Below are 72089 nucleotides of genomic sequence, written 5' to 3'. Positions count from 1 at the left end.
TAACGTGGTCAAGCAGAAATAGCCTGTACTTAGGATATTACCTGTAAATTCAGTAGCTTCCGTACCTTTCTTGAGGGAGATCATTCACAACAATGTAAACAGGCCAAACAATTGAATTTGAATACTGAATTTTTATGAACAGAAAAGTGCTACACCATCAAAGTTGATTTGAAAGAGACATGTAGCTCCTGGTTTTTCTTTCATCATCAGTTTGGATGAAGAATCCATCTGCTTGAAGATGCTTCTTGTACAGCTTTTCGTCCAGAACATCTTGTATGTGTTTGGTATGATTCTGTAGTGTCTTAAATATTGCAGACCACTATGTTTGCCTTCTCCTCTACAATAAAGAATATAAAGCAATAAATTATCTATATACTGCATGTTCTGCAAAGCTTCATATTATTATAAATGCCCCCCCAATAGTATCCTATGTTCACTGTATGCAATAGTTGTATATATTTTAATATGCATGTACAATTGTGTAATTCAATAAGCTTTACAATAACACTATTAAACAAAATATGACTTCTCTTAAATTGTGTCCTTTGTTTAGTCTACTGCAAGGCAGATTTTCCTATTTCTACATTCTGTACATTGGCAAATAACAATGTCTAAATTGAAAATCTTCAATCATTGGTTATGTAATTTTGAGCTACATACTGACAAAGCAACATGGTTTTAAAGAAGCCTGTATGTCATGTAAAAACCAACCTATGGAATTATGTCGATCAATACTCTGTGCAGTAGATGGTTGATTTTTGCAATTGGCTCTATCAAATTCAGTCCATTCACGCATTTAGAAACAAACTATGCTGTCCGAGCATAAATAATTTAGGGCAAATAACACACGCATCTACAGTTCAATACCTTTTTAATTTTTGCTGAGAAAACACAGTGTATGGAAAGTAGATGGGAAAGTATTAAAAGTGAGGGGTGACTGAGCAATTGATTTAAAGAATTTAGGATGTGAATAGTTATTTTTAATCATGCAAAAGAATATGCAACATATCAAAATTGGACTACTTACGTGAGAATCAATGGCGTTGAAAGCTGCTCCACTATCGGTAGTCACCATGCACCAGTACTTCCGCGTTCCGGTTCTGCATTTGCCTCTCCGACCACTTCACTCTCGCAATCATCTAGTTCAGAGTTGTTGTCAATGTCAGTTTGCTGTTATACCATCATAAACTCGTAATAACTGGTTATCATTTCGTTATGTGGAATTTCGGTATGCACATCGCTGCAAATGCCGTTTCGAGGTGACGACGAAGGCGTATCACTGCACTGTGCCACGCGTACAACGCGTACGATCACCAGCTGTTTCTGAAGCTTCGATATGAAGCGAAGAGACACGTAGTCACCGGTGGCTGCTTCTGAGCTTGCAAAAACACTATGTCATCGTTGCTGTTCCATCGCCATCTTGTCATTCGTTGTAATCCTTTATGTGGGCTTTTCAAATGGCAAAGGTAAAACAGTGATCGTTTTTCTTGTAGTTGATCGACGATATGCTCCTTGTTGTTTACTGCGTCACGTCCGCCATGTTTGTATGATGAATGGTACCGTATGCAACACGCATTGCCGTTGGCTCTCACAAAGGTCAAGGGTCAGTGTCACTTCGTTCAACATCCAACTGTCATAATAGTTTTCGCTTGGGAACCAATTTGAGGGATAATTTTTGTTCATTTGTTAGTTTAAACTATAAAAACAGGTGATTCACTTAGTTTGAAATTATCTAAAGACCTTATCACTGCATTACGAATCTAACCAATGACACGCAATGTTTTAATTCTGGCGGTACTGCGCACGCGCAAATTGTCCCGGCGGGTAGATTTGGAGACTGGAATTCAATCAACAGCCCCTGAGAGCAGTGTAACCGTATCGTCCGCAAAACTCATTCTAGCGAACTATAAATCGTCTAACAATGGGAAGATCAAGAGGCAAGAAAGTATCTACTCACTTTGGTGACCATGGTAAGTATTCAACATGAAGTTTTATGGTTTCAGTCGTGCAATATTTCGAGTCATCGTTATTCATCGTATGCACTGGTAGGCATATGCATTTGACCTTGGTTCATGGATACACAAAACCGGCCAAAACCCGACAATCTTTGTATCTTAACTATGATCAGACCTAATTCCCATACATTTTTGAAAGACATTGAGGTATAATATCCGCACTGAACCATGATTATAAGTTAGAAAATTTGTATCATTGTCTCCACAATGTAAGGAAGGGTTACGTAATAACAGACCATTCAAATTCCACGGTATCAGTGATTGTCCGTTAATTCCGAGCCAGCCCATATCACGTGCATCTTCAACCAATCATTTGTGACAATTCCGGTGGATTGCATGGCCACAGCATGACAGACCCAGAAAACATGTTATCAATGGACCATGCAGCTCCATCATCATATTTTCGTTAAATCAACTTATATTAATAAATGTGAAATTTATGAAAGAGTACACTGCAAATACTGTAATTGCTTTTAAAGCCCCCACTCAATTATCAGATTTATCTAATATAAATATTATTTACTTGATAAAATATTCAATGGAAACAAAGAATGACAAACTGTTAATGGGCTGTTGACACCTTCGCTAATGCGAGAACCTGGGATTGAGAAGGGCGCCTTAAAGACAGAACTTATTTTCCTATTTAGTAGCAAACATTTTACCTGCCTGTGCCATTCTTAGCAGTATAGGTTTACTGATGAAGTTCTTCATAGTGAATGTGTCTTATATTTTTTAGAAACTGCATTTTTGTGAAAGTTGTCAAGTACTTTGATTACACAAATATTGTAATAAACAAGGTCACATACTAATTTTATTTTTATTGCATTCAATATTTCTTACAATGAAGATGCTGGCAGTTATACCTGGTTCAAGAGTATTTACTTATGAACAGCAGATGAACAATGCAAGGAATAAAGGAATACACTGAAAGAGTCTGGGACCAAGGCAGCACTCTTCCTGCTGCAATGCTTCACAAAACAAAGGATCTGGTTGGAAAAAACTTGAAGGGAGCTAACTGTCGTGAAAGCATTGATCCTAATATTGTTTCTGCAATTATTGGTAAGTTTCATATATTCCTTTCTCTTTCCCTACAAGCACCTCACATAGTGCAATGAGTGTAACTTTATGTGAAATTAACATATTTTGTATTTTTGCTCACATGAAGTCCATGCTGACTATTGTTATCTAACTATTGTTGATTAACAGATACTGATGGAAGCAGAAGTGACGATGGAGATGGCAGTATCCATGGCAATACATTTCCTGAGCATTCTGGTGTACAAATGGATACTGATATTGACTGATATAACTAACAGTGAGTGAAGCATTCCATGAATCTGTCAAACTTGTTTCAACACACAGAGACTTCATACTCAGAGAACATTTCATCATTACATTTTTCACAATGCAAGTACAGTGAAACCTATCCTTAGAACAAACCATCTCAACTGTGCAATCATTTTTACTGGACTGCTGTTTTCACATTTCACTATTTTACAGAAAAGATATGTACATTTACCTTATAAGTAGTGTGACATCACTCAGGACAGTACATGAGCAATTTTACTATTTGTCAACATGCTGAACAATGCAAGTTTGGATATTTTGTAAAACCTTTTCACTTCCGACAGTACTTGATAATGTTGTCAAATACAGTACTCATGCCGATAAAACAAACTTCTGAGAAACTGTATTTTACCTCTTTGTTTCAAACTGCTGTTCAGAATTGAACACAAGAATTTTATTTCTTGCTCCAGCTTCAACAGTGTCATACTGATTTTTTCACACCATTTTGTACATTCAAGTTTTTTGGTGAAATTGTCATTTATAATGATATTTTTAACTCTGCTGTTTGAAATATTAATGCTTATTTGAAGATTTTGTTTATTACACAAATGCCGATAAGTGCTAAAATTAATGGCAAATATTTAAATGTATTGGTTTATAAGTTAGTCTGTCACTTACAATATCCTAAATTGCTCATCACAAATTTTCTAAAAATACAAGAGTTAGAATTTTTGGACACAAATATTTGAACGCACACAACAGTAATGGTAACGTCATCTTTCAAAATATGCATTGTTGTTGTTTATATCTTTCACACTGTTATTAAAGTATGATCACTGTTGTTAATTAAGCAATATGATTGTTTCAGTGTGTGCTTTGAATAAGAGACAGGAAAATGAGGTGAGTGTTGCTGTTGACAATCAACATCAAGAGACTAAGGTAACTTATCAATACTGCATGAATGAGTAACCCCTATCGATCACACACCCCCCCACCCCACCCCCACCCCCGCAGTCGATGTGATAATGGATGACTAGCATATACATTATGTGTACTTGTTTATGCTCGACGAAATCAGGTACGCCCTGTGTACACTTTTTTACCTCTCCACAACAAGTACACTCCATGCATACTTTTTTCACGGAGGTTCCCTAAGATTAAGTACGCTCTACGTATACAAAAGCGTTCCAATATTGGATAGCTTTAAGTAGCATCACATTGGATTCTGTGTACTATATAGGTACACTCTATGTGTAAAACATGTATCTTTTTTCTTTACTGATTCTGTACAAATATAATACATAGTTTTGAGAAATATGTACACTTCACGGGCCTACTAAAGTAGGCAAATTGTAGGGTGAATTTGGTTAGGGAGTCTATTCAATAGATTAATCAACAATTTACAATTACGATGATTAAAAAATATACTTCATGTGTGTTGATAAGTTGAATACCACGTATTTAAATAATTTGGAGTAGAACAAGAAATATAGGCGGTGCAGAATCATCAAAGGTTGCTAAAATTTTCACTTTATTGAAAGTTATCCAATGTAAAAACTACTATGAAAGGCAACTGCTATTCTTTGAAACTTTTCCAACCGATCAATATTAAAATATCATTCAGACATTTTCAAAGTTAGAACCTGCATGTCCATATGTTAAATTTTGTAACAAAACAATTATCATTATTTCAATATGGTTACACAATAATGCTTATTATCTCAGATGTCAAACAGTTGTATTAATTAAGATTTAGATGACTGAGAGCAGAAGCTTAGAGTTGTAGTAACTTTTACATACCATTCAAATTCTTCAGCTTAGTATATTCAGCTTGAAGGTGTTCCAGGTCTCTGGTTAACCTTCTGTTGGTCTCTCTGAGAGTGTAGTTGTAATTCTCACTGTCTCCATTTAAAGTAGACACAGCAGATGTCAGTGGTGAGCCAAATGAGGTGTTATAAGAGCTTAGTATGCTGCTCGTTTGGAGTTCCCTTGAGGAAGTCGACGTCTGCTCTGTACTACCATAACAATATGGGGATTCATGACTGTAAATCGATGTAAAGTTGTCACCAGCAGGTTCATGTGCAGTATTGGATGCGCAACCACCAGCATTACCACCCGGAGAATTGTAAATGTAGCCCGACATCTGAGCAGTACCATCATCGGCAGGAGATTCAACTGCAGTACTGTAACGTGGTGCTGTAATGTCACTACAGGGGGGGTCGTTGTTAGGGTAACTTATACCTGTACTAGCACGGGGTTCCCTGAAGTAGCTGTGAGCTTCACCACTACCAATGTTACTACTAGGGGGCATGATATAATTCTGAACTGTACCACCACCAATGTTGCTAGCAGGAGGGTCGCGTCTCGAAATTGATGTTGCTGTGGTACTACCATTGTCACATGGGGGCAGTCTATTGGTACTCTGTGATGTGTCACTACCGGTAGTTGGGGTGTTGATATCACTTCCTCTCATCTCCACCATCACACAATCAGGGGGACCATGCCTATTGGAAGGATTGGCTATACTGGTACAATCGCTGTTTGTAGCCTCGATGGACATCAGTGACTTTGCTGAGAGAACGGCAGCTTCGACCCTCGCTGCTGCCACAGCTTTCTTTTGTTTTTTAGCCTCTAATATAAGAAGAAAAAGTAAACGGGTTATATGGTTCAGATTACAAGGTGTCAACAGCAGCTTCGCAAGCAAAAATAAAATTTGTCTGAATCTCAAGCAAAACTGTTCAAATTCATGTGTGTGCAACTTTGTTTAGTAACCTGTAATTGTGATATACACAACAGCACAAAACATGGTTCAGCATATAGTCTTTCAAATCAATCAGATATACAATCTCTCAGCAGTTCAAAAATGATAGAAATAAACTCAGCCGTGAGAACTACTATGTGCATATGTTAGACGTTCAATTTTGAAGTTGAATGTGGCAGATTTATTTTTCAAATGCTTACATTTGATTTATGTTGGAATTATTAGTTTTGGACCAAATTTACAGAACTTTTCATAGCTACAGTTTTTGACCAAAAGAGCAGGAAATTGAATGAAAAAAACTGTCTAAACCTGAAAAAAATTCAGCATTACAGTCTGGAAAGGCAACAAGATTTGACTGTGGCACTCAAAAGGTTATGGAAGCCAATAATTTCACACAAGTATCCAACCCTAACTGTAATTACAGATATTTTCTTGTAGCAGAAATACACTACAAACATTTTCGCACTCCAGGTTTGCCTAACTCGCTCTGACTACGTTCTTTAAAAAACCATGTATGCTCCTTTCCAAAGTCAATGTCAACTTTGCCAGGGGTTTTACAGAATTGTCAAACAGACAAATATCTGACAAGCATATATAAAACAGAGAGAAGCTTACCTTCATTTGCCTTTTTTGTCAACGTTGCTTTGGCAGATTTACGCTTTGGTGTTGGTAGGTTGAAAACTACGTCATCACCACCATCATCGTCATTATTATCATCATCCAATGAATCGCCATGAACGTAGTCAGACAGTGAAACCCTTTTAGGTACTCTTTTTTCATTCTTTTTTTTATTTTTTTCTTTGTATTTCTGAGTTACGTCTAATTTTTCTGCAAGCTTCCATATTTTGGTTTCTGAAGAACCTTGATTGAATAAAAAATTGAAAATGTTTTACATTTCAAAAAATTTTCTTTCAATGGGTTATATTATTTTGAAGTTTTAAATTTATTTTTGAACATATGTGTATTGAAATATGGTTTCCAGAGGAATTGATACCCCCATTTTAGATCAAGTTGCTGAAATACCAATCCCATTTGGCGGCATGTATACATATTAGCAAGTAATGGAAGTGACTCCCCTGGGGAAGATACAAACCATTTATGTCAGAAGGGCGTGCCGAAAAATTTTAAAGATACAGATATATCTGTTATCCGCATCTGATGTAATTAAGTTTCATGCTTGGAGGGGGCTCAGAAAGACATGTTTCATTGTTATTAAAAGGAGCGCTGAAAAATGCAACTGAATGATAAAACTTTTGTGGCTTACACGATGCATGTTAGGCAAGTATACATGCCCGTGTCGAATTTCAAAAAAAAATTAACGCCTATTGGACATTTCAAAAACATAATGACACCCCCCCACCCCCCCCTCCCCCCCATCGCGAAGAAACTGACCAGTTCCTAATATCTTAGCAGCCACTGACACACAGACACATTTCTTGACTTGGGCATTTTTGTAAACAATGAAGTTTATTCGAATCTAAGCACAAAACTTTTTTTCAGGGAAAGAAAAGGCTAACTGTGAAGAGTATTGTCTATAATTAAGGTGGTTGGAAAGGCTACAGCGTCAGTTATAAACTTCAATAAAACTATTAAAATATGAGAGTAGTCAACATTCTCTGTGGAATAAAAAAAAACACTAGACATTTGGGCTCAAAGGCATTACAGAGTTATAGCCTGTTGGAACTTCTGAAAAACCGACCAAATAAGAAGTTAGGGAGTTCTTAGTGTATTAACCATGGTAGAGGTCCCCTTGCTTTTAATAAATGTTTGAAAAGGGAAAGTAATTTTTTGCTGTTAATATCAGGAAAGGTTAACAAGGCAGTGCTTGCATTCAGAATGTGCGACTGCCATTTCTAGATTCTTTGAGTGTCAAAGAGGTGTCCAAAAAGTGAGATCAACCAAAAGAGGGGTGTAAATACGGCTTGTTTTTAACATTTTTGACAGAATAAATTTTCCTACATAATTTTATGCCAATTAAATCCAACCTTTGAAATGAGATACTGACATGGAATTTTTACAGTCTATTAACAAGGTTACAGACAAGATGACTATGGCACAATTTTCCTACATTTGAAGTACTCACATTTTGAAATGAATTTTTAAATAATGTTTTGATATGTAAACCCATGTAAAATCATAAAAACAAATTTTATTTACAAATCCTGCTGCATATATCTTACTACTAGTGTCAACATATTTATAACTAATTTGGTAATATTAAGTACTATCCAATTATTATTAAATTCAAATATGTCAAAAGATATGAAAAATTAGATTTTAATTTTTACTGGTGTCATATTTCAAAATCATGGCTGCAAATATTTGCAGCCATGATTTTGAAATATGACACCAGTAAAAATTAAAATCTAATTTTTCATATTTTTATATTCTTTGGAGAAAGAATTAAGTGAGAGAGTTATCCTGAAAATTTGAATTAAATATATTGATTCTTACTCTTTGAACTTGAAATTAACTCTGAGAAAAGAATTTGTGCAAAAATAGCCTTTCCAGCCACCTTAATTCAAGTCGGTAATTGTATAGAACACTAATCATAACAAGCTTTCAAGGCAATGATGTTAGTATGTTGTGATTTAATGCTTACAGTCTTTACGCTTGTGCGTGCTGAACCCTGGGTATTTAACTTGCGCATGCGTAGATTGTACAAAATCAGGTGAAATGCATGAAGTTTACCTGAACAAAGTCACGTCTCGTTATAAATCACACGCGCGTTTTTTGTGCTGCACACGCATATTTATTTATATGTGGACGTAATTATTCCCTAATATTCCGAGAAAGTATAAAATATGTGACTCGCCCTAGGTCGCGGTCGCTGAATGTCGCGACTACTAGGCGGCTAGTCAGTACTCAGCCGTATCTTTACTCAAAATGGCAGTACCGAAAGATGATACGGCTATTACTAGTAAACCATGGAGGACCGCGACCGTGTATGTGATTGGCTATGATTTTGATTTTCGTTGCAATTTTAGGGTGACTAGCTATCAGATGAAACAGACCTACTTAATTTGATGCTCGCGGTTGCTTGACTTAGAGAAATCATGGCAACCACGCCAAATTTCTGTCAGTTCAAATGCCCAAATTTGTTCAGTGCTCGGCGGGTGTCAATATTGAATTGCATTACCATTGAGATGAGCAGACCGTGCATACAATGCGACGAACCGCTGTACTTGAAGGCGAGAACCAATGTGAAAACTAGCTTCGAGATGTTTATAATTTCTGCCTCTCTATCAATTCCGAGTGCAACGATTTTCTCCGAAATATTCGTTTTGATTTTCGCATATTCATTAACGGGAACAGTTAGCCTACTCGCAAAATTAACGACGATGAACACCAGTTTTCTACCCTAACTAGTCCGCACCTCGTTCGTTATGTTTCCCCAGCGCTTTACAGGCAGGTCTACCGCTGGTAGGATACATGGCCAAACGTCAGTCACTTATTTTTGTTTTAATAAACTCGATGTCTCGTATTTGAATTTGTAAAATATATTTGTTCGTAGCAGAAAACAAACGATCACGATCAGCACGCTGTACGTGGACGGATATGTGAACCAGAGTCGCAGGGTCTATATTACAAATATGTAGCGTTACTGTTAGGCAACAAGAATCGTTGCAAATAACAAAAAAAATATACATAGTCGTTAAGATGAAAGGTATAGTACGCTAATACACTATATTTGAAGCAGAGTTTGTGTCACGAAATTCAATTTATGATAACTTTTACCCTATCTGTGCGCTGTTATACATGTTGTTAGTCAACGACAGGTGCAGGTGGTCGAGCATATCACGCGTGCGTAATAATTCAATAGGCACACGACTGAAGACCGATTGAATAACATATTTGCCTATGCGCGCTTGGCTTCGTGCCGTTAGGGGAGAACATGAAATAAAAACCGATTAAAGAAACCTTAAACATAAAAGGCTAACACCATTTTACTTTGATGCCGGGTAATAGCTAGATTATTTGCTGTAAATCTCTCTCTCTCTCTCTCTCTCTCTCTCTCTCTCTCTCTCTCGTTTCACGATGTTCTACAAAAGTCTCATCCTGAACTTTTGCTCTATGGTTGCTAATTTGATTAGGAAACTCGAAACTACAAATGGTGGGATGGTGTACTCACCTGCAGAACAGAAAATAATGACAGCATCATACCACTTACGGCCATATTTGGCTTGCACTGTAGTTCCGAAAGTGTATTCACTGGCATCATGCTCGTTCAATTTCACAGAAACTCTGTCGACGACACCAAATTTTTGGTCTTGCAACCAAAATAAGCAAACCAAGTCAGGTTGACGCTTTTCTTCTGAAACACTGAGTTTCTTAACAGCATCCTTCAAGTCGTTGCGGTTGATCAATAGCATTGTAGTGGAAAAAAATGGATTTCGACAGCTGCAAATTTTACTAAAACTATCCACACCGCACACGCCCGGACTTCACAAAAATAGCAGACGCTTTGAACTTGTCGACTACTAAAAAGTCATGAAAGTGGCGCTTCTCGCATAATTATGCAGTTTCTCGCGATATTTGACTATGTTTTTGAAACTTTGACAAACTTTACATCCAATTAAATTGCCCAAACCAATATGCAAATTAGTGTGTAGCAAAAATATGTCAATCACTTAGTGCGTTGCTAGTCAACGGATATAAACAAGACATAAACAACGCAGTTACGGTAATTAAGATCTCTAATTATAAATCATTCGGACAGGCGGCAATCAGTTATATTCTTGCATTGCTACGGTACAGGTACTTCAATATCCTAGGTCTTACGTACGTGATCGTGTCACCTCCTCTCACGTATACATTGTACTGTGTGAAAGAGTTTTGAATTGTTTAATGTTTGACATCGATCTGGTTTGGTAATAATTGCGATAATACATAGGGCGGCAAAATGGAAAACTATGCAGCAGTCAAAGTCAGCAGACTCAGTGGTCCAGAAATTGACATCAGTGATGTACATGTAGCTATAGGTCATCGTGAATTTGAAATCGAAAACGGAACTGGAAGTACTCTCGAGTCGATCGAACCTTTGATGGTCCCAGGTAAGTTTATTAACCTCAGATTGCTTCAAGAAACGCATGTTTTTGTATCTATTTCATTGACCAGTTTTGATTTCGTGTTTAGAATGAAGTACAATATAAAAATAAGTGCTGTGTGACGATGCCTTCTCTAGATTTCTCGCGTTATCTATACGTGTTATGAACAACTTTAGTCTTCACATGCACCTTCGTAAACAAGCGTTTCGCCGATTTGATAAGAACTTTCATAACTGTCTTTCGATATTCGTGTAAATTTACCATTTGGGGCATTAGATTCTTAGCATTTTACATTGGTGCGTGCAGGTATGGCACGGGGGGGTAACTCCCATAGATGGCTATACGGGGAGGGTCCGTGCGAAAGGGTCGTTTTTTTTTGCACTGTTTGGTATCAGAAAGGGTATACTTTTCACGAGGTGTTGGTATGAGAAAGGGTCCAGTTTTAAACACAAACTGACATTTGTTAAAAAATCATGCTGTCAACACTGGAAACCCATGTATCTACATCCCAGATCTACCATCAATATTTCCGATCTGTCGGTTTGACTGTTGGTACCCCTGGTACGCAAGGCGAGTGAGTCGTATCTGTATACGTATGGTATTGTATGGTATCAGATAGCTGTGGAAACGCAGCTATCTGTTGGCTGGGTAGCGTGAGTTGCTATGCGGGTCAAAGGTCAACCCCGCCACTCACATAGCAACTCACGCTACCCCGCCAAGAGATAGCTGCGTTTCCACAACTAGGTATCAGAAAGGGTAGGTTTTTTTTTGCTCAAAACTGGTATCACAACAGTTTGGGTTTCCATGTTCGTGCGGAGCCCCCCCGTACTATTAGCCATGGAGTTACCCCCCGGGGGTATGGCAATGGATATTCAATTATGCAAATATTGCGTGATCATCCAAGATCATGGTACAGAACGTAGTTGAGTATTCTGAGGGAGAGGTTTAATTTTGTTAATCCATGGTTAGACTAGCCCCAGTCGCTCGGTTTTTCTCGACAGCATCTGGCCACAGACTTGCAGCAAGTTTAAGGGGAGGGTTAAACCACAGTCTGGTGGATAAAGGGACTTTAAACACACTTGGCCCCGGCCTCCCGCGGATACGGCATACTACTTACGTCTAGCTGTAATATCGCAGCGGTACTTGTGGCGTATGTTGAACGCGCTCGGGTCATTGGGGTCATCGCCACATTTGGCGATGACCCCAATGACCCGAGCGCGTTCAACATACGCCTAAATATACGCCAAGCCACAAGTACTGCTGCGATATCACAGCTATTAAACGTCGCGTCGTATGGCTACTGCTGCCTTAGTCGCTTTATGTGGTTCAGACCGCTGTGTGCATTTCTAATGAATGCCGCACCGCGGCCATCGGTGCGGCATTCAGTAGAAATGCACACAGCGGTCCGAACCACATAAAGCGACTAAGGCAGCAGTAGCCATACGACGCGACGTTTAATAGCTGTGATATCGCAGCAGTACTTGGTCAAAGAATGACTTCAACTTCACATACAGGCGGAGAAGAGGTTATGGGCCTTTCTGATTAAAGACATTCATTAGAAGAGAAGCACAAATTTCAAACGCACATACTTGCCATGAAAAATGCACTTGCTTATAGGGAATTTTGGTTGGAGGGATGCCCACTAAATTTGGATTATTTTTTTTTTTTGGGGGGGGGGTAGGACACTTGTGTAATGATAGTGTTTTCATCCTCCATTTTCCCCATAAATGTAGGCTAATTAGCATTTTTAAACTGACCAAAAGACTGAAACTCTTACAACTTTTGCATAGGTTACCGTAGATTTAGCACCATGCTAACGCTGGAAATCTATATCCGGTTGCTGTGTGTAAAGTAAATTTTAGGCCTGTAAAAATTTTTTGAGATTAATCAATCCTTTTCCTCTCAAACCCCCATGTGAAATAGGGACTGCCTAGATTTGTTTATTTAGATCATACCATCTCTGCTAATTATGAAGGTTGAAATGTGTGAAGTGTTGATATCTGCTGGAGAGTGAAATACGGCTACATTTAGACATTTACCAATTATTTTGCCCTTAGACACAACATGAATCATCAAAGTCACAATATGTAAATGCACCAAACCTGTAACAAATGTATTTGAACCCAATAAATTCTGCTTGTTACTAAAACTAATGAAAACCTTGATAATAATTATACCGTTATGCACTTTTTGTCAAAAAAGGGAAACTTGGCATTGACTTTTGTAGAGCTCTGGAAATGATGCATAAGTAGTACTTGTATGCACTCAATAAGTAATGCTCAATGTTTTGCTGGATTAATGTATAAAAAAAGATTTAAAAAAATCAATACACAAAGCAACTTCCTCGAAAACCCCCAAAACCCCAAAACAAAGAGCCCATCACTTGCAGACAGTGTTGTACGAGATAAAAAACACTAATTTTTTTTTTCAAATATCAAATATGCCACATTAGAATCAAAAGGAACATCACCAATTTTGTTAGGTTTACTGTACTTCATTATTTGAATCAATGTCATGCAATATAAAAAGATGTTGTAAATATAATCGGACTGTCATACACAATGTAATTTACAACAGACAACTTACTGTTTTTCTTCATGTGCTCTAGAGTTAGCATCAGATCAAGATTCTCATGACAAATCAAGAAAGATGCGTGTAAACTCCAGAGGACAAGTTCGCCCGACTAGATATAACACATGTCTTCAAGCAAAATCACCTGTTCTGCCATCATCAACAAGACACATGTATCAGAGCGCAGCACTAGACAGTCATGAGGTATTTGACGCAGACAATTCATCAGAAAGTCACACTGGGACAAATACTGACAGTGATGGTGATTCTCATCCAGCTGTGACTCCTTCAGTAAGGTCTGAAATTTCAGAGACACTTGAAAGAACTGAGGCCTTGAACAATGTTGACAATGAGGCAATGCCACCTGATACATCTTTCATTGATGATTCCAATGTAAGTTTCTTGCAAAATGATGCTTACGACAATATTGATGATATGGTTAACAAGTGGGAAAGCCTACTTAATGAGGTATCTGAAAACAGCTTAGATTCTGAAAGTGAAGATTCTGAGCAAGAAAGTGCTCATAATGATAAAAGCCAACCTACGACAGATGAATACATATATCGTGGTCATTCTCTTTTAGTTCAACATTCTTTGCTTTTGATACTAGTGTATGCAATTACACATTCAATCACAGGAATTCAACTACAAGATTTGCTTACTTTGATATCATTTCACTTTTTGGAGAGTCACCCAGCATATAAAAGCATTGCTGCATTTAAGCGGTATTTTTCAAATCTCCAAACAGGGTTGGTGAAACATTATTACTGTAGTAGTTGCTTAATTTCAGTAAGTAAAGAAACTGACACTTGTCCGAACACAATATGTGGTAAAAATTTGCTCTTAAATAATTCAAAGTCATATTTCATAGAGCTTCCTATTGATTTACAGTTGAGAAATTTATTTAAAAGGAAGAGCTTCTTATCATCTCTGAAGCACAGATTTGAACGGAAAAAGAAAAATATTCATAATTTTGAAGATGTTTATGATGGAGAGATTTATAAAAGATTGTCACAGGAAGGGGGGCCCTTATCAAGTCAATTCCCATTTAATATATCTTTCACCTGGAATACAGATGGTGTTCCCATATTTAAAAGTTCAAAATTTTCCATATGGCCCATGTACCTCATGATTAATGAGCTCCCTTTCAAACAAAGGAGAATGAAAGAAAATTTGCTTTTATGTGGACTCTGGTTTGGGGATGCAAAACCTCTGATGACAACGTTTGCAAGACCAACACTTGAAAAACTAAAATTATTAGAGGAGAAAGGAATTACAATAGTTCATGATGATCAGACAATTACTTGCAAAGCTTTTTTGATTTGTGGAACGGCAGATCTCCCCGCTAAAAGCATTGTCATGAATATGGTTCAATTTAATGGCAGTTATAGTTGCTCAAGATGTTTGCAGAAAGGAGAGACTGTTCGTACAAGTGATCAAGGAGCTGGTCATGTTCATGCATTTAAATATGATAAGGAAAACCCCCTGGGAGATCCCAGGCTGAGTATCAATTGTGCAACATTGGCATTTGACTCTATCAGGAATAAGATGCCTGTTTTTGGTATAAAGGGACCTAGTTTTCTGACAAAGCTAAAGAGCTATGACTTCATACACAGTACAGGTATAGATTATATGCATTGTGTTCTGCTTGGTGTGACAAAACGTTTGATGACACTTTGGTTCACTAACTCATTTTCCAAAGAGAACTTTAGTCTGTATAGCTTTGTTGACTTAGTTGATAGGCGACTGAAACAGCTGAAACCTACACACAATATAACCCGCTTGCCAAGAACAATCAGTGATCATCTTAAATATTGGAAAGCATCAGAACTGAGGTCATGGTTACTCTTTTATTCTTTGCCAATTCTTTATGACATAATGTCTGAGTATTATTACTATCATTATTCATCACTTGTAGAAGCTGTTTGGCTTTTATCACAAGATTCAATTAGTGACTTAGATATTAACAGAAGCCAAAGGTTACTCAACTACTTTGTTTATATGATAGAGCCATTGTATGGCGCTAGATACTGCACTCTGAATGTCCATTTATTACTACATTTGCCACAATGTGTAAGAGACTTGGGACCTCTATGGGCTTATTCATGCTTTCCATTTGAAGATGGCAATGGCCAACTTCTCAAGCTTTTCCATGGCACGCAAAGTGTAGACACACAGATAATTAGCTCTGTCAATATAATGCAGATGTTACCATCCCTGACCCAGTCAGTTCCAATTAATTCAAGCATGGGTGTGATTTTGCGAAAGTTGCAAAGAAATTCAAGTGACAGATTGAAATTGACCGCTCAGCTTGCATTTGATGTTTATGCACTCGGAAAGGCTTATGCAAAGATGTTACCATTACATCTACACACAAAAGTATTGCAAATAATAGGTCATGTTCAAATCAATCTAGTGTACTACAATCGTTTAAAGTTGCGCAATCAAATCATACATTCAAAGGACTATAACAGGGTAAATGCTAGAAATTCATTCACTGTGAAGTATATTGGGTTAGATAACTTAGTTCACTATGGTCATGTCAATTACTTCGCCGTTCACACTCCAGCTTGTCACTGTAGAGGTGTTTGCAGTTGTCAAAATGTCATTGTTGCATTTGTGTCACGTTTGAATAGCAATCCCAGCTGTTTAGTAATTAATTCAGAGGACAACCCAAATTTTATGAATGTCCAGCTTGGATTCATACACAAGATATCTGGAAAAGCAAACATAACTGATGTTGTCAATATAAGACAGATACTTTCACTTTGCATGGAAGTCTCATTTAAGGATGGGCTTCGCAATCTTCATTATATATGTGAATTTCCAAACTTCCTTGAGAGTGACTGACCTTTTGAAGATCATACTTATTGGTCAAGCATTAACCTGAACATCAACAAAGAACAGTGTGTGACCCTCTCAGTGTCCTCCACAGGCATAAATGGCAAAATGAAATTTAAACAGTCGAGCCAAAGTGCATAACAAAAGATGTGCAAACAGTGACATACAAGTCATCCTTGTAGAAATATCTTTTTATGTATCAGGTCTTAATAGTAACTCTACCAACAGCCCCTATGTATTTCCATCTCGCAAGGAGACTCACTAAATTCCTTTCTGTTTCCATCAATGTTTTCCAGTGGAAGGTGGGGGAAGTGTGCAGCATCAGGGAAACTGATTGCATAACTTATCCCGGCAGTGGGTAATTGGTTCACTGTTAGAATAACTATGAAAAGTTGAGCAGACATCCCATATTGCTGACAAAAGATTGAGAAATATCATCAGTTCATGGTAAGAGATTACCGGTAACCTTCAAAAGATCATTTTTGCGACTATTGAGCATGTGGCACAGGATGATCTGAGCTCAGGTTCTGCTTGTCTGTCATAAAATGGTACCTGTCAAAAAACTTGCAGCTCTTCTCTTGGCCTCTGAGAGTGTACATGATGGATTATGCACCTCAAAGTAGCTGTAACAAGTAAAAATTTGCATTGTTTTATTTATAATATGTAAACTCATTTAATATCATGTCAATATATCATTGTAATAGTCGACCTTGTGAACTTTGGTTGAAGACCAACGAGCATGAAAGATGTTTCAGCGGGCCACAAAAAATATTACGCAGAGACACATTAACTTAAGTGGTGATTGAGCTGCCATATAAAATCTAGTCCTTGTTTAATATCACCAGACACAATTCAAATTACAATGTAAGTAAAAAAGTTCCTCCATGTTTAAAGTCAAACATGTTTGTTGACAGCACTGTTCTCTTAGTAGGTTTTAATCTTAATGTCAGTGCATCTAATATGTATAATGTAGACTATTTTGAAAAGACATTTCTGATAAAATATGAAAATTTACCATTCTTCACGTTTTAAAAGTATACCTTCAACTACGGTATTTCATGAATAAAAGAGAGGCCACATGCAAGCATATTTATTGTTTGAAAAAGGTTGAAAGTTGGCAAATATATGCTGCTATGAAATTTCGATGGCCTAACACTACTTGTCCCATTACATACATCATATCAAAATACAGTAATCTTCCTTCTCTATACATCGCAATAAAAAATACTTTCATAATAAATTTTATTTGTACTCCCCTTACTGTTTTCAGAAGAGCTATTCAGTCACCCTGCAACCACTCACACAGCTAATTTCAGGAGGGCAATTTTTAGCTCGCCAGCCATTTTCAAATCACATATATTGTATGTGTACAATTGTACACAGTCATGCAGAGATCATCCTCTGCAAAATGTCAGAGTTATAATCTGCACTGAAACAAATTTTCTTACTTTCGTCATACACATGTACAGCCAAATGCAAGGGCCTTTTGTTTCCCGCACCCCTGGGTATTTGAATTTTAAACTTCCAAGAGTGGGGAATTTGACACTGCTATAAAAAATTTGTAAAATTCCCCAGTCCCGTACTCGTCCCCCCCACCTAAATCACAGTGGAAAACATTGATAAGTAGATTACTCCATCATTTTATGTATTCCTTCCAGATGTACAGAGTCATGTCTTAACTCTTTTTCAACTTTATATCCATAAATGATTTCGTTCTTTATAATAATCTTTACTGGTACTTGGAATATGTCGAACAATACTTGTAGATTGACCACTTGCCAGGCAAAATTAAGAGATTGACAATGAAAGTTACATCTGGGCGTCTACTTTGACTCAAGTCTTGAGTTAAAAATTATTTTGTATCCGCATTTTATAAAATCACACAGTATTGCAGATAATTAAGTACAATAATTGTAGAAACATTTTGACAGAGATGTTTGCTAAAGCACATTCAAGATATATGTGTTCTAATGATTCAACACTTAGTAACCACAAAATTTACAGCAGGTAGAATATACTTTGTCAGTAAAAAAAAACTAGTTACAAGGTGGAAATCTATGGTCCAGGAGTATAACTTCCACTGAACTCATGTAATTTGAATTCTTTCATCGTATTGTTAACATTTTTCAAAATGACAACACTATTTTTGTTGCTGTTCAAATTAAACACTTGAAGCAATGTATACATTTTTTTTAATCAATATGAATAGAATTTTTTTCTTTGCAAAGAGTGTGTAAAAATCTTTGAAGACAACTTTGAAAGATGAAAGAAATTGAAATCTTTCCATACTATACTCTGTATCATCAGCTTGCTGCAAATGTTTGTGTATATGTGCCAACATGTATTTAGAAGACTTTATTGTCTACCAATTCTTACGATTTCAAAAGTGAACTGATATGAAAAATAAAATTAAACATTCCCTTGTTCATTTGGAAAAGTTACTTGTTCTGTAATGATCTACTCTGTCATTGAGTGACGTTAGTGTGCTTGCTCGTGTATGTCCTTGACTCTGCTGTGATGAATGAAATCCCTTCAAGTGTGCTGAAATCAATTTTTAGGATAACGAGACATCTTTCTGTTCTGGCAAATGTTTGTGCTGAAGACTGAGCATCTGCGCATCATTATAAATTGCTGTACATTCATACTACATAAAATTACAGATTCAGTAGGTGTGCATTATAACTTCTTTTCAAAGTACAGAATCACCATTTGACCATGGTGTTTTACACATTTAATTAATCATGGTATTTGAGGACCCCATCGCTAAAAAATTCAGTCCATAGGGAGGCACAATTAGACCCACACACAATTTCCACAACCATACTTTAGTGAGTATATGCCCTATCTTTTAATGGGTCTAAAGATAGGACGCATATGGGACTTAGTACTTGTGTGTGACCTGAAAATGAAATAGTCTAAAAATCAGCAAATCGCTGGTAATAGAATGATAGGCAATGACCTAATCAGTCTTTGTTTGCTGCAAATTTGCAGCAAATTACCATTTTGCGGCAAATTTGCAGCAAATTGGTTTAAGGGTTTGCAGGAGGGTCACAGCTAGCTGCAAACTTCTGCAACTGGTTCCTGCAAGCTATATGCTTGCTGCATATTTGCGGCAAACTTACAGCAAATTTGCAGTAGAAATAATTTTCGGTAAGGGAAGTGCGAGGCATGGTTGTGAGGCAAAGGTAGAATGGCCTGCGTCTCCGTGCCCTTCCCCGCGTTAACCATGATTATAGCAAGCCATAATCATCCATAATGCTGGACAGTGACAGAATGGTATACAGTATGGGAAAAATAGATGTGCATATGAATGACTCACAGTCCTAATAGTCCACATTGAACACTGTAAAAACATTAGTTATTCACTGAGATTTATTTCCATGATTTTTATTGCTGAAAGATGAAATCCACTCGATTAAATCCCAGTGAAAGTCTTTACATTAGATTACATTGTATCACCAACAACATAAGTGAATTTAAATCCGAGTGAAATATTGTCTCAAAAATCAAAATGGTGAAAGTAAATGCTTGTGAATATTATGATGTTACAGTAATAAAATTTTAATCAGTCAGGTTAAGGCAAAGTTTGTGAAGTCCTTTTAATCTGCTTATTTCATTGTTGTTTCTCCAGGCTCTGTGGTACTCTCCAGGGAGGAACTGGGTGTTGGAACATATTGTATTTATGAAATTAACATTGAGATCTACGACAAAGATAGTCATAGGATTCATCCATCAGAGGTAAGATAACAATCACTTGCAAATAATTTTCTTGAAGTTCAGTATTTGTGACGATGGATGCAGTACTGTGTCCTTGAATGTTCTCTCAGACTCAAGAAAATTGTTCATATTATGATTCTGTGTATCGATCAGTGTAGGGCTGACTTTGAGCTATTTCAAGAACTACCTAAATTTACTCAAAGATTCAGAAAACACAGAAGTTTAAGGTAGAATGCACCTAGGGAACTTTTTACGATCCTTCTAGAGTAAGAAAAATTTTCACTGTTAGTTTTTTGGAAAGTCAAAAATTTAATTTTTTCCATAGAGTTTACACAGGAATGATGCCCATTTTGAGTTTCAAATATCGGTAATTCTGAGGTTATTTGCAAGGTGACCCCAAATATTTATTCATGATTTTGAAAAGAGAATGGTTAGAAGTATCCTTGAGGGGAAAGTTGAAGCAAAAGTCGAAGTACATAATCTTTCAATTTTTAGGCACATTCTACCTTGAGGGCACTTTGGATGTCATCCAAGTTAAAAAAAGATAATTTTTTCAGCTTAGGTTAACAATTAGAATTTAGACTGCTGTAATAAGCCGGTAGGGAACTATTGGGGGCTCAAAAACACTTTATTTCTCATTACAGTATACCGTATATGAACTACAGTGAAACTTTCTTTTACTTTCTCCAGAATATCTTTGTTGATGTGAACTTTCCTGAGAAATATTTTGCAGTTCAGTTTTCTTCCAAAAACGGTTCCTATCACATCGTATAGACTTTACGACAGGACGTGACTGAAATTGATGCAGCTCTGATATCAATGAGCTTGCCGGTAAGTGTGTGAAAGAATAGTTGTGTTAGCAGGCATTCAGACTGAAACATGTATGTAAAGCCCAGAGGTATACTCACTGTTGTTGTAACCGACTTTTAGTACACTGTGTCGTGGAACATTAGATTCAAACCAAAGTAATGTCTTTCTATTAATGTTGGTGTGCTGCAGTGAGACACATGAAAAATGTGGCATCATTACACATGTCGATGAAGTTGCAACTTACAGATACAAAAAGGTGTTTTCCAAATAAATTTCACACTTCCACTATCACATTATCTGCATATTGCTACTGGTGTAAATAGAATGCCTGTAATTCCGGTTTTATCAAGTTGCATTCGGTTGCTGGTTTATTTTCAAATGATGAAAATAAGTGACATAATGGTACCCGCATACCAATCCATTTTCTAGTCATATTACACATTTTATTTGAGATCAGTGGAAATGTAGATGATATGTGCTTTTAAAGTTTACATTGGAACATTAGAATAAATATTGACAAGAGGGTATTAAGGTGATAGAAAACAGCACTCAATTATGGGGTTCACATCAAGGCCCAGGGCTGGCCAGAACTAATCCGGCAGAATGTGAGAAGATAAGCTAATCTTTGTCCGCGTTCACATTACGTTCAACGCTGTCCTAGCCTAGATCATTTGGTAGCGTCTGCAACTGTCCACAACCGAGCCTGCAGCGGGATTTACTGCAGGTCTGCTGCCAATAATCTGGCTAAGTTCTTCGTAAAACATACAGGTCTTTCTTCCCCGACCGATCAGAAACGTTTTGAATTCGGACTTCAAATGTTTCATCTTACGTTTGCATTGATCTGGGCTACGATCAAACCCATGCTCTGACAAAAGCTGTGAGATGATATTGTAGGCGATTCGATCCCTTGTCCATCAGATTTTTCACCATATCTTCGTTCCAAATGCCTAAAGACACTTGATTTCTTCCGTAGCCCAATTGACTACTCGACTCGCCATGTCTAAAATGATACTGAATCGTCGTATAGGTCAAAGACTACACTGCATGTCAACTACAGAGGGCGTCAACTGGGACCTGAGTCGGACAAAACGCGTTCACATACGCTGTTTACTGCTCGGCCAGAGACCTGGGTCGGCCACAAACCACCCCTCTCGACTAGGACAGAAATTGTCCGGACAGTGGCCGGCCATGCAGAACCGTTCACACCTGTTTTTTGGTCGACCACGAACCTGGCTAGGACAAGGGCCGAGTCTTTTTGGCTAATGTGAACGGCCCTATAGTGACCAGATCTCTCCTTTCTATTCTATGATAAGGATGGAACGGATCATAAGTTCGAACCGGTCGCTGACAAGCAAGAAGTTGAAATTTTTGACAAAATTCTTGTCACCCCGGGAATGTGGCATTTCCATGGCAACCAAATCAGAACTCAGCTTACCATACACACTTGTGGTAAGTACTTGTTAGAGATAATATATTGTTCCACATATAAGTGTTCTTATTCATGCAAAAAAAATTGTCAGAATTTTACTTTTTTGGGCATATGCAAAAACATTTTAAAGTTCAGCATTTTATTCAGAGATATACAGTTAATTGTGTGTGTATAATTATTTCACAGACTTTGTGCCACATACAGTATTGTACAAACAATTCCAGAGTGTTATCAAACTATGGAAATAATACAAGTGTGATTGGAACGAACTGATGTAACAAACAATAAATAAACAGTAAACAAACCAAACAAATTGACTAATTTGAACATCTTGGTATGTGTATTTTCCAGCCACTGAGGGCAGCGGTAATTACAGCTGGTCATCCTCTGTGAAAGAAGTGGCGAGTGTGAATGTACACAGTACGGTGATCACAGCTGATAGCATTGGTGAGAGTGTAGTCAGTGTTTCAGATATCAGAAATGAGGCTCATTATGGAACTGCCAAGGTAGGAAATACATACAGCCCATTTCTTTTTTGAGGGAAAAAGGTTTGAGTGAATCGTCTCAGAAATGTTCAATAATGAATGACACAAACCAGCAATGGTAATTGAAATAGTTGTTTTAATATCACAGTCTAGGATGTTCATTTTCAACTGTACACTGGCTAACCAGACTGGCAATTTACTAATTTTTGCAAGGGTTTTTACATCAAAACTTTTATGACACCCAGGACTCAAATTTAGCATTATCATTTTAGTAGTAGCATTTTGCTCCGTCAGTCTCCTGTTTAGGAATGAACATTGAAAGCAAGCTAGTCTCGATATAGTACTAGCATAAATAGTTAGGCACATTTCACATGTAAACTTTTCTTGCCTGTACAACCGATATTTGAACAACTTTATTTGAAATATGCTTTTTAAACAACTAGGTTAATGCAGTGCTAGGTCATTTCTCTGTCATTAATTGACAATTTCAACTCTTGATGTCTTTTCACACCATAATAGCGCTGTTCACAATTGTAAGTTTGTTACTAAATATAGCGGCATGCACGCGACATCAGACACTGCTGCCTGAAATACGGGCTAATTTAGTCAGCGTTGCATGCATGGCTGTTGTAGAATCTTGTTGAATACTTATCTGTTCCTTTGACACTGCTTGATGTTACAGACTGAAGTTTTGCTATGCTGGTAATAATAATCATAATAATAATAATATTAATGAAGGGCATTTATGAAGTGCCTAATCTGCACGAGCTCTACATGCTATATAAAAGTTGATCAGAAAGTAAGCTATCATCTAAAGAGGTGTCTTCAGAGCATAATGAAAAGATGTTAGTGATTGGGAATGTCGGAGATTAAATTGGAGATAAGTTCCAAGAAGAAGGACCAGAGTTGGAGAATTTTAGATGAAGTATTTTTATTGATATTATAAATCCTTATTTATTCAACTTTCACAACCAGTGGTATAATACCTTGTACAGATAGAGCTGAAACCTTAGAATTGAAGTAACCGATTGAACAAAGTCACATCAATACCAAGATAAAATTTAAAAAATGAGAGCACTATGATCAAACACAGGTAGATTGTACTGCAGGTAACAACATAGATTGTGAGCAACTCTAGAAATGTGAATAATCTTGTGTTTCTTGCCTTCCAGAGGACATTGACCTACCAAAAGGTAGTTGTGCTGTTGTCAGGGTCAAAGCCTTGATTGCAGGAAACACGCTAGTCACTGTCACAAACAATGAAGGCAACGTGAAACTACAAGCTAGTGTAGTTGTGGCGACGTACCTGCCTTAAAAGGTGAGCAGTCTCACTTCAGTCTCTATGTATGCTGTGGTGTAGTTTTTCACAGTTGGCGAGTTCACAATCAGTGATACCCATTGAATGTAAACTCTGAGTATATGGTGAACAATGTTAAGAAAATATGTAAGGAAAAATGTTTCACAATCATGTATTGATTTGAACACATCCATGTGCCGGTACGTTAGAGTCATCATAGACAGCAATGAAGCTGTGCTTTTTCCGATTGATGTCAGGTGAAATTTCATGACCAGATCATAGACAATTCAATGGATTGGAAATTTTCTGTTCATAACGCAATGTCAAGTATAAATAGTTTGAATAGAATATTAATTTGATGACATAATAGCATTTTCTTACTAGGTTTACTTTGTATTCTAATAGTGTTGGGAAACTTGAAATATAAGGCATGTAAAATAGTTGATGTGAGTCAGGCTCATTAACATAGTACGTATTACTCAAACTGAGGCAACAAGTAAACTTCAGTTCATCATTTTTCAGTCAAATGGGACTATTGCACAGGGTGCGTACACTTTCCATTCACTGAGATGTTAATATCTCATATGTTAATATATGCACATAATTTGCATTTTGATATGACAGTCTTTGGACCCCAAAGAATTGGCAGTATAGTTGCCGTAGGCTCTTCAAAGACAGTGGTGTTGTCCGGGGGACCCCAGCCCTGGGTTCTCGATGCATCATTCTACTTTCAAAGCATAGAAGCAGAGCATGAAAAGTGGTTGAACTTGAAGCAAATCACAGGAAGCGGCGCTACAAGTAAGATTATATTATCATATATCTTCACAGGAGTTTTTCCATCACAGGTCTTCTGATTTGACTGAAGTGATAGTTTTTGTGTATGGAAAATATCTTTGGTTCTTTTCTGTCTAAAAGTAATTTTGAATTGTTCATTCCCAATGCACTACCTGTTGAAAAGGGTATTTCTGTGGATTCTATTGCAATGAAAGCAGCTAAGAAGAAATATTTGAACACATTTTTGGATGTAGTAAATAGTGCCTTGCAGTTTATATTGTAAAATATTGCAGCAAAAGTTTATCTACCTGGCCTTATTATATCTTTTGTGAGATGAGCTCAATAAATGAATTAAAAAAAATATAAAAAAGTGAAATGATGAGGCCACCTTTATGGCATCACTCACTTTATTTGTAGTTTAATTTTGCATTTTAATTTAATTATTTTAATTTAATCGTGCAAATTAATTAAAGTGAATGACTTTATCGATTTATTTTAGAATATTTTGTCATTATAGAATACATCAAGATCGATATACATATTTCAGTTTAACGTCCTGTTTCTTAGGGACGTTTTGAGTATGGGCGATGCCCTGACCATTAACGTTTATTTATGGGCAAGGGCGAGAGGAAAGCCAAAAGTAACAGACGAGGCTTGCCGAGCCCGTTAATTTTGGCTTTTCTCTTGTCCTTGTACATAAATAAACGTTAATGGCCTGGGCAGAGTCTGTTACTTCCATTATATCATCAACAAACCCAAGAAAACCGTCAAAATTACAAAAATTCCCAACGCAAAAGACGACGGGGCCCCCAGAAATTGTGCAATACACGACGCACTGTCACAACGGCTGTAAAATTTTGCAAATTGGGAGATTTTTTTGAAAAATAGTGTCTAAACATGTAAACAAACTATTATTGTGTATTTGTGGTCAGTCACATGCTTCAGCTCGACCAATTAAAAATGTGACAGTCAGGGCATGGTAATATAATGCAACCTATTCAGTCAATTTTATGACATTAGACTCTCCATTTGAATAGCATCCTGGAAGTATAAAGGGGTTTAACTTTTCTTATGTTCACTATTTTCCACTCATAGGTTCAGCATAATTATGTTTATTTTTTACAGAAAGCTATGATCTGTTCCATGCTGTGTGTTTGCTGTGAGCAAGTGTTGAAGGTTACCGTTGGCAACCGTTCATCATAAAAGAACCCATCCCCTGCCATTACAAACACATCACAAAGGTATGCATATATTTCAGGGCAGTCTTTCTGACTTTTCAGCCATGTGTAGTACCATTAGTGGCGGTTATTTGTAAATTTCATAGGAAAGGCTTTTTTTGTTCTTTGAAATATATACAAGAATTAAGATAAATGCTAACAATGAGTTCCTTCATATCAAAAGGTGAACATTTGATTTGCATACTTCAATAATGCTTATTTCAGAACTTTTCTTTAAAAATACATTCATCGAAAAAGTCAAGCATTCTACAGTTATCAAAAGGGAACAGATATATTCAAATTTCAAGTAAAATTTGGTCTGTAATCTTTTAGTTCATATGTCAGCATATCATTGAGTCATGAGGAAGACACCACTAGAGGGCTCTTCACACTTCCAAACTTTGATAAAAATCATACATTATCAAGTACACTTCTTTAGTAACAAAAATTGTTTATTTTTGTAATACAATTATCCTAAACTTATCACAGCTAACACTCTCACATGAGTTGTATTCAGGAAGTTGTTGAATAATTACAGTGAAGGTTGTAACACAGTAAATTACTGTGTGTCACAGGTACACCACCAGAACATGTTTTTAAAACAGTATAGAAGTATGTTCATGCAAATCTGAATTTGATATGACATACCGGTAAAGGTGTCACATACCGGTACAGGCTTTTACTTCAGTCAGGTGTTTGCAAACAAAGAACTCAATCTAAGTGACTTTCTGAAGATGAATGTTGGTGCTAATCTAGCATTTATGGCATTTATTCTCCTATGTGAAGAATGAAACAATTTGTGCGATTCCAAAGTGTTGCCATGAAAATATTACAAATTTATTCTGAAACTTCCAATGTTATTCATCTACAGGATTGCCTGTGCCAGACCAACAAGTCTTCATTTGATACCAATCATAAATACCCAGACCTGAACAGTTCATGTCAAATCATGCCAGATTCCCAACCAGGTTGGTAATTTAAAAGATGATTGTTTTTAGCTCCCATATGCCAATGTGACAAATTTTAGGTATGCATATAGGCTAGAAAAAAAAAATATTATTTTTCAGTCTATGTATGTATGTATGTATGTATGTATGTCCATGTCTGTCCATGTCTGTCTGTCTGTCTGTCTGGCCACATTAAAAACTTAAAAACCCTACCATCTACTGTTGTAATACATTTATGTAGTGTGCAGGTGCATCATGGGGTACATGCTAATTTGTTGGAATGAATGTATTTGTGTCAGAAATATGGAAATGAGGTAAAAAAATGCAAAATCACTCAAAATGCTGAAACACTGACATTGCTTGCAAGATTGGGCTGTATATTCTTTGATGGAATTATTCTTTTCAAAGTTGAATGTCAAGTTCTTCAATTTTTAGACCTAAAGAAAATCGTACAGAAATAACCTGCACAACCCAATATAGTCAACATCAGCATTTCACCAGAAATCTCACAATAACTTCTATTTTCAAGTATGAAACTTTCAAAAATGTGTTGTAAGAACTATGTTTAATGCATGTATTTTGTATGTGTACATATTTTAAGGTTTCTCAGATTTATTTCTTGTGTTTACATGTGATAAAAGTGATGCAAGGATGATTTTGGCGTTTTATTTCATTTTCAATATTTTTTCAACTTTTCTGTTCCACTGTCAGCAATGGAGAGCTAATCATACTGATTCTTGTCATCCATCTGATAGGACTTGGAAAGACAAGCTGAGCTCCATCCACTGGGTACTGTCCAGGTATGTACCGGTACTTGTGTGGTAGAGGGCGCTCTTCACAAAAGTCACAGACACCAGTCACTATTATCAAACAATAAAATTTCTCAGTGTAGTTAGGGCTGCTTAATAACAAAAAATGATTTAGAGCTATACTTTTAATTCAAAGTAAACTACATCTATCTTCCTTTCTTTCAACCTTTTGAAATTATACTGCACTTTATATTTCATATGATCTGATAAAATTGAAAAAACAATTCTGCATCCAGAGGATTTAATTTCACTCTCAGTGACACAGTACTTATCAGGCTGATTGTAATTGTCCATCCCACAACATGATTGCACAGGAATACCCAATAAAAAGATTTCTTTACAATTATCATCACTCAGGCAAAACTTGCAAAACTGCACAGCCTAATGCCTGATGGCCATGGGTAACATCACAAAGTCTACAGGCAAAATCCTGATATAGAAAGACAATCTGTTCTGCCACTGGGAACTAACCAGGTGAGTATTGTAGAGAAAACTGTACTGTTGTTTAACCACTACAGTCACCATCAATCTACAGAGGTTTGTACTACATACTGTAACAGATTGGAATAGATCTTGCTACATATATGAATGATATTTCCTTCTGGCTCCCGGTACTATTATAACACCCTGAATGTAAGGAACACAGACGGATGAGGAGTGCAACACTCCGCGGATCAGTCAGCTCAAAATGGACCAGGGAAAGACACTAAGGGTTGTCCGATTGCCCGGGCAAGTGAAAGTCGCGTTCGGGCAAGTGAACCTCCGATGCCACTTGCCCGACGGGACAAGTGAAAAAAAATAATACCTAGAAATCGAATTCACGAGAGCGATTTTCTGGTGAGGGAACACGGACTTAACAACAAAAAATTTCATATTATGTCATTGTGAACATTTCCATAAGATTTTTCATAAAATTGCATGAAGAGTTGATGAAAAGAATCATGTAATCGCTTTCAATAAAATGCAGTTCAAACAATACCACCAATTAAATACCGTACGCTGATTTTGCATATGAAAAAGCTGTTCAGCTGGTGGAGCGTACGTTCACCAAAGTTCATTGCATTGACTGTGAGGTTACTGTGTCCATGGAGGTAGGATCTCTTCCTACCTCCATGCTGTGTCTCACAATATGTCGATACGGTAAAAAAAGAAACACACAGTGGTTTTTGTGCTTTGTATGAACGTTTATAATGATGTAAAAATAAAGTCCAGTGGCGAAAAATCACCACAAAAAAGGGAGTTTTACTAAAACGTACTCTTCAATGTTAACTTGTTGAGTGACAGTGAGTGGCATCGTGGCAAGACAGCATGCAATGAAAGTCATGAGCAAGCTTTGGTGTCAACGGGTCCAGTCTTTGAATTTTCAATGAACACTGACTTAATTTTCAGGTGAATAAGCTAAAAGTTACTTGTCCGTGGCGACCAACCTCTCTATTTGTGAATTTTCCCAATCTAAAATGACTGTCAAGAAGCAATTGGAGCGAGTTTGACATCGAGAAATTCAGCTTTCAAACACATAGAAAAACACTGATGCCTTTATAGGTTGTTGGTTTAAATTCTATTTAGTCTGCGCATGAGCATTAAAAAGACCACCTAGGTTATTAGAAAACATAGGATACTGGTATAGTGCGATGGTAATCCAAACTTCATAGGGCTTGTGTATGATGTCAGCGCAGTAAAAATATGACAAAGAAGTACATTATTTTTCAGAAGCTTCAAAACATTCCTTTATAGCTTCAGATTTTTTTTCTTTCTGTATATATAAATTAAAACTTTTAACTGCAAAAATACTTTGAAGGTACAATTAAAATGGCTGTTATTATTTGTACATTAAGACCCAAGAAAGTAAACATACAAACATATGAACTGTTAGAATTTTTTCTATGAATATGAAAGCCCCACTACCTGTAAATCTTGAAATTTGTTGACATGAAAAGGCTTCCTATTTTTCCTGGTTTTCTTTAAATTCTACCCATTAACAGGATATAGTCTTTTGCAGCTTTACAAAACATTCTTTAGTGAAAAATTGGACAAGTAAATTTACATGTTAACATTATTTGATTTCCCACCATACTACAAAGAAAACAAAAAAATTTTGTCCCAGTTGAAAACATTCAACACTATGCATTACATTGGACTACTCTGTCGTTTCCGTGAATATTCAAATGCATATATGCACGGTGTACACTATTTTTGCTATATTTGCATTGGGTACCATTTTACGTTTGGGCACACATTATTTTTCTTGTTCAAAATTGCACATGCAGTCTCACTTGGCAGTTAACAATACTTGTATTCCAACCCATCAAAGAGCACATTCCCAAAAACTTTTTTTAGTTCAGAAGTAAAATCACATAAAGAATGCTAAATGATACAGCTAGTGGGGCTTTGATAATTAATTTAATATAAATGAGCCATCCAGCACTCTTAGAAGTGTGAGGAGAACCCTATGAGAATGTCTGACATTTTCTCATGATAACATGATAATTTTCAAAATAAAGTGTGTGAAATGAAAAACCAATGTTTTAGCTTTTTTCAAACACGTAAATTATACTGGGCAAGTGGTTTTCCAATTCGGGCAAGTGAACTGAACCCCCCACTTGCCCGAAGGGCAAGTGGAAAAAAAAATAAGTGTCTTTCCCTCTGGATTTGTTACCAGTTGTTTTTGTACACAAAATAAATACAACAGAAGCATCAAGTTGGTTTTAAACTGCTGTTCATTGCTACTTACATGTAAACAGAGTACAAGCTATGTATAAGGTACAGATTTGAACCAGTAACATGTAGATAGGATTATGAACTGCAAGCCATAAACTTTATTAAAAAGTGCTGGTGAGCTGAAAATCACTCTCCTAAAATTATCTGCGGGAGTGTTATGAGAGTGATAAAACTACTCCCCCGAAATGCATAGGGAGAGTGAAGCAAATAAAAAAAATTATGAAATCGTTAATTGTGTCTTGTGCATTCTAATTGAGAATATCTATTTTTACTTTTTTTTCTTATTTTTTGTTTTTGTTATATTTGTTTGTTATAGGAACTTAATGTAAGTATAATCATAGTAAGAACCAGTATCGGCAATACAGTCCTGATCACTGGCAAGTTACAAAATACAGACAACTTACTGTGCTAGGATATAACACTATCGATGTAGCACTCTGTAATTAACATTATTTCTAACCACCTCTTAGCTAATTACAATCTACGATGACCATTTTCTGTTGACAAAAAAATTTTTCTTTTTATAGCTTCAGAAGTTTTACATACTTCACAATTTTCTCTTGTTGCACTCCTTTCAGAACGTCTACTTTTGAAGTTCGATATCGCGATGCTCTTTTGTTTGCAAGGCTGGTTTTCGCCCGAGTGCCCATGGGTTGCATGTGATTAACAATGGCGGCGCGGATATGAACGCTTCCCTCGCATAGAGAGAGAAAGGTAGACTTTGCCTAAGTTTATAAGCGCGGCTGAGCACATCGTGTACCTAGGCCATCAAATCTACCCCGTTTTGGCCACTTAGACGGAAAATTTGTGAAGTTTGGGGCTGCGAGAAGGTATATATCGCCAATGAAATGATGCTGCCTTAGCGGAATCGACAGCATCCGGGAACTTTTAGGGCCGTTTGCGAAATTTGAATGTAGCCGCCAAGCGGGGCCGAGGGCGGAGCCATGGTTTAACGTTATTACATATGCTGACATAATTGATCGTACGGCCAATGAACGCTCGTGACCTTTTTTACACTTGAAAGTTACACTTACACTGTACGATTACTTCATGGTCTGTCCAAGGATGGAGGTGCCTCAAGTCAACGGTCCAAGCTATGTATGTGTGATTACAAAGGGATGACGGGTTGCAGATGCGTTTGTTTATGATAGATACCCGTTGACATTGTGAAAATATGTCAAGTTCAGCGACTTGGCGAGGAGACCTCAAAACAGCGTACGTACGTACAAACACGCAGTCACCTTCCAATTGAACTTGTGATTTTCAGAGATTATACAATGAAATACAGGCAGCGTTGACTCGTCTATTTTGCTGCTCAGCAAAATATTAAAACACAGTCACGGACGTGTTTTACAGACAAAGCACAGACAATGTACCTTGAAATCGATATCTTTTTTATTGAAAAGGCGTACGCGTGCTGGCGTTACGAGAACATGTTACTTTTTTATGAATATGTTAGACAAATATATCCATGTCTTGCAAAAAATACTGAGAAAAAGTAAAATTTTAATAATATTATCAATAGTTTTATTACAGAGCTTCCGTTAACGCAAAATCCTGCGTATTTCAAGCATGTTATTACTTTGAAGTACGCAAAGTAAAATGACGTCTGCGTAATCCGATACGCATTAAAAAGCGCAGTCTCTGTAACAAAGACATGAGCACACGTAGTTTCCCTTCAATGTGAAGTTTATCCAGGACTAAAAATAAATTGTTTGCTGATAAAAATGTTCATAATTTAGCAATATTTTGTCTGATAAAAATGTTCATAATTTAGCAATATTTTGTCCTACATCCTGTCAATCACGTTTTCCTTCAAGTCCGTACCAATAAAAATGTAACAAGTTCAATAGAGTTCGTCGTTATTGCAAAAAAAAATGTTTTTTTTTTCCGCTGCGCCCAATGCATACTTGTAAACCCTGAAGATCTCCTAGTCGAATATCAAGTTTAAGTTAATGCTACGCAAACTTAAAAATAATAGTTTTATGCCGGTCTGCAAACTTATTCCAGATTATTGCAAAATTGGCCATAATTGCAGCCGTGATTCCAGTCTCATCTGTCCCGTGTGAGCGCGTGGGTTCAGTACCCAAAACAGGATTACAAAATCGAAACGTAACTGTCTAAGTGACTTTGCCTGATCTAAATGATCTGATGGTGATAACCATGGAAGGCCCGAGACTAAGTGAATTTGACTTCAGAGCAGCGATGATAGGTCAAGCAGCGAAGCCAATAGTGGGAAGTTGTAGTCTAAATAATTAGTAAGAAATGAAAATCGTCGACAGAAATAGAACAGAACAAATTGTGAAACTGATATCAAAGAAAAAACATTGTCACTGATGCTGTTTATTGAACACTTTATTCATTGACTTTTGAACCGGTTTTCGATATCGCGTAGACAGCTGTATATAGGTACTTACATGTAGTCATGTTGTACGCATTTTTGGTACATTTTACGCAAATACAAAAACAATTTGCGAACAGCCTTACGCAGATTTGGAACCGAAGCTCTGCAGTTTTATCACACTCAGAAACTGAAGCGAGGACTTTCTGTCTTCGGGAAAAAACAATTGACGCTACACACGGATGCAGCAGGGTCTATGGAAAAAATACTAAAATTTTGAAACGAGAACGGGCAAGAAAATGTCAGCACGTTTGTAAGCCTGGAAGTGTTAGTCGTGTTCCTTGCTATCCAAGGTATTTGTGGGTACGGTGTGCACATGGCGGAGGTTCTTCGGGAATAGGTGGATACCGTGGAAACCTAGCTGTGATATCGCAGCGGCGAACGCGTTCAAATCAAAGGTCACCGCCACGGTCAAATATTACAGCTAGTGGAAACATTTTAATTGCTACGGATTAGTCGCTGATGCGTTTCGCGGAGGAGGGGCAGAGGAGTCGGTCCCAGTTGATGACAGTGTGCTCACTGTCGTCGGAAGTTCATCTGGACGTTTGTAATGGACGTACGTGATGACGGTGTCATCAAATAATATGGATAAGGTGTATATAATGCTGGCAAACACGATCGCAGCAATCTATATTGAGCTTCCTGCTGCGGTGTTTGTTCAGTTGATGCTGTCCCCGTTTCGCTGAAGCTACCACCTCCATTGATCGCATACCCAGTAAGCTGCTTTGGAGCAACCTTACAACTGCTATAAAGTTCGAAAAATACATCGTCCAACTAGAGAAATGAAACTCATTCCACGTTTTGATGTTGATCAGACACATGTACATTCGGGTCAACTGATGAGAGGTCTAATCAAAGGTCACGAGCGTTCACTGGCCGTACGATCAATTATGTCAGCATATGTAATAACGTTAAACCATGGCTCCGCCCTCGGCCCCGCTTGGCGGCTACATTCAAATTTCGCAAACGGCCCTAAAAGTTCCCGGATGCTGTCGATTCCGCTAAGGCAGCATCATTTCATTGGCGATATATATCTTCTCGCAGCCCCAAACTTCACAAATTTTCCATCTAAGTGGCCAAAACGGGGTAGATTTGATGGCTGATTTATGGACTTGCCAACACCGGGAGAAATTTTGAGAATAAACATGCAGAAGTGAAGAAAACGGAGGTAATTCATGGGTATGTCAGTTTACTCTCGAGTGGAGCTGGCTACCTTCTCATTATACACACTGTGTAGTATACTCTCGCCGTAGACTGAACCTGGGTAATGGTAACTCTCGCCGTAGACTGAGCCTTGGCAATGGTGTCACTTGTATATTTTGGCATAGATTGTGAAACTATATGAGGGTTTTCCAGAGGGTTGTTCACATAAGCACATTACAATGTGTAACATATGACTTTATTAATCATAATCATAATTCATTAATAATCATAATTATCAAAACAATGGAGTTTCCAGATGGCATTTACACAAAGTAGACGACATTGTGTGTAAAAAAGTTTTAATATTCTGTTACATTCATATTAATAATTTATTAATATTCATAATTATTTTTTATGATAATAATAGGAAAAAAACATCACAAATTATGCCTACTGGACCTGTGCATCAACGTCTTCAAATATTTCTCCAAACTGCATATTCAATTCTTGTCGAAATCTCTGTGCTCCTAATTCATCGGGAATACGGTTCTTCCTAATTATGAAGTCAGCTAAACGCTTTTCAAGAAAGTAAGTACGAACAAATGAGGGAGGACCGCAAAATTCGTGTTGAATGAATTGCCTGTATGATCTATGGGAGTGCCCACTCCGGACAGATGCCAGGCTTACGTTCAATATAGTCCTGGTTGCGTACTCTGTACAGACATTGCATATAAAGCAACACAATTTGATGAGTTTTACTAGCCACGGCCACGGCTAATCCCTTGTAGGGACCGTGTGTTTTCGGAACGCGAAATGAGAAATAGAAGACACGGTATTGGCACACACGTACGCATGGCCTTTGTTTCTCTTGTTCATATGTTCGCTACAATTTAATTGATTTTTACAAAAAAGAAGCTGAAAGTCTGCAGGCTGTACCCTGTCATTCCAATGATGAACACGTGCTCAGACGCCAGTTTTTTGCAGTGCATTCATTCTGTGAACTTGTCGCAGTCCTGTCCAAGTTGCCACGCGAGCGGAAAATCGTTTGCGTGGATTTTGATTTGCGCGAGCGCTAGGCGAGCGGAGCAATCGCTCGCCTCAAATCTCATGCCCTGTAACTTCAACTTCTGATGTACTCTCAGATATTCTGTACTGTTGCTGAAGTATGAATTTCTTTACTGCTCCTAGTGTTCAACCTGTCAGTACACCAATGTCCAATAATATTGACAACTGAATATCCGTCCAGACTAGGATTTGAATATCCGTCCACACGAGGATTTATATGTCAACAATAACATTGCATATTGTTCACAGTACTTAGTGTTTACAAGCTTAGTAATCTGAATGCAATTTAATTTTACCAGAAGACTGGGAGTTTGTTTTACAGCAGAAAATAATTAACTTTTGAAGCATATAATTATGTACTTTTGGAGCTTTGATAGAGGTAATTAAACACTGCACTTTACATTATAACTGGGTTGTGGTTGCCGTCTTTTTAGTTTTAGATATTGTACAGACATATTTTTATATTTATATTATACATATTTGTTAACTTTGAAATCAGTGCCTAAATTTTTGATAGTTGTGAGTACAAAATCAACTGTACGTGTCAATCAATGGTCCTTAAAAATACTTATAAAGCTCAATTATGCAAAAACTTTATGCATGTATAATTTATAGAGTCAGTGAGTTTCTGACAAACCAGGAATGTGTACAACCTAAAGGGCTAAAGAAAGATTTGGGAGCCATGAGAAAGATGTTTTGTATGTTTGTCCTTTGAAACAATCACACCACAAAAACTTCACAAAACATACCACAGACAAGAAATTCCAAACTAATTAACTGACAAACTTTATTTCATCAAGTCATGGTAATATACTTCCAAGAATGAGCCTTGTTTGAAACTAAGAAAAACCTTGGATAATTGGCACTATTGACACAGTCCCTTTTTATCACACATTTTAGGTTTACATAGGATTCAATGTAATAAAAAGGCAAAATTGAGAGCTTGAATCCAAAATTGCTGAATGAAAAGCTGGATTGATATGTAAATAATCATAAATGGCAAACAGAATTATTGTGAGTGTACAGTATGGTTTCATGTACATGTTGCCGTAAATGTTACATTAAAATGCCAAATTGAGTGTTTGAATCCAAAATTGCTAAAATGAAACACTGGATTGATATGTAAATAGTCATAAATGGCAAACAGAATTACTATGAGTGTACAGTATGGTTTCATGTAAATGCTGCAGTAAATGTTACATTCAAAGTGACTTTTCAAAAGTACTAATATTAAAATTGTTAAAATGAACTTTAAATCCTCAGTGGATATTGTAAATGGGCATAAATGACAAACAGGAGTACTGCACATGTAAAGTATGAATTCATGTAAATGCTGCTGTCAATAGTATGTAAATATCATGTTGAACTGAAACTTTTTAAAAAATATAACATTGATATACTCCATGTACGGTTTTACATATGAGTACGTATTCTGACACAAGTGAAGATAATATGGCACCAAAGATATAATAACACTTGAGATAGAAAAAATGAACATGAAAATACGCATCTCAGCACATAAAATAGAGTGCCCAAAACACTTAATAATTATCAAAACCATTGCTGATATGCATTGAATTTGTAAATAAATTGGTAGGCAGCAATTGACCAGGTTCTCTGTGACATGTACTGGGGGTATCTTGTTCTGCAGCTACAGATGCAGAAGAGGAAGGCTGTCCCTGATGACTTGCCTGTGGTGTGTTGGAGAAAGTTGGGACAACTGGTGGCCGCTGATAGGTTGGGAAATTGTGAGGTCGTTGAAAATCTTGCGGCTGTGTAACTTCTGGTCTTTTCATTTGACTCAGGAATCCAAAGAAGGCCTCGTAGAGCATGCTATCCTGCCGCTGCTGTTGTTCTTCCATTCTAAGTCTTCTTTCCTCCAAAGTTTGACGTCTCTCTTCCAGTTCTAACTGTTTCTGCATTAGTTCTGCTTGCCTCTGTTCTCGCTTCTTTTCCCTCTGCTGTTCGAATGTGAAATATTTTTCCATCACCGAGTTTAGCCCTCTCTGCATTTTGTTCTCACGTTCTTCTTTTTTTTAATTCTCATTGCTGTCAGATGAAAAATAGATAATTAACACTTGATAATTGAGCCGACAATAATTTTTTTCAGTATGTGCGATCATAACATCTGTACAACCAGCACAGGTAAAATTGCTCAAATGATGGGAAGTTGTTGTGGAAGAGGTTCTTATTATAGTTTTATTATTTTTCTTCTCACTAGCAATTTTCTCTCTGGACTACTTGACCACAAAAATATGTTCAAACGCTATGTATTTGAAATATGAAAATGTTCATAGAGGAAATATATTATACAATGGAACCTCCGCTTGTTGGCACAATGTTTTGCAGTACGAAGTAGTGTAAAATCATCCACTTGTTAACCAGAAAAAAACAAGTAAAATAATGAACACCACTCTTTCTACATGTTCTGTCCTTAGAATATAATGAAGCCAAAACAATCATAACACTTGTACATTTGTATCATTAGTAGAGAGAAACTTACTTCTTCTTTTGACAACAGCACTCGCAGTATCATCAGGATCATCCTGGGGAGATGGTCTTTCACAGGTCTCAGCATCTATGTATTTGGAAGAAGTACAGAAAATTGTATTACTTAAAATTTCTGTGACATGACGAACAATCTACAAGGATACAAAAGGAATATGCATCTAAAAATGGAAATGATGGTGCTGGCTGTATTGCTCAGTGTTTGCATGTTAAATTTGTTGTAGACCTATAATCGTAACAATTTACAACAAACTAGTTTCCCCTTTGGACTTTTTTCACAGTGTTCTGCAGTTTTATATTAGGCTGAAATTTTCCTCCGAAATTAACTCTCACCTTCAGGTTCTTCTCCTCTGTCTGGGGAGATGTTTTCCTCTACATCAGTGAGAACTCTTCGGGGCCGTTTCTTCAAGGGCATTCCAATCGGTGTTGTTACTGGAAATAAACCCCAAAATTGATATCTTTAGTTTCCTTGAAACACACATGTATAATTGATACACTCTGCACTTTGTACTCTGAGTTACAGAGAGCAACACTAGACACCTAAAGCATTAAATTCAAATTATATATTTTGAGCCTGTTTCTTCAAAGACATCCACATGATGGCACATGGAATAATGGCATATTATTTCAATATAAGAAAATAATAAGAAGTTGTAATAAATGTTACCTCTGCTGTCATTCACATCCGTTGCAATTGTACTGGTGCCATCACTTTTGTCTTGGGCTGTTGCTTGATCTGGTGAAATGTGGCTACTGTCGTCACTTCCTGTAAAGATCAACACATTCATTATTCAATACAGGACATGAAACAAAGGTAGCATACAAGCATGAGACAAAGGACAGGAAATGCTAAGTGCATGTTCCTACAAGGGTTGTTCAACACTTGTCCTGTTAAACAGTAACAGTACAAGCGATCTTTCCTCATTTATTTGAGCCAAGAACGAAACTATGCCTCATTTATTGATATTCAACCACAGCAGTTCGGGCATTCTGTTCGTCAAAACAGATGTAAGGACACTCATCTGGTTATAAAATAGACCATCACTAGAATTACGCATAACCTCTCTACAGATGATCCCTTACTTAGCTTCGTAATTTGATAGACGGTACAGGCAAAATGTCTTACCATTTATACTGTCTTCGTCTGAATGGTGTCCAATTGAAAGGCTCTCCATGACAGTGTTTCTCCCAAGGATCTGCGACAGTTCTTCAAAGAAAGGCATCGAAATTCTGCCTCTGCCGCTCCGTCTGTTGCTGTCTACAACTTCCTTGTATTTCAGCTTCAGTGCCTTCAGCTTGCGGTGGCACTGGTCTGCTGTCCGGTTCAGGCCTCTCTGCAGAGCCTTTTCTGCTATCTTTTTATAAACGAGGCTGTCCCGACACGTCCCGTTTAGCATTCTTTGGATACTTTCGTCAGCCCAGACTGAAATTAGCAAGCTTATCTCGTCGTCGGACCAGTTATTACCACGAGATGTAGTACTGTGTTCGGCAGCCATTGCGAAAGTGAATATTGTATGTTGGTTGTTGTTTGTTTTATGTTACAAATACCTGTCGCGTGAGGGCGTTTGAAACGCCTCTGAAGCGTCTCAGTCTGTCCATACAGCGATTTGCGGATAGAGTTAATCCCTACAACGGCTCAGGTCGGGCCGACTGAAACCGTCTCAAATCTGAAACGCTTCAGAACCACTTCGGAGTGTCCATACATGACTTTTTGTGCCAGTATTGGCCCAGAACCGTTTCAGAGACGTTTCAATGGCCTGTGTATGAACGGCATATTAGTGACCTGGACTCCATTTCATGATATGTGCAAGACTAATTGTGAAAGGTATGTCAAGGCAGTTGCAATTACATACTGACTAGCAGATTGTTCTCTTGGCATTTTGTCCACTGTACTGTGCTAGTATATGTGATTACATTAATGTTTCTTTTCTTGTTTTTCTTTTTTTGTTTTAGCCCGTTTGTAGTCCACGGAAAGTAAACCAAGACACTGACTGAACAATCAACTGGATCAAAAGTAACTGTTCCCAATATAGGTTGGATATGCCAACACTTTGTTATGAAGATGCCATGGACTAAGGGAGATATCCTGTGAAAGAACTGTTGATGAACTTCTGATTTCTTTTGTTTTGTGTCATTTGTTAGCATTTCCATCTGCAATAAATGTAAGGTAGGAATTCAATGAAAAACCTGGTAAGATTTTCTTTTTTTTGTGAATGTGTGTGAGTGTTTGTACCTGTGGCTACATTCTGAAAACTTACATCAGCACAAGAATGAATAGCTAGAGTGTGAGTGGTCGTGGCAAAGTGTGGGTAGGGGTATGCTACTGGGGGGTGGTGCTACCCATGGGGTCAGCTTCAATAGCGGTATGTATACCGTAAATCCTGTTTGTGGCAAGTATAACCGCAAAAAAAATTCTGCAAAGCCTAAACTTTTGTGGCAAACATACCACGATATGCATGAGTGTCGTGGTAAGCATACCACAATATGTGCGCCGCAAAATCCATCAACATGCGAAAATCTCAAGCTATGCGTAAGTTTACCACAACTTGTTGTGGAAACTTACCAGGCAATTATGAAGACGCAAGCTTTAATTTTCGTAAGGGAAGTCACCAATTCGATGAACTTACCGAGTTTAGCCAAGGCGTTGAGTGTTGACTGGTCGACGTATGGCAGGAGCAGGTCGGCTGGGGGTATTGCTGCTGAAGTGTTGCCCGTTGGCCCGGCTCTAGGTGGTGGATGCCATGGCGGTGCGTTGTGACCAGCTGGCTGGGCGGGTTGACTGAAGGGCGCGGCCATATTGCTTGTGTTGTTGTTATGAAGTGCGCCGCCGGCGGTGGAGTTATCCCGGATGTGCGCAGCGCCACCACTGGTGGTCAAGTCGGGTGGGGTAGCTGTGATGGTGGGTTGGTATTCATTAACGTGATTAGTGAGATGATTACCGGTACTTGGGTGTGCTTGAGTAGGTGGCGAGCTGGACTGAGCGGCAAGCGTCGCCGGCCCAGTGACGACGACGGAAGCAGGTGATAGTGCACCAACGACTGTATCAGTTGGCTGGACTTGCAAGTTGGATGTTGGGATGGGCGCCGTTGCTGTGGCGTTGCTGGTAGTTGGCTGCCGTAGCTCACGTCGGATTGAGTCAATGGCACTTGCAATGCCAGTTTCTATCAGTTTGGCGATGTGGTCTGACATACTTGGGTCGGCTGCCGCTGCGGCGGTTGTCGGCACGTCGACGGCAGGGTTGGTTGGTGTGGTTTCCGTCTGTACTGACTGGAGTAGGTATTTGTCGAGGTGCGCTGGGCGTCTCTTCAACCTCGTCGATGTACGGGTGGCCGCCCGGGCGTAGGCGCGGCCCTTGGTTTTCTTCGCTTTTGGCATGGTGAATTTTGCAGTGTGAACTTGAGTGTTGCAGAGGTTGAAATGGACGATATATAGCTTTGAGCACTCTGGCGTGCGCATGGATAGTGACGTGGAAAGGGTGATGTAATTTGTTGAGATAACGGTAATGGGCGGTTGGTAGATTAGGTTACGTCCCAAATGCATCTAGAAGTGATAGGGCAGGTGACGCATGGTGACCAATACGTGTCAAGGTCTAAACCCTTCCCCCGTCAGGCCTAGGTAAGAAATATTAGCAAAGCGTACGGTCCATATCGTCAGGATGGAATTCTAGATAGCTAAGCTACGAAGTCCCACCTATGAGATGCAAAACACAGATAGTTGATGACAAAAGCTAGGTTGTCAAGACGCAATTTTGACGATTTTTCCCGTCATACATGGCGTTTCAACATGGCGGCCTAGGATAACGTAGATGCGAAGGCAGCAGTCGTGGTAAGTTTTTACCGTTATTTTTATGTTTTGAAGTGAGAAATCGTGAAAAAAATGTATCGCCTTCCGGGTCAAATATCATGGAAAATGCCCTCGTGAAGTATTTTTGTCGAACGTTTGGTATTTTTAGAGAAGATAGATTTTAATTGCGGACTGCTGTGGGTCTACCAGCAGATCTGTGCGATATTGCAAATACTAATAGGAAATAGAGCAAACTTTGCATGAGTACCATTTAATAAGCTAGACCCTGCACATACGGTAATCTCAAAGATCAGATGGTAGAAGTCGCATGTTGTATACGACCAAGTCAACGAGTTGAGATCTAAATTGCACTGCACTGCATGTTCATCGAGCTGGCAAGCCAATGGCATAAGCTATGTTATGACTGGAGCCGGCGTGGAGGTCACAGACAAATTCATAACACACTCCATGTTACATGTAATATTTTTTACAAAAAGTAGTCATGTTGACGATTCCACGTTCTTCATGCACTCACATAATAGCAGATTATCAATTCACTGCCAGTAGAAGTATTATGCTATTTGCGAAAATGTTATTTTTATGAACTCTCTTTAATCAACAGACATATTGAACATGCCAGCCAGAAGAAAAAAAGGTTTACATTTGACTCTTGAGCGCCGTGGCAAGAATAAAAGAAAATTAACACCAGCTCCAAGCATACAAGGTATGGCTGATAATAAGTTATCAAACTTAGTGTTGATAATGTTATTATAATGTTATCTAACTTAATGACAAGTGCATGCAGTAATTATATTTGATTTATACTGCTATTTGTAATGAGTAATGTATTGAAGTATAAAATATTAAATATAAAATAATGTTTTAGAACTAAGATGACTATATAGCTTACAATGCCAAATGTTAAACTGCAGGCCAGGGGGGAATTAATTTTTAAGGTGAAATACTTATCATAGCGATGAGTTTTCAGCAATTTGATTATCAAGCTTTATATAAAACTCGAGTATGTAAAAAATTAGTATTTCCTGCAGTGTTTTACAACATAGGCGATGTGCATTTGTCATGTGACACACCATATATAATTTAGAAAATGGTCTGTTCATAATGTGTCCATGAAGGTGAAAAGACTAGTACTTTACTTGGTAATAGGATGGTGTAACCCCTGTAATTTTCATATAAGGGTAGATACTGTAAAGCAATATCATGGAAGGTGACATACTTAAAAACTCCTGAAATATTGAGAAATTGTGCAACTCTAAGGAAACTTCTTCTGGACTTGTAGAACAAAATAGCTATAACTTATTTAAAAGTCCATTTCAGAAAATTTGCTTTCCAACAAAATATTAAATTGTACACACACTGTCTGTCTTGTCCACAGGTGAGGAATCTTTTCATCTTCCCACTGAGCCTTTATGTCACAGCACTCCCAGTAAGATTAGAAAAGAAGACACAGGAGTTGAACAGGAGCACACAACTGAGCCAGAAAGAGATGTTGTTTGTGAACATTGCCATGTCCCTATGATATCATCCAGTACAGTTAACAGTGATGTATATGGTATTCTTTGTGCCAACTGTGGTTCAATTACCAAAATTTCAAACTCAACTGTAAGTGATCATTCAATCTGCCATCACTCTGTCCTTGTCGCTTATGAACTTTGTGAAAAGTGTGGCTCTTTGAATAATTATACCCACAGCCATTCTGGTATTTTGGATGGTCAGGTGTGTGAAAAATGTGGATTTGGAATTTCACATATACTGGAGGCAGGTGTTGGGAGTGCATCATATGTGCAGAAGAATAGTGGGTGTGATGAAAAAATAAGTGATCAAACTTCTTCTGGTGATTTCGTCAGTGAAGAAAAGGAAGAAAATATGTCCGGTATGCCAAATGATAATTCTGTTGATACACAGTTGCTTCGAAAGTGTGTCAATGTCCTGAAAGATTGTGAAACAGGTAATATCATTGAAGAGCTCATCATATCAATTGCAAATGGAGCACTAAAAGTGGATAGTCTCACATATTCTCTAATTATTGATACATTAAAGGCACTTAATTCTACCTCACTCACTGAGTTGCGTTACAGCAAATTGTCGAAATTGTATTGGAAAACATTTATGAACAAATTTGGTGCAGCCCCATTAAGATTTCTATCTGGCTGGAAGCATGCAGGGTCCCTTCTGCTTGGAACAAGTGAAAGAGGTCTTTTTACTGGTGAAGAAGCAAATATCATCTTCTCTATTCCAAACGAAAGTGTGTTAAAAGCATATGACCCCTTCAATGGTGCATGGCCAAATAGTATCCCACCAGGAATATGTACACAAGTGGTGGAAAGAATAGCACAGGCAAATACAAATAGCAGCATTTGTATATCATTTGACGGTAAAAAAGTGTCCCCAGGGCTAAGAGGAGATAGAGGAGATATTAATCTCCTTGGAAAGGAAGATGAAGTTGGTACATTGACACCAGAAGCACAGAAATTTCGTTACCAAGAGGAAATACAGAATGTAAATTCAGTTAAAGAATTAGTTTGCTCAGATTCACTCTCAGGGGATCAGTGTCTTCTAATAATCGAGAGATTACGGGCCCTTCTCACAGTATTAACAGAAAAGAAAGCTGTAACAAGAGAAACTTTATGGAAAAAGTCTTATGCACTTGAAAAGCTGAAAGGTCAAGCCAAGGGTGATCCAACGTCAACAAAATATCAGTATGCTATAAGTTTAGTGACTGCAAACATAGTGAAACTCAATGAACTTAATGCAAGTGGAGACAAAATCAGAGAAGCTGTTGGCCACATATGTGCAACATTAACAAACAGTCAAGATGTATGGCCTAAACTACCTGCTGTCAGTATATCAGATTGTTGGAGATATCATTCTTTACATGATATCGATATGTTGATGACATCTGGCATTCCTCAACTTGAACAGTTCTGCCAATACATCCTAAGTCTTGGGCTCCCTTTTGTAAAGCAAAGGTCAACTGTATGGTTTAAGGCACGAAAGGAAGTGAAAGTCACTGCCAGTACACTATATAATGCTGTTGGATGTGCTGGTTTAAAGGCCCAGAAAGAACACTATCGGCAAGCTGTACTTGGGTTTGAAAAGCCACCATATCCATCTGCTGTGCAGGAAGCTATGGATTATGGCAACAAACATGAAGTTTGTGCTTTAGCCACCATCGCTACAAAAGTCTTGCCATCAATATACCCAGACTGCTGTTTGCTTGAGGTTGGAGCCTTCAGAATTTCAGTTGGCACAGTTGACATAATCATCTCACCAGATGGATACATTTATTGCAACAAAAGCAATGAACAAATAGCTGCAGTGGAGGTTAAATGTCCAAAAAGTGGCAAGATACCAGATTACATTCCACAGCGTTATTACCTGCAAGTACAGGCCCAAATAAGAAGTAAAGAAAGCGTGCAGTGGTGCCTTTTTGGTGTATGGACAGAAGGTACCACCAAAGTGTTTCGAGTGGAAAGAGATAATGAAATTTGGTCACTTGTAGAACAAGAATTAAATGTGAACTATGGTGGCATTGGAACAAGATGTCCATCTAAACTATCAGAAACAGCAAAGGGAATAAAGAAGATGATTAAGGAAAATATTCCAAAACATTGTTCAACCATAGTTGAATTGGCATCTATACACTCATGCCTTTTCAGTGGTTCCAATGACAACATAGTTATTTCAGAGGAACACCCAGAGCCTTACACAACTTGTATCACTCACTCTAGTAATACAGTAGAAAGTGATCCTCAATTCATCATTAAATCATCACAGTCAACTATTTGTAATACACTCGAAGAAATTGTGTACTATTTAAAAGAACATTACCAGCTCTCACGAAAGAAGGCTACAGAAGTCATTGCATTTGTAGCGAGTAATACAGATCGAGTGTGGTCTTTTGATATTGCCTATGGAGCACCAGTTTGCTATTTCTTGAAAGGCTACAGTTTACCTAACAGTGTTATGAGAAACATACTTGAAGATGTCCTAGATTACTGCCATTCAAAGGGATTGCACTGTCCTGTTCAAAGTTTCGATGGCCAGTATGTATCTTTAATGCTAACCAGCAAGGATGGCAAACCACAAACACTCCTACAACTACAAAAACAGTTTTGGAAAGAGGTGAGCAGTATGACAAAGGCACAGCTCGTTTCAGATATTAAATGTGCTAACCATGTTTCTGACATCAGTGATGTAATCAGTATTACAGTTCAATCTGATGGAACTCGTGTCATCATTGTTGCACATAGAAATGCCATATGTCTGCCACAAACTGCTTTCAAGTACTTACAGAAAGAAACCCCAAATGCCAGAGAGTTTTCATCAAATTCAGAAACCTACATGTACCAGAGAACAGTCCAACAGATTATGGAGGACTTGCCAGAAACTGTTTCATCACTTGAGCAGGAAACGGTCCATAATTTGGAAAGCACAGATACAGAAAATGTTGTCATTACTACTGTTGGGGAATCAGTGCATGGAACAGATGAAGTGAACTATGCGGAAGGAGATGGTGAAGAATCCAGTAATGAAGATAATGCAGTTGACACGGCAATTGAAAGTGACCTTGATCCTAACTCATGCAACACAAGAACACTCAATTCTCAAGATACCTTAAATATTCTACATATTTTACAGGATGAATCTGGAAAATGGCATGACAAGAATGTTGAAGACTTACAGTGTAGCTTATCTAACTGTATGAATCTGGCAAGATTGACTGTGGCAGAGTTAAAAATTGTGCTGAAATACTTTAAGGATCATAAACATGAACAAGTAACCACATCTGGCCGAAAAGAAGAACTCATAAACAAACTAAAAAACATTCTTAATCTCACAGGAGATGTTCCTGCTCTGTATTCTAGAAATAGAAGATGTTCACCACTAACACTATCTGTACTTTGTCAGAAAGTGTTACTAGGCAAGAACTATCCAAAACTAGCTCTCTCAGTGGCATATTCAAATTGGATTTTCCCAAAACGAGTTGAGAAATGGCGCAATGAATCAAGAATTAAACATGGAATGATAATAGCAGAAGTCAGTGAATCTACCCCTATAGATTGGTTCTACATTCCAGAGTACTCTGCAACAAGGGAGGAGCTGTTTGTCAGGAAGATAGACCCTCATCACCTTTTAACAAGGCACCGTTCTGCTCTCTGTAAGAGAAGTATTGGTCAAGGAAGAAGAAGTGATTTCCTTGAAGTTGCTCAAGACAATGAAACTGCTTTAAAACTTGGAATGTTGGAGGACAGACTTGATATGCAAAGCACAGACTTTGCATTGATAACTTTTTCAGCAGAAGTTGAAAATGAGTTGCAGAAGAAAGGCTACACTGCTTCAGCCAACATGTGTAAACAGATCAGAGAATGGTTCCAGTCAGTAGATGACCCAGGAATTTCAGCAGTTCAACGGTGCAGAATGAAAATGAGGTTGGTTCTTATAAGAAACTATGGTGTTGTTTGTATCAGTACGTGAATCCAAATTTAGCTAAATGACCATATTATACTTGTATATTTTATCTGATCACATTTCCAATAACCATGCAGTACCAATCACCTGACAATAAAATTAAGTGACCAAATAACCAATTCTAGGTAATGTGGTTCTGAATGCCACACAAATAACATGACAAGTTAATTCACACAAAACATTCAACAATAATGACATTAAAAACATGCTTGCACAAAAAATAAAGAAGGAGGTTATGTAGCATTTATTTTACAATGGAATAACAAGGCATATTGTATCTAGAAATCCAAAGTGCACATTCTTGTATTAATACCTGGCTTAACAACTGATCATCAGCTTTTGAAAAAAACACATATTGGTTAAAGCATTTGCTTTATCTGGCCAATTGTCATGCCAGTAATATTAAACTGATGTATTTTTACAGTTGTATCTTTGTATTATAGTTACAGAGCAACCCTACTGTCAATGGTGAATTTATCTAGGTTTCCACCCCCTGGCATGTATGTGAAAGGTTATCCAACAGCATTATGGGAGTCAACAATAGCTAGTATCGATGCTGACATAATATTGTATGGGTTGGTTCGACGGCGTACTTATAACCAAAGAGCTGTAAGCAGCCAATTATGTGAAAGTTTATTCTCAAGCATATCAACAATGTCCTCTTCAAAGAATGGTGTTCCAAACTGCTGTGACCTTGAAACCAATTTTGCAAAGATCTGCGGAGAATTGGTGGTACGCTATGATCCAAACAGGTATTTAAAGCTCCTTAATTAAGTTACTCTTGACTTATTTTTTTTTCTGTGTATCAACAACAGTTTCCAGTTCACATCCACAAAGCATGTTGAAATATCCAGTGTTCAGCTTGTCAACTCAGTTCATATGTGTCCAGTCAGCATTGTTATTGTTGAAAATTATATTAAATTAAATCTGGACTATAATTCAATTTAACAATAACAATGGTCATTACAAATACATAGGCTGTGTTGACAAGCAGAATACTACACATTTTATCATGTTTTAATGATTTGAACCGTTAACTGTACATGATACACAGAACAAAATTTACAAGCATTTTAAAGTGAATTGTTACTATTGCATGGGGCTTCAGTGATAATTTTAATATTAGCTATATGTGTGCAATGAAGTGTCTTACATGTGTTTTTCTAATCACACTTTAGCACAGTTAAAGTATGTTCCAAATGTACTCCCTGTTTTTATTCAAATTTCAGTATGAATGTACGGTAGAGTGTTGGACAGGTACAGGAGATACATATGAATAATTTCATGTAATAAGTTTAAAATAAAACAACACATCTTTCTTACTGACAACTGTAGAGGTGAATGAAACATCTCTGAAAAATATTTGCAGGTTCAAATCACTTGCTGTTATCAGTTTTCTTTTCTTTTAAGCCAGGTCTCTTCTTGGTTTATGTATTCAATGTAACCATGCAATTTGTTTTATTTTGTGATGTCAGGGGTTTTCCAATCAGGTTAAGTTCATCAACCATATATCCTCAGCAGCAGTTGGATTTAGACAACAAATCAGCATATCAACCAGTGGTACCTCCAAACTATATTTCACAACTAACCATGAAGGTAAGTAATGCTTAAACTATAGTTTCAGTAACAACTGACAATAAAGATTTAGGTTTGCTATTGTCATGCTTTAGTGCCCTTTAAAACCTATAGTGGCCAATAAAAATGTGTAAATTTTGTATTTGATTGTAATACCTTGTGCTTGACATGTTTTAAATGCCCTTCTTTGGTAAGTTTAGATTGCTTGTCCTTTCAAGAATGAAGTGAAACACAATCTAAATAGTGGTCTCTAATAATTTTAGAGAAATGTGGCTTGTTGAAAATCAATAAATATTCTCCAATGTTACCTTCTACTCTTCAGACATACCAGCACTTTAATATTAAGGTGTGTGTGTGTGTGTGGGGGGGGGGGGGGGGTCCTACCTAAATTCTAAGAATTTTGTCATTTTTCTAGAAATCACATCTGTTGTAGGTGCAAGGATAAGGGGAAAAATGACCAGAAAAATGGGCGTTCCTGATCAACATGCCTGTTACAATTTGTGTTGTGGTATTTACACAGTTTTTCTATAGGGCATCTGTCAATGGATTATTTGTAAGAGTTTCAGGAACTTGACAATATTCCTAGAATATTTTCTGACATTTCTCAATGCAGTCTTTAGCAATGGCTTATTTTGCATAGCCCCTGGGTAGTCTACCACCTTAACAGTCTTATCAAAGTGTTAAAACACTTATTTCTATGTATGAGTATTTGAATTCCTTGTGACTGTGTCTCTATTTCTTTTTTACCAAGGACCATCCATTTGACAACGTTGACAGATGTAGAACGGCAAGGAGGAAACCATCTGGACTGTCTGGTTTTGATGAACCTGCAAAGGGTGTGACAGGTGTTCGCGCTTACCACAGGGTTAATGAAGGCAGAATAAGTGCTTTGATTCGACTTGGTAGGAGTGCCAGTACCAATGTATGATTGTCACTGTTGGGTCTACGCTACAACTTGTGTCTGGCCAATCAACTAATATGCTGTACAAATGCCCTCTTGTGTTACTATTGGTCTCGGTGCTTGTTGACATAAACCAGGAGAGCGAAGAAATTGACTTACAAGACTTGGCACTATTGAACCAATGAGAACTGGGTCATAATAACACTCGCTTAGTTTACAAAGATATCAGTTGAACAAAAGTGTTCCATCCGTCTTGACACAATTCTTTGTGACTGTACCAATGTAGAAATGTGTATACTAGGAGAATGATTTTGACAATTTAAGAGTAACTGAAACTACTGCTTCTCCATCATGGCTATGCAGATGTGTACAGTTCAAGGATACCCTATGGACACCTGTGTTATCTAAATTGCTTTTGCATACTTATTCAGTCATGAATAATAATGAGGTGTGACATATCATTCATGAATAATAGCCCATTTTCATGACCTCTGAGTGACCTCACATCCTGGTCTTTTTAGTGGTATGGCATCCTACAACATTGAGCTTTTCTCCCTTTTGTAACTGATTACATCTCATGTTTTGTTCTAGGATGATTGTGAATGCATAAATTTAATTTTATGGCTGACTGTTACCAAGTTTAGACTCAAAATGGTAAACGCATACCTAAAAAGCCAGGATGTAAAGGTCTCACAGGGGTCATGAAAGTTGCCTATTGAATAACAACAAAGTTGCTGCAAATGACACGTTGCACAGTACTGTAAATTTCCCATAATTCATTGCAATTTGTATCCTCAGAGATTCCCCAGAGAAGTCTACCAGGTCTCCCATGTGTAGACAAATTCATAGACTAGTTGTAAAAATTCTGAAAACGTACTTTTAAGAACACCATTCTTCTCAATTCTCATTTTAAATGATTTCGAAAATTATGCAAGATTGAGAGAGGAGCAGTGTTCCCGCTAAGGCTTATTTGCGCGCCAATTGCGCAGTGTCTCCGACTGCTCTCGCAGTGAAATTTCATGTTTTGCGCAACTTTAGTCTCAGTCATTTCGATCGGTAGTTTTGGAAACGATAACTCGGGGCGAAATGTGCGATCTCGGCGTAGATTTTACTTCCGCGTTTCGGGTTTAGCCCAGTTGCCACCAACGTTCATTGTACGTTGTGACGTACCTCAGTAAATTAGCATATACATGAACGGACCCAGCTGTGAGACAATAATCCGACGTATCTCAAGTTGCGCACCCTCTTGAAACCTCAGAGGGAACACTGGAGAGGAGATGGCATTTTTGTAAAATTTTCCACTGATTGTGTCTTCAGCCATACAGAATAATGTGATGGAAAGTAGGGAGACCAGTTGCACCTGTTTTTTGAAACAAAAGGATATTGATTTTTTCCAATGGAAATGACAAAAGAAATTTGCATTCTAAGTTTTCTCAGAGAATGACCCCTTCAGTTCGTCATAACATGCTGCCTAAAAAATATGGCATTTGTAGTACCTACAGAACATGACTTCCATGGTTTTTTTCATGGTTATTTTGAAACTTTTGCTGAAATTTCTAAACGTACTTTTACTGGATATTATTTAACAATTATTCTGATGCTGGACATTAGTGCTTACATGCAGAACTGCAAAAGTTTTTAGAAAAGTAACCTTCATGGATACAAATCAAAGAGAATTGTGGTAATTTATTGTACTGTGAGTTGTTTGGCTTTTGCAATCACATGGTTTTACATGTTCATTCCACCCACTCACACACACACACACACACACACACACACAACGAATTACTCAGAGAATATTTTCAGAAGCTTATAGTACCATGGGTATTTGGGTGGCCCTTTTCTTGCCTAACTCAGAGATGATACTAACTGTAATAAAATAGATGAAACTATTTTTAACACAATTGTTACCATTTTGTTCCAAAAATCTCAGAATCCCATGGATACTCTTTTTATGCAGTTCACCATGGGCTACCTGACCCAAATTTGCTGTTTTAAAACATCTGTGATCATATGTGACACCATTTTATTGGCAGTATTTTTAAGTGCTTGGATAGGAGTACATGCAGTTGACAAAACAAAGACAATGACAAAGTAAAAATAGACATCAAAATTACTTGGTTTTAATTCTTTAATAACTGCATAACATATGTTTGCAAACATCTGTACTTTGAAACAAAGTACAGACAACATGTAAAAAGTTTGAAACTGTAAATGATTACATTGTAACTGCAATAAAACAGTATGGAAAAATATAGAACAAAGTTGTATTTTAATTTGTCCACATAAATAAAATGTTAACTTTTCCAAATATAAAATGTTAACTCTTCAAATATAAAATGTTAACTCTGCAAATATAAAAACATTTTTTAACACTGTCTTGAACAACAATAAAACTTTAGAATATTTTGTGCATGATTCATCCATAAAAGTACAAAACTATCATCAACTATTTAACTAATCTTTATCAAATGATCATTCTCTTGAGATTCACATCACAGCCACAATACAGCTTATGATAAAATAAATCTACTGAACTGTCTTCCAAATTATCTGCATGCAAAATAGGACTTTAAAGTCCAGTCAATCTAAGCCAAAAAAGGGGTAAACCTAGGACTAATTGCAACAGAAATTATTTCTTCACCATGCATTTTGGAAAGGTCCTAGAAATAACATACTAAAAGTATAATAAAATCTAAGGGGTGCAACAGTGCCTAATTTGCATAAATGTAAAGGGGGCTCATGGGTATAAATTGTCGCTTATAGACGGTTTCTACTTAAAATATGTGGCTAAACATGCTTTTGATCTGGGTTTTTTGGCTTATTTGCCTCCTTTTTGGTCTAGGCAATGTTGTTGAAAATATTTTGTCGTCATACAAATATTCCTCATTTGCATAAATCCAATATGGCCGCCACAACACTTCACTTTTCTTAGTTTTTCTCGAATTAATAAATATTTTTAAGCTACTACTGACAGCAATAGAATAATTTTTTCATATTGTATTTTAGACAAGTCCTAGAATAACATACTTAAAGCCTAGTACAATCTAGAATTGTAAACAGTGCCTAATTTGCATAGATGTAAAAAGATTATGGGTACAAACTAAGTGCTGATAGAATGTTTCTGCTAAAAATAATTGGCTAAACATGATATGTTATGCAGGTTTTTGGCTTATTTGCCTTGTTTTTAGTTTAGGTAATGTTGATGGAAATATCTAGTCTTCATAGAAATATTCCTAATTTGCATAAATCCAATATGGCCGCCACAACCTTCACTTTTCTTTGTATTTTTCCCAATAACTATTTTTATGCTACTTCTGACAGCAATAGAATTATTTATCCACTGTTTATTTCAGAGAAGCCCTACAATGACATACTAAAAGCCTCGTACAATCTAGAAATGTAAACAATGCCTAATTTGCATATATGTAAAAAGATTATGGTTACAAACTAGGTGCTGATAGAATGTTGCTACTAAAAATATTTGGCTAAACATGATATATGCGGGTTTTGGGCTTATTTGCCTTGTTTTTGGTTCAGGCAATATTGATTAAAATATTTGTCGTCATAGAAATATTCCTTTTTGCATAAATCCAATATAGCCGCCACAACACTTCGTTTTTCTTTGTATGTCCCTAATTAATAACTATATAAGCTACTTCTGACTGCAATAGAATTAAATTTTCTTTGTGTATTTTAGAGAGATCCTAGAATGACATACTAAAAGTCCAATACAATCTAAGATTTATAACATTACCTTATTTGTATAGATATAAACGGAATATGGGAGCAATACATTCACTGATAAAAGAAATATGCATATTGAATTGAGAAAAATGCGACATTATGTTCAAGTAATGTATGCATTTATCTTAATTTTTGTCCAGGCAATATTTTTGAAGAAGATATATTCCTAATTTGCCTAAATCAAGTATGGCTGCCACTGCATTTCACTTAAAAATTATATTTAATCTATACAACAAGTAGTTTTTGTTTCCACTCTGTATTGAACGTATAGAATGACAAACAAAATGACTGTTAAGTGGGGAGACAGTGCATAATTTGAATAAATATAAAACTTAGAAAAGGGAACAAAATCGCTGCTGTTAATAGATTTCTTAAAAATATATTCAGCAAATTAATATTTAATTCAAGCAATTTCATTATTTAATGTACTTTTTGTGTTTCTAGGCAATGCATAAAATCATTTAAGATTCCTCATTTTACATAACTGCAATGTGCCCCTCCTACCACTTTACTTTTCCCTTTTTTGACCTATAGTATAAATGACTATATATAATGTTAAAAAACAACGGAGATCATTAGAACTAAATTTTAGTAGGGTCATGGAAGTTACATATCTCAAGTTTAAAGGCCTGAGTTGGCACCAGATTTTCTCATCAGAAAATTTACCCGCATGATTGCAATTTCAATGGAAAACAAAAGGCTCTTACACCTCAATCATTCTCTTACAGACTAGAACAAAGGCGATCCCAGGGATCGTGAAAAGCGCATTTAATGAAGTTGTGCATAAGACAGCTAATTTACCCAAATGCTAAATGGGTCATAGATGCTATACAAACCTGGTGCTGATAATCTATTTACGAAAGTGATTTAAGAGATAAGCTGACAATGTAATGACGATGTAACATCATTTTCTTGTTTTTAGTTCAGGGAATGTTTTCAAATATATCTTACAGCGATAAAAAAATTCTTATTTGCATTTGTCCAATAAGTCAACCATGTTACTTCCTTTTTCTAATTGGAACATGAATTATTTCTTCACCTTAAATACATAAAAGGTCCAAGAATGGTATATTCAAAGCCTAATACAATCTACATTGTGGAAAGGACTAATTTTAAAAGATTTTATAGGAAATGCCTACACTGTACTTAATGTAATAATTGAAACTTGAAAGGTTTTACAATATCGTAAAGAGAGATTGGAAGTTTTTACTAACATTGCTAAATATATTTTACCTAACTATGAGCGATTCCTCATGTAAATCATATATGATGATCATTAAAATAATTTTCTTTAATTTTTCAAATTGACGTCAACTTATTTTAATTAATTATGTTATCAGTAAAATGAGAACTTACATTAAGAGACTCTCCTTGTTTAAGTTTTTTAATAATTTAAATTCTTCCTATCGAAAGATGTCCATTTTATAACTTGAATGAACATTTTGCTCAGTACAAAGAAATTGACATGGTTATTTATTTTCTGTGTATTTTAACTCATTTTAATGATTATATACTAATAGGGCCTACAGAATGAAAAGCCCTGTAAAAATAAACAATGATTGATTCGTATAGTTCGTTTCAATTATCTAGAGAATTTGCATAATGTCAATAACATTGGGACTTACTGGAAGATTTGGATTTTCTTAATGCATACCAAAATGCTTGGCCAAATAACCAACACTTTGTACAAAGGGAGGCTGAAGAAAATTTGCATTTCAGCTCTATTTTCTTTTATTTTCACCCTTACCCGTAATACTAATATAGATTAAGTGTGGATAAAATGTAATTAAAGACCAGGTTGTGTGGTCACTGGTAAATCAGATATACTTTTGACTGTGTGCAACTTGCCTGTTCATGCCACATACAGAAATTTATGATAATAATGATAAATAAATTATAATGATCATGATGATATAGAGGTACAATTGTTATACTCTACTGCCAATTATCATGAAATATGGATTAGGAAAGCTGTTCCTTTATCAGCTGAAAGACATTACAATCGTCAAAGGACACTGCATTTCACAAAATTTTGAAATTTCTTGAAGACAACAATTGAAAATTAATATAAAGTAATATAGTGGACTGAAGAGAGAGATTTCCTGTTAAATCTTACCGTACACAGCCATAGCATTTGAGGAAAAACTGAAAGAAATCTGTTGACTGAATTATGATAATCTAAATCACTGGTAAAAGCAAATCTAGATACTTTTCATAATGTTACATGGTCTAGCTGCTCTTTCAAAGTTTCATGACCGTGAAACAAGAAAACCAAGATGTGAAGGGATTTGCATCACAGAAGCTGCCGTTAACGAGTTTGTCAATTAGGATACCAAATTTTGACATCAAATTATCATAAAATTGTTATCCTGTATTTTGAACCTTATGGAAGTCTCACCTCAGATTGGCCAGACTCTCAATTCCTTGAGTGATCGATCTTATTGGTAATAATACAAAAGTCTAATAATCTGCAAATGGGAAGTCCATCACATAGCAGCCCGATGAGTGATACTTGCACATCTAAGATCTGATATGATACGCAGTACAATTATATCATCCTATGCTTCACATCTTTTCATTGAGTAATCCTTCCCCATACTTATAGGTTCTACAATGAACTGCAGCAGCATGAATAACCCCGACAGAAAGCAAAATATAGACTTTCTGTTGTCAATGAAATGATTCTGGCTGTAAACAAATGAACCACCTAGAGGAAGATGTAAACAGAGAGGAAGAGGAAAATCTTGATATGATAATGACCATCATAATAATTGTCATCACCACTACCATCATGGTGATTCAAATGATGTTCGTATTTATGATAGTTTAATAATGAGAAGGATGATTCACAGGCACAACTGTTAAGTGTGGTGATCCATTTATTAGTAACTGAATATTTCCATCGTCATTGAAGATAATGACCAAAAGCATAAAATATTCCTTCAAAAATTTTACTGCAATTGAACATGTTGTAGGAGAAAATGACTTAAAATGACAATTGATGTCAAAAACTTGAGCACGTCCAATGATTTTTTATGAATAACCTTATCGTCGTAAAAGAAAGAAGAATATCCAAAGAAAGAATTCTGATTCCTTTTATTTAAACACTAACTCTCTGAAACTCTTCTCTTTATTCATTGCATTTCTGAATAACCAGAAAAAGTCAATGGAAGCTATTGTAGGCTTATTGTATACAGAAGACCGTTTGTGTCAATTATGCAAATTAGGCATTTTGTATTAAAATATGCAAATTATGCATACAAATTAGGTCAACCTCTTTGTTTTAGGTAATTCTTGCAAAACCTGAACAATTTCATAGAGAAAAAAATTGTTTAAATATGAACTTAAACATTCATTTTGTCTGAAATAGTGGAAAACTGTGAACATATGCAAATTACTTAATTTGCATATTCTTTATTGTTCAAGACATTTAGAAAATTACTTATTGAACCTTACTAAATTGTGTTGCAATGAAAAAGTCACTTGAATTCAGTTTACATGCCCAAAATGTGAGTATAGCAGTCATTTTAAAGGCGATATATAGCTAATTTGAATATATGCAAATTTAACCAATTTGCACCCCTTATATTTTTCTATACTTTTAATATGTCATTAGTGAGACCTTTCCAAAGGTCATGGTGAAGAAATAATTTCTGTTGCAATTAGTCCTAGGTTAAACCCTAAATTGACTGGACTAGGACTTTAAAGGACCACAAAGCATGGACATGTCATGCCAAGCTTTTGCTATTTTCATGACGTTTTCAGACCACATCAGCCCAAATGCTAGAATATGATTTTTCTTTCACACAGCTTGACTTTCTCTTTCCGTGTCGTGTTAAATCTCCCTGAGTTTTGAAGCCTGAGCCACATAGCTGACAAATAAAAAGGGGTAACAGTGTGTGTTTGTGAGCAATGTGCCTTTTCAGGTCAGATTTTCTTTTACTTTCAAAATTACAAGTACTGCACTTATGAGGCTTATCTGAAGAGTGGGTCTCCAAATGAGATTTGAATCGTGATTTCATACCAAAAGGCTTCTCACATATTGGGCAAATAAAATTCACTTCATGGGATGATTTTTCATGCTGCTTTAAAGACAATTTGGATTTGTACTCTTTTGAGCATGTCGGGCACTTGTGAGTCTCAGAACCATGATTTTGCTCATGCCATTTTAAACCACGAAAAGTGCGGGGTTCAAAGCCACATAACTTGCACTTCTTAAGGCCATTGTTGGTATGTACACATAAGTGTTCCAATAAACACCTTCTCTCAGAAAAACCTTTCCCACAATCACACACATAGGGGTACAGACCCGAATGTTTTCTACAGTGTTTTCTCAGACCAGTTTTGGTCTTGTAGACCTTTGAACATGTATCACATACATGAGCTTTATCCCGTGTGCGAATATGTAGATCCAAAGGTTTATCCAGTGCCTGAGTCTGTAGATCCAAAGGGTTATTTGGTGCCTGGACCTGTAAATCAGTAGAGTTATCCAGTGCCTGGATCTGTGGTTCAGTAGGGTTATCCAGTGCCTGGATGTGTAGATCAATAGGGTTATCCGGTGCCTGGATCTGTAGATCAGTAGGGTTATCCGGTGCCTGGATCTGTAGATCAGTAGGGTTATCCGGTGCCTGGATCTGTAGATCAGTAGGGTTATCCGGTGCCTGGATCTGTAGATCAGTAGGGTTATGTGGTGCCTGGATCTGTAGATCAGTAGGGTTATGTGGTGCCTGGATCTGTAGATCAATAGGGTTATCCGGTGACTGAATTTGTAGATCAGTAGGGTTATCCGGTGACTGAATCTGTATATCAATAGGGTTTTCTGATGCCTTCATCAACCAATCAACTTGTATGTCGGGTTCCTGTAAACCTACTACAACTTCATGTCCTTGAAATGGTAATGTATCAGCCTGGTGATGACCAACAACATCTATGTCACAATCACTGCAATCTGACTGCCGAGAAGACTCATCATGCGGCGTAGCGGCTTCAATATTTAACAACAACTGCATTGCCTCTATTAAAAACAATTGAAAATGAATAACAATTAATTGAGCAATACTGAAAATCAAGTTATCATCAGGACAGAGTCCATGATGCATGTAGCTTTATTCTGCTAATTAACTACACTGAGAGTATACCACGACTGAAATTTTCCATAAAAATAATAACAGTAATAACACCAATGTCATGCCATATACATTGTAGCCTATATGGGCTGTGGTATGTCCATAATTGGCCATACTATGCAGGCAGCTGTACGTGTTACAAGGGTTCACCAGACTGAGGATAATATTCTATCAAGACAACTTTTAACTACAGGACTATCAATGAGATCGCTGAACAAACCGGGACCTTCTCAACCATGTTCGCCCGAGAACGCTGCTAATGCCATAACGATAGTAAAAGGGGAAAACTTACCTTCACTGTTTGGACTGCTGCTGGAGGCCGCCATGTTGAAACGCCACCTAAATTAATGTATCCACTACTGAAAAGGGGCTTGTTCTGAAAAAAACAATAGAACGATACAACTGAAAAAACTAATGAGTTGGTATAAAGCCTTGTACCATACCGTGTACCATACTTGTACTGATACGCACGTGGTTTTCTATGGATATCGCACAGATCTGCTGAGCAGACCCACAGCAGTCCGCAATTAAAATCTATCTTCTCTAAAAATACCAAACGTTCGACAAAAATACTTCACGAGGGCATTTTCCATGATATTTGACCCGGAAGGCGATACATTTTTTCACGATTTCTCACTTCAAAACATAAAATAACGGTAAAAACTTACCACGACTGCTGCCTTCGCATCTACGTTATCCTAGGCCGCCATGTTGAAACGCCATGTATGACGGGAAAAATCGTCAAAATTGCGTCTTGACAACCTAGCTTTTGTCATCAACTATCTGTGTTTTGCATCTCATAGGTGGGACTTCGTAGCTTAGCTATCTAGAATTCCATCCTGACGATATGGACCGTACGCTTTGCTAATATTTCTTACCTAGGCCTGCCGTGTCCCTCCAAACGTTAACAATGATTATAGCAAAGCCATAATCACCCATTCAATTTGAGTACAAGAAACAACGGATATGTTGATGGTATGGTATATAAGTCAATGTATACGGGTTATTGTGGAAATATTCATGACGTGACCTGAACACATGAGCGGCATGCTTTTCATGTACTGTTCGACGACTTTCTTTGACAAGTTGTGCAAGAAGCAACGGCTTGTAAAATAAAAAATCACGGTCAATCAAATGGTTGTGAAAACCAAAATTTGACTCTCCAGGTGTTTTTAATTCTAATCATGGACACACGTCCATGTTCTAATCCGTGTTGGTGCTGTAAACAGATCAAGACATTGCAGGCTTCTCTCCGGATGGCTCGCCCTTGCTCATTAGTCGACCATGGTTCCATGGTAATAGTTATGGCTAAGCTATGCAGTATATTAAACGGAAAATATCAAGAGAGTACCCCCGCACTGCTCTGCGTACGATGCTGTGTATTCCCAGCGTACACCAACACACAGCATCGTATGCAGGGCTATCCCCTCCTCCCCCCCCCCCCCAGGCCAAATTTGCCAGCCACAAACTGCTGCTGAGAAAAGCCAAGCGAATATGGGAACCAATCTATATAAAGCCATGAGAAAGTAAAGTTTATGGATAAAGCAAATGTAACATTGAAACTGCTCCGTGTTAATTAGGCGGATTAGCCAATAATCTGAAAACCAGGGATCCGGATCCAGGACTACCATTTCACTTCAAAGCTATTTTTTGTTTTTGTCTGTGTTCATGATCACATGACTGGTGTTCGGTAGGGCCTGCACCCTACTTCATAGCAAACTGCACAAGTGAAAGTGTGTTTCAAGTGATAGCTAACAAAGTTTTTTGCACATTATCTTCTCCTCATAGATCATCAAAACTCCCGTGAGCGTTAAGCTTTGGGTCAAAATTGTCAAAATTGTATTGGTGAAAAGATGATAACCTTTCATAGACCCTCATACAAAAGATCGACGGTCACAACAACAATTTAGCAAGTTCAGTTGTCTGCGACAGAGGTACTGTATATACTGTTACAACTCTCCATTACTACCTCCATGGTTAAACAGGATTTTAGCGACATGCTACAATGAATAACTTAAATTGTGTAACCGTGTCTGTTTTACCATGGGACCCTGTACCAAGGGATTACAACTAAAGTTATATCGGTCCTACGCTGCACTGTTGACTGCGGCTTACCAAGAGAACGGTTTATAACTTTGATATAGCTCCATACCAGTGAAAGCAAAGGCGTTAGTGGGCTTGGTAATCTGATCGATAGTCTGCTCGATCTGTCGATCGCGTACTCGTTGCTCTGCCCTCCGATCGCAACTTTAATAGGTGCGAACGATGTAGTGTAAAACCGAAACAAAAAACAGCGAAACCTACATTTCCTTAATACATATAGTTTTCCTGCAGGTCATGAAAATGTATAAAAAACCACAATAAACAACATTTGTCTTCAGAGTTTATTTTCCGTGCAAATTTTTAGGGATCTACTTTTTGTTCAAACTCGCGCATCGTTATTACGAACTTTATGTAATGGGGCTTCATTCATAGATTCAATGTGACCGAGGCGACTGCCATGCACTTGGCAACAGATAAAGCGCTTATTACAGCTGTGACGCGCTTGGCAAGACAATGCGGCTGTTGCCACGCATGTGGCATTAGATAATGCGGCTTTCTTGCCACTAGCATTACAGTATGTGTCAATTACTCTACCCCACACCACAGTCCCTCCACAAACCGCGCCAAACGATATACAGCCTTAGGCTGCGTTCAAAAAAAACCAGTTAGGGTGGGAGGGTGGAGGAATTCAGTAGGGATTCGAAAATTTTGGGGGTAGTAGAGCAGGACTTGAAAGTTTTGCTCTACCTACAGGGGGGCCTGAATATTTTTGGTTCCTCTTTTTTACGATTCCAAGTTTTGATGGGTAATGCAATGAAAATTTAATAACATTTTAATGTCATCCGATTGTTCTAATTTATATTTATTTATTGATTTTTTCGTATTTAAACTTCAATTGTTAGCCTGATGCAAATGCAACGCGTTTCACGCAGAGCTTCGTTTTTGGGGCCACAAGCTCGACTAGTTTCGTAAGATCTATTTTTGTGGTTCCAGCCAGAATCATGATCTTTCTTTAGGTGAATAGCTAATATTATGAATATTTTGTTGTTTCTGGCGAATAAAGATATGTTTATTTATGAAGGAGCAAGCAGTTTGTGTTGTTTCTTGAAGGTGTTATATTCTGCAGCATGGAAAGAGACAATGTTGTGCTAGGTTTGCTTAGTTATCTAGGAGTTCAAACGTTGATTACGTCGGATGTGTGAAAGGAACATGTCATTTTGTAGAGTACTTCTGGCTGGACAAAGCTGGGATGCGAGGTAAATGGGCTGAGTGGTCTGCAGTGTGCAGGGGATTTCCCAGTGAAACAGCTAGGAATTTTGCATCAGGTGCATGAGGTTAATTTTATTGCATCAAGTTATGTTATCAATATGATCTTATAATTAGCATTCATAAGACATTTTCATTTTTTGCAAGCATAACCTTGTAAATATTAGAATTGATTATGTTGCAACAATTACTGTTTCATTTTTTGCAATAAATTTAAGTCTGAGATTCATTTTAGATGATTGTTGTTTTTGTTGTTTTATGTAGCTTGCAAGATTTCTATCTACATCAGCTGTTGTCTGTGTTTCAGATATTTTACAATCCTGCTTTGTGTAGCTCCATCACATAGAGGACCAAATAGGCTATTCCGTTGGATGATATCTGCCCCTGTATCTGCAAAATTTGATGAAAGCCGATTTAAATTTGAAGAATGGTCAAAATAATTATTCCCCCATTACGGTTCATATTAAACTGGTTTGTAAGCAAGCCATACAAAGCCCTAGAGAGGCATGCCTGCAAGCCAGTTTATAATGGCTTGTTGGTAAACCAGAGGAATTCTCAAAGTGGCTTGCCTGTAAACAAGAATTCGTTAGAAATGGGTTTGTCGGTAAGTCACATTGCACTAATATTTGCTTATCTTCAAACCAGATGGAACCAGAATTGGCTTACTGTTGAGCCAAAGAAGTGTGATATTGATTTATAAATAAGCAACTGGTTAGCATTATCTGGTATATGGGCAATAGCAAAGCCTAATTCATACTGTAGTGGGTTGCCTGTAAACTATTGTTTAGTAATAACTGGCTTACTGGCAAGCTGAAGTGATCTTGGAATGGCATGTATAATATATGCCATATCATGTATAGAGTTAGCTTGCATACAAGCCATTTAATGCTTAGTTTGGCTTGCCCGTAAGCCAGAATTGAAAACCAAAATGGCACGCACGGAAACCAGACTTGGCATGCCAGAAAGCCAAAAATAAGCTAAATTCACAAATCGAAACAATCCGTTTACTGAAAAACAAGCCGGTTTATTTTTGGCTTGAATTTAGCTGGCCGGCAAACCAGAAAAATTTGCAATGTCGGAGTCGCATATGTAAAACCACGGAATAAACTATGAGTGTATCTATTTATCCAGCTATGTTTGTACGCACATAGAGCCAGTCGACGTTAGGGACACAAAAAAAACACGAGGAGCAAACAGGTAGTGGTTTGAACACAATCAATGTACCCGCTACTTCACCACTGTCTGTAACTCCGCGCTTTGAACATAGCTCGTAACAAGGAACAGTGGAAAGCACGTGGGATGTGTAGACCTATAACAGCCACTAATGTGGTTTGTGGACAGTAAAGATTTTGCAGATAAGGGGAGAACCATTTGATTTTTTGTTGGGGGGGGGGTATGGAGGAAATGGGTATGGGAGCAAATTTTTTTTCCTGTCACAGTGACAGCAATTTTTTTTTTCTACTGTCAGAGCTGCATCAATTTTTTTTTTTCAAATGGAGTAGCAATGCAATTTTTTTTAGCGACGAAGTTACGTAACTGAGGAAGCTTATAGAGTTGGGAGAAGCAAAGTTGACGTCACTTCCATCAACAACTTCCGTAAAACTATTTTGTCACACCACGTGATCAGTGTTATCTAACGACTGCAGCATACCATTCATGCTGCACACTCACCAATCTGATTAAAATCAGATGTAGAGTACGGCGACGTCTCTGTACTTGCGCGGCTTTCTCTTGCTGTCGCCTCTCACTACATCTGACCAACTCCCATAGAAGGTCGCGTTCAAATCACGCGCTCTGGCCAGAACAGCCGACCTATCAGAAGGCGCCTTACAGAGAACAATAGGTATGACTCGCAAGCGCTGGGGCATGCATATCACGAAAATCAAAATGGCATTAAAGTGTGTAACCGAGCCATCCACCCAGTTGTAAACACTTGCGCACGGCGAATTTTAAAATCGCCTGTGTGTAATTTTAATGTTGAAACATGCCTTTCATTAATAACTGTGCAAACGGAAATCACGCGGACAGACTTTGAGACCAGCCCTGTGTACGATGCTGTGTGTTCCCGGCGTAAAGTACGGCCTCCCTCTACAGCCTGGCCCTGCCGACCCTCATAGGAATACACAGCGACATCGGTACACGGTCCTGATTTGGACCGCCCACGAAAAGCTTCCTTCGCCAGAATAACTATATAACGCCATTATATACGATCTTCAAGATATGGCCTGTTCCTGGACAACTGACCGACCGTGAATCGCTGGTAAACTATTAACGGTTTGGGGCAATAGCAAACTTTTTTGAATAGAAGAGAGGTCGACGTCGGCCAGGGGGATAATTCCGAGAACTCGGCCAGTTACGAGCTCGGCCAGCTGGAGAAGTCAGCCAGTAGGCGAACTCGGCCAGTAGGAGCATGGTTATATGATGAGACTACAGTGTTCTTCTATTTTCTAGGTTTCGCCAAAGTTACAATGTGAAAGCAATGCCAATACCGGGTGCCAATATCATTCAAGAGCGTGATGTTTGCAAACTTACTTCCTTGCTTCAACGCTAACTACAAGATGACATTGCCGCATGCCGCACACTGTGGTACATCTTGTTTTGCTTTCCATTAAACCTACGATTTACTCCCGTCAAACCATAACCTAAACCGTTATTCATCCATGGAGGTCTCTCCTTCTACCTCCATGATTCATCCAGCGATCAACGTCGTCGTCATTATTGCAAATTTGTATCTCTCGATCGTACGCTCTACTCGATCTGCAGAAACGTTGAGGCCGACCAATTTAATAGTGGAACGTCTTCTCGTTGTTTTCTGAATGTTCAACAGAATAACATCAAAATACTAAAATTGGCGTGCGTATAAAAGCATATGTTGACTGTGAATGGAAAATGTACGCAATCATATGTAAGTGGCCGACCTCTCCCACTGGCCGAGTTCGTCGCCGCGGGCACTGGCCTAGCCCTGCGTACAGGTCTGTGCGTTCCGGGCGTACAGAGTTTACGAAGGGCTTGCACTGGCCACAGTTCCTCTATCCACGCCGACCACTCTGGTTCAAATTTTGTTGCAGTCTTTGAGCATGTTGAGTGAGCGATTGAGTGACTCGGGTAGACATACATCGGAATCGAGCTGCTTTCGACCGAAAGTAGTTAGAAAAGGTAGTTTTTCGTGCGCGGTCCAAATCGGGACTGTGGTCGCTGTGTATATTTCGCCTATCAGCAGGGCTGTGGGATATGGTGGGAGCAGGCCGTGGATTTGCCGGGAACACACAGCATCGTACGCAGTGCATACGGTGAGCAGCGCCCAGTGAACGACTTTGGCTGCTCAGCTCTACTGTTTGATACTTATACACTCCAGTACAAAGTGTACAAGACAGCTGAGCGGCCAAAAATTTCTAGACTGGGATTTGAAAGTGCGTCGTGTTGTGTACTTCTCGCTGTAGATTTTGAACAACGATCGGATGTTTACAGCCATAAAAGCAAGAAGGGAACACGACATTGAACACAACGCGCTGGACCTCGCGATCGCGTAACGTGCAATCTGATTGGCTGCTTCAGAGCGCGAGATTTGAACGCGACCTTCTATGGGAGTTGGTCAGATGTAGTGAGAGGCGACAGCAAGAGAAAGCCGCGCAAGTACAGAGACGTCGCCGTACTCTACATCTGATTTTAATCAGATTGCACACTCACTATCAGCGAAAATAGTATCGTGTTGGATTGACATTATAATTGAACTTAGAGCGTACGTGTGAGTGTATTGGCTTACATGAAAATGCGATAGACAATGATGCATTTACGTTAGAACGTCCATGCTCGATCAAATTGTTTTTGTTCTGTCGGTGTAAATTACGAGATTGGTGGATGTGGATGGACATCTTGCGTGCGTTTGGTCTTTGTCTGACATGCATGTCGTTTCGATCTCCTTTTTACTTTGCAGGAAGAATGAATTACGTTCCTCATGGGTTTCAAATATGTAAAAAAAAAATACGAAGTTTTGAGTGGATTTACGATTTCGTTTGCAAAATTACGAGCGAAAATTTCAGCTTCCCATTTCATCGGCGCGACCGTGCTTTCTAAAGAAACCTCAGTCTCCTACTACCTCCATGATCACATGTTGTACTAGCCCTGCGTACGATGCTGTGTGTTCCGCTACAGCTATTAAATCGCCCCGCTCACCACAGCCCTGCAAAGACCCGTACATAGGGTCGGTGACTTCAAATCCATTTTGGGACTTGACGTAAATAGCCAAATTACTGCCGAAATTCAGCGTTCTTGGGCCCAAGTCGTATCCCTGGCTACCTCAGCTACTCGATCGCTTCCAAAAATGCCAGTCTTTTATTCACTTCTCGTAAGGGGAGAACCATTTGATTTTTTTGGGGGGTATGGAGGAAATGGGTATGGGAGCAAATTTTTTTTTCCTGTCACAGTGACAGCAATTTTTTTTTTCTACTGTCAGAGCTGCATCAATTTTTTTTTTCAAATGGAGTAGCAATGCAATTTTTTTTTTCTTTGTCATCAAGTTTGTGATGCGTTGTATAAGGGAGCCGTCATTATTTACGGCCTGAAACTCAGAAATTTTAAGTGACACCCCCCCCCCGTCAACCATGATGAATTTGAGCAACTCCCCTCTCTAACTCTGAAATTTTGACTGATCCCCCCACTTAGAAAAGTTAAATACAATACATGTATTTGTAACATTTACAAATACAGCAACAGTAAAGACCTTTGAAATCCTGATGTACTCTGCTAGACTATCATCAGTTATCTCATGATGGTTCAAAAAAGGTGAACCCATCAAAATGAAATTGTAAGGCACAATAAAATTAAAGATATAAAAGCTCACGCAGTATCTAACCATATAGTATATTGTTTAATTTGGATGGGTATTATGACAAGGTTTTCACTAGGATATCTGACCGGGCAGAATTTGAAAGTACAGGGGAAGAACACGCGAGAGGTTTAGGGGGGAAAGTGTCACAGGGGCTTTCCCCTATCTTGCATGGAAATTTTTAAGATATTGATGTGTGCAATGGTGCAGTCTGGTGCAATCTGAGAGGTGTTTTTTTAATTTTTTTACTAAGTGAAACTGTTAGAACACCCCAAGGGGGAGAGCACGAGAGGGGGTTTCCCCTCTCGTATTGGAAATTTTGGGAAATTGATGTGTTTAATGGTGCAATCTGAGAGGAGTTTCAGGTTATTTTGCACTCGGTAAAACTGTTTGAAAATGACATTGAACACTGCAATATTTTTTTTACATTTTATGCATGATCAGTGTTTGTGTCACAATATTCAACAACCAAAAAAATGACAATACAATTTGTGAAAAACAGTTCTGTTTGCCAGAGACTGAAGATAAATAAATATACAGGAACGGAAAATCTGTGACCTTCTTGTGTCATTTCTCCAGCTGCCAGCTTCTAATGAAAAGCATGAATATGGTATGTTTAACTGTCAAAATGGTCATTGAACTGAGGTAAATGAAAACATGTTTCTGTGATAATAAAGGATGAATTCACAACAGTTCAGTTTTGTCCTAGATCCTGTGAAAATTTTGAGAAATGGATGTGTGCAATGGTGCAATCTGAGATGTGTTTCAATTTACTTCGCAAAAAAAAAATTGAGTAACCCCCCCCCCCTTCTTCCTCTCCACATTTTGAGTAACGCCCCCCTGAAGTTTTCAATTTTTTAGTGACCCCCTCCCTTGTATTTCATTATATTTGTTGTTCCTCAATTTTTCATTGTCAACTTGTACATCTTCCTAATATATTTATATTGAGAGAATAATATATTGATTTTAACACTAGTTTATTGACTCCTGTCTTGTGTTTTAAAATTTTCACAATTTACAGAAGTCAAAAAGTCCCCTTCAGATAGTGCCTATGCCATTGAGATATTGCAACAGAAATCCTGAAATATGATTTCTTGGGTCAGTAAAGGGAAGGAAAACATTGAGTGCACTGAGGTGTAAAGTAGACCTATGTAGTGCATGCTTATATCATAAGTGCTTGGAAAGAAAAATAAGAATTGCTTGTGTTAAAAACATTTGCGCCGCCTATGGCGGCGCGCCGGCAAAGAATTACATGAGAATAGGGTTTCCAATTTTGCTAATTTCTGGTGCATTGTGACAATTTTTTTTTTCACTTCTGTCTGTTATGACAATTTTTTTTTCTCAGGCCATGACAGGATCATTTTTTTTTTTCTTCCATCTCACCTGGCGACAAATTTTTTTTTCTCAAAATCCTCCATACCCCCCAGAAATCAAATGGTGTACCCCTAAATAACCGTCGATGTCGGCAACTCTCTCGCTAGCCCTGCGTACGATGCTGTGTGTGAACTACACCTAACAATAAAATGTTGTGAGATGTTGAAACAGTTTACCCTCCTTCCTACAAAGTTGCAATGTATTGAAACACTTTACTCTCCTTTCTACAAAGTTACAAATTCCCTGGTACGTAAAACAAACACTGTTGCTGTTCGATACTACAATACATCATGAACGTAACGTCCATGAATACACTGACGCCTGCTTTGCCTCTGTGAGTCCTGGGTCGTCCTTGAGTCTATCAAAAGTGTTACCTACTTTGCTGTATCAAAATTTGGCCTGCAACTACTCAGTTTGATAGTAAAAACCATTATTTCAAAGGAGACTTTCACAAATGGAGTCATAATACAAAGGAAAAGGAGAAAAACTGAGGTTATCTGAAAGGTCAAGTCTAGGTCATCTCATCATGTGATGTCAGACAAGAAGACCCCCTAATTACGCAATTATGGTTCACAAGAAACTACCTAGGGTGGTCCAATAGGTGAAAGGTAATTTTGCTGCCTTCCAATTTGAATGGCATTTTGCTGCCTTCCAATTTAAATGGCATTCAGCTTATTCAGCTGATTGACTCCCATTCGGCCTACTTTCAAACTGCTATAACTTAAACAAGAAATTATGTGATTCTGAATGATTTTAAAGCGCAGTGGTCGTCGCGCTGCGCGTGCGTGTTTTTTTGTTGATAAACATAAATTTTTGTAAACATAAGTCTTCTCAACTTCAATAGGAGTGAGATGGGAGCAGTCCCCACTTTGTTAAGGCCTTTGCAAGACTCAACATCATGCAATAGTAAAATATTAAGATCGGAAATGAACTTCAGTGGTGTATTTCTATCTACATGTATAAACTCTTGTAGAGCTACGAACATTGAGACACTACACTCAGCACATTATGTCGCTGAGTTTACTCACGGTCCCTCCTGGTTTACTGCACGCAGACACAGTGAACAAAAAGCTTTGATCGCGCGCGATCACGCTGGTTGTACACAATGCTATGTACAGTACAGTGAAAATACATAACTAAAATGATCAACATTGCCTATGTAGACCAGCAACAAGCACAATGCCTAACACAAAAATTACACTCAAGACCATGATCGGCAAGCCAGAGCAGGACACGGGAGATGTTGTTGGGAGACGGTCAGCGCGTTGACGTACATGGATATAGAGAATCCGGTCCCACAACGTACCGGCCCGCTACGACTTGGCCCACAACCAACTGTTGATCACCATGTCTTACTTCTCCTAGTATTACGTGGTAAGAAATAGTAAAATGACAGGAAACAATAAACAAAACGAGCGGGTTTTCGCGGCATTTGGCAGGAAAATTGCACGGCTACACCGTGCATAGACGTATCGAGAGATCCTGTGCCCCGGTCCTGTGCACGGTCATGGCAGTGATCCAACCGCCAGCTGGTGTAGGCCTACCGGTGCTGGGCAAACTTCGTTGTTGTACCTCCTGATTGCCGGGTAGGTCTGAATCCTCTTTCAAGTGAGATAACCCCCACATAACAAGAAGACCTATGAAAGGTCCTTCGCTTGACTTGATACCTGTACTCGGAATTCTCGTTTGCACCCCCAAACGGGGTAAACTTTGTAGTTGAGTTGGATTCTCCACAGCCGAGTGTAGCGCGTCATATACCCGGTTTGACACGGACGTTCATACAGACCACGGAACGGAACAGATGCAGAGATGCTTCTTGCTGCAGCGGGCATTGCTCTGAGGGCTGTAGATTTCTGTAGTTTGGGTTGTTGTCTTTGTACTCCTGTCGGGCCTCTTGAAATGAAAGCTCTCGTCCTTGCTAGCGATGTCGAAAACTAGAGCCCGGTCGTTGATAGTTGGCGTATACATGCGTACGTCTAGCTCTATGGCTCGAGCGATAACAGTAGCCGAGCCCCATTCAACTGATTCAAGAAAATCATGAGCAAATGTGATCTCAATCCAGCGTGCAATCATTGTTCAATATTCAGATTATATAACTTTTATTGCGTGTTACATTTGGATAGTTGGTATGCTTGTGACAGATCAGCCGCCATTTTAACAAGCGGCAATATCGCAAACATTACAATCAACCCGTAACATGTGCGGCGTTCTTGGATTTGTTTACAACAGAGGGGGACCCCCTCAGGAGGATGCGCAGCGCGACGACCACTGCGCTTTAATATTATTGTAGATTCCACCAGTTTAATGATCTAGAAGTGAACATCACCAGACATTTCTTGATGATATCAAAATATCAAATGAAAATATATCTGGGCTAAAACTTTTGAGACTGAATTTGTAAATTTACCAAGAATTTTCGGAAGCTAGAGGGGAAACAGACATAACAGTGAGATGGGCGGACCAGAAAGTCCATGGAAATCAAGCAGGTTGTTCTTACATGAACATTGCTGTTTGGTGTGTTGATTTGTAACACGTACACTATGCTAACATGTTTCAACACCCAGGAAACATTTGCAACTTTATAGTCAATGCGACATATTAATAAAATTATTTTAATTTTGTATCGGAATATCACAAAACAATGTTGTGATCATCGCAGTCCAGCTGTTATGAGTAAGCATGTGTACTAGGCTGGACCGATCAAGTTTCTGCAAAAAATCATTTCACTGTCATTGACAAGCAGAAGTGTTTTTTACCTTCATGTACAAGATGGCATGTTTACCAAGCTGGACGCTCACTCCTAAAAACCAATAGGTTTTATTACAGTTGTCACATTTCAACCTTTCTTTGCATCTTTCTCAGCAACATTCCCCAAACCTCTCTCCTTGCATCCCTACCGCTAAATGCACTGAGGAGCACAGTGTCATCATTGACGCTATTTTTTTCTTTGTCATCAAGTTTGTGATGCGTTGTATATTAGGGAGCCGTAATTATTTACGGCCTGAAACTCAGAAATTTCAAGTGACACCCCCCCCCGTCAACCATGATGAATTTGAGTAACTCCCCTCTCTAACTCTGAAATTTTGACTGATCCCCCCACTTAGAAAAGATAAATACAAATACATGTATTTGTAAAATTTACAAAATACAGCAATTTAACAGTAAGACCTTTGAAATCCTGATGTACTCTGCTAGACTATCATCAGTTATCTCATGATGGTTCAAAAAAGGTGAACCCATCAAATGAAATTGCAAGTCACAATAAATAAAGATATAAAAGCTCACGCAGTATCTAACCATATAGTATATTGTTTAATTTGGATGGGTATTATGACAAGGTTTTCACTAGGATATCTGACCGGGCAGAATTTTAAAGTACAGGGGGAGAACACGTGAGAGGCTTAGGGGGAAAGTGTCACAGGGGCTTTCCCGTATCTTGCATAGAAAGTTTAAGATATTGATGTGTGCAATGGTGCAGTCTGGTGCTATCTGAGAGGTGTTTTTTAATTTTTTCTTTTTACTAAGTGACACTGTTAGAACACCTCAAGGGGAGAGCACGAGAGGGGGTTTCCCCTCTCGCATTGGAAATTTTGGGAAATTGATGTGTTTAATGGTGCAATCTGAGAGGAGTTTCAGGTTATTTTGCATTGGTAAAACTTTTTGAAAATGACATTGAACACTGCAATATTTTTACATTTTATGCATGATCAGTGTTTGTGTCACAATATTCAACAACCAAACGATGACAATACAATTTGTGAAAAACAGTTCTGTTTGCCAGAGACTGAAGATAAATAAATATACAGGAACGGAAATTTGTGACCTTTTTGTGTCATTTCTCCAGCTGCCAGCTTCTAATGAAAAGCATGAATATGGTATGTTTAACTGTCAAAATGGTCATTGAAGTGAGGTAAATGGAAACATGTCTCTGTGATAATAAAGGATGAATTCACAACAGTTCAGTTTTGTCCTAGATCCTGGGAAATTTTGAGAATTGATGTGCGCCACGGTGCAGTTTAGTGCAATCCGATAGGTATTTAAAATTTGTCTTTTACCAGTAACACTGTTAGAAAAGCCAAGGGGGGAGAGCACGAGAGGGGGTGCCCCCTCTCG

The 72089-nt window shown here is 37.8% G+C and overlaps 4 protein-coding genes and 2 long non-coding RNA genes across 8 annotated transcripts in view; 2 read left to right on the top strand and 4 right to left on the bottom strand.

Moving 5' to 3' along the window:
* LOC139139898 (uncharacterized) overlaps positions 1 to 1538 on the bottom strand; it is a 1926-nt gene extending 388 nt beyond the window's left edge. The window contains exons 1-2 of the long non-coding RNA XR_011553896.1: positions 1028 to 1538; positions 1 to 337 (exon numbers count right to left, since the gene is read on the bottom strand). The exon at positions 1 to 337 is cut by the window's left edge and continues 388 nt beyond it. This is a non-coding gene — a long non-coding RNA (uncharacterized lncRNA). The remainder of the gene's footprint in view (positions 338 to 1027) is intronic.
* The window catches only part of LOC139139897 (uncharacterized), a 15684-nt gene extending 9717 nt beyond the window's left edge, over positions 1 to 5967 (bottom strand). Inside the window, exon 1 of the mRNA XM_070708866.1 lies at positions 5103 to 5967. Coding sequence (XP_070564967.1) covers positions 5103 to 5862 — 760 coding nt within the window. The 5' untranslated portion in view covers positions 5863 to 5967. The remainder of the gene's footprint in view (positions 1 to 5102) is intronic.
* On the top strand, positions 1827 to 3529 carry LOC139139899 (uncharacterized). Its single transcript, XR_011553897.1, has 3 exons — positions 1827 to 1970; positions 2863 to 3074; positions 3222 to 3529. It is a non-coding gene; the product is annotated as an uncharacterized lncRNA (long non-coding RNA).
* Positions 5968 to 36097: 30130 nt separating the features above from the next.
* Positions 36098 to 39617, bottom strand: LOC139139896 (myb/SANT-like DNA-binding domain-containing protein 7). Its single transcript, XM_070708865.1, has 5 exons — positions 38970 to 39617; positions 38511 to 38609; positions 38177 to 38275; positions 37839 to 37913; positions 36098 to 37384 (listed from the first exon to the last, which is right to left on the bottom strand). Exons 1-5 carry the CDS (start codon positions 39337 to 39339, stop codon positions 37332 to 37334), a joined length of 696 nt encoding a protein of 231 aa, XP_070564966.1. The 5' UTR covers positions 39340 to 39617; the 3' UTR covers positions 36098 to 37331.
* Positions 39618 to 40654: 1037 nt separating this feature from the next.
* Positions 40655 to 51865, top strand: LOC139139895 (uncharacterized). 3 transcript variants are annotated; one of them, XM_070708863.1, is made up of 6 exons: positions 40655 to 41668; positions 42249 to 42350; positions 43023 to 47079; positions 47563 to 47871; positions 48595 to 48715; positions 49446 to 51865. In XM_070708863.1, the coding sequence occupies exons 2-6, from the start codon at positions 42260 to 42262 to the stop codon at positions 49620 to 49622; spliced, it is 4755 nt and encodes a 1584-aa protein (XP_070564964.1). In that variant the 5' UTR covers positions 40655 to 41668; positions 42249 to 42259; the 3' UTR covers positions 49623 to 51865. The 3 variants fall into 3 exon arrangements, with proteins under 3 accessions (XP_070564964.1, XP_070564963.1, XP_070564965.1); XM_070708862.1 differs by lacking the exon at positions 40655 to 41668 and having other exon boundaries at positions 41714 to 42350; XM_070708864.1 differs by lacking the exons at positions 40655 to 41668; positions 48595 to 48715 and having other exon boundaries at positions 41714 to 42350.
* A 4930-nt stretch (positions 51866 to 56795) lies between these two features.
* Positions 56796 to 59314, bottom strand: LOC139139894 (zinc finger protein 878-like). The gene is made up of 3 exons (XM_070708860.1): positions 59137 to 59314; positions 58761 to 58844; positions 56796 to 58356 (listed from the first exon to the last, which is right to left on the bottom strand). Exons 2-3 carry the CDS (start codon positions 58792 to 58794, stop codon positions 57104 to 57106), a joined length of 1287 nt encoding a protein of 428 aa, XP_070564961.1. The 5' UTR covers positions 58795 to 58844; positions 59137 to 59314; the 3' UTR covers positions 56796 to 57103.
* Between the last annotated feature and the right edge of the window lie 12775 nt (positions 59315 to 72089).

The sequence above is a fragment of the Ptychodera flava genome, chromosome 9, assembly GCF_041260155.1.
Source record: "Ptychodera flava strain L36383 chromosome 9, AS_Pfla_20210202, whole genome shotgun sequence".
In the NCBI taxonomy this organism is placed as follows: Eukaryota; Metazoa; Hemichordata; class Enteropneusta; family Ptychoderidae; genus Ptychodera; species Ptychodera flava.
Note: the sequence above shows the minus strand (reverse complement) of the source record. Positions and strands in the feature narration are given on the sequence as shown.

Excerpts from the sequence above, each read along its gene's own strand:
- LOC139139896 (XM_070708865.1), bottom strand. The coding sequence starts at position 39,339 with ATGGCTGCCGAACACAGTACTACATCTCGTGGTAATAACTGGTCCGAC. Across the intron at positions 38,610-38,969 it reads AGACGAAGACAGTATAAATG|GAAGTGACGACAGTAGCCAC; the intron begins GTAAGACATTTT and ends TGATCTTTACAG. Across the intron at positions 37,385-37,838 it reads TGCTGTTGTCAAAAGAAGAA|CAATGAGAATTAAAAAAAAG; the intron begins GTAAGTTTCTCT and ends TTCATCTGACAG.
- LOC139139895 (XM_070708863.1), top strand. The coding sequence starts at position 42,260 with ATGCCAGCCAGAAGAAAAAAAGGTTTACATTTGACTCTTGAGCGCCGT. Across the intron at positions 42,351-43,022 it reads ACCAGCTCCAAGCATACAAG|GTGAGGAATCTTTTCATCTT; the intron begins GTATGGCTGATA and ends TCTTGTCCACAG. Across the intron at positions 47,872-48,594 it reads GTACGCTATGATCCAAACAG|GGGTTTTCCAATCAGGTTAA; the intron begins GTATTTAAAGCT and ends TTGTGATGTCAG.
- LOC139139894 (XM_070708860.1), bottom strand. The coding sequence starts at position 58,794 with ATGGCGGCCTCCAGCAGCAGTCCAAACAGTGAAG. Across the intron at positions 58,357-58,760 it reads CAGCAGTCCAAACAGTGAAG|AGGCAATGCAGTTGTTGTTA; the intron begins GTAAGTTTTCCC and ends TGTTTTTAATAG.